This window comes from Buteo buteo, chromosome 2, assembly GCF_964188355.1.
Source record: "Buteo buteo chromosome 2, bButBut1.hap1.1, whole genome shotgun sequence".
NCBI lineage: Eukaryota > Metazoa > Chordata > Aves > Accipitriformes > Accipitridae > Buteo > Buteo buteo.
In genome coordinates, this window is record NC_134172.1 from 18,586,521 (window position 1) to 18,643,043 (window position 56,523).

Sequence of the window (56,523 nt, forward strand, 5' to 3'; positions counted from 1 at the left end):
GACTCTTGGCCACAGTATTGGAGTTGACACTACAAAAGTAGTTTAAGCTCTCTGATGACCACAAGTAGCAAGGGTCACAGTTTTATGTCTTATCTAAAATACAGTGACTGCCTTCCTCAGAACAGGGCTTCTCAGTATAGGCCGGGGATGCTCATTTAGTCTGCTCTGACGGTAGAGCCCAATCTATCAAATCACCTGTGCCATTTCCTAAGCTTGTTCTCTAGAGATTTTCCAGTTACATAGTAACTTGGATTTTTTCTGCCTATTGAAAGGGCTACTTAGAGACTGCATGTAAGGTCCCTTGGTTACAAAGGAAGTATATTCCCTTGCTGATATCAAACAATGTGCATGCAAAATGTATTACAGTGATCAACAAAAATGTTACGGCCATGTTTCACAAACATTAGTGTGTGCAAATGGAAGAACTGTTATAACCTTTGGTGTTCCTATGTTACACATATAAAATGTAAAACAGGTTAGCTTTTCTGACTGTATGATTCTGAGCATCCCTAATACATGAAAAAAAGAAGAGAAAAAGCAGACAAAACAGTGGATGTACTCAAATTGTACAGAATGAAGTCTTATTTCTATAATTATATACAAACATATTAGGAAAGCAGAGTCTGGAGTAGAAAATCCAACATTACACTTACAGATCCAGGAGAGCTTCCAATTGTTTTACCTGCCTGCTTCTACTTCAACATTCAATTTCTCTCTCTCTCTAATAAAACTAAGTCAAAACTTCGATTTAACAGACAAGTCCTAACTGTGAAAAACACTGAATTCAGCCAGAAGGAGTTGTCTTCTTGTTATTTCATTTCTCAGGTTAAAGAATGACAAGAGAATGATCCAGCAATTTCAAGGTTAGCATTACCAACTTTTCCTATATCACAGCTGCTCTCTGTTGTTTTCTGAACAGGGTATGACTGTGTGCTTGTTACCAGTGTATTTCGGTACAGATCTGTTGATTTAGTTTAACAGCACACTGGAAGAATAAGCAGGACATATGACAGTAGCTGAAGACTGCAAATCTACTAACACCATTGATAGAAAGGATGTTCACTTAGATGTTTTACCCTTAAGCCACTGCTGGACTCACTGGAATAGGTTTTCTTGTGAACACAGTGGGAAGAGATCAGCAAGTTGATGAATGCAGCAAATTTAAAGGACATAGGCTGTAAGCAGGTGAGAGACTGTTGAAAGCAAGGTAGGCATGCAGAGCCAGAAGAGTGGGGCAGTGAGGAGCAGAACAGCCCACAGTCTTTAGGGAATTGAAAGGCTGCTTGAGATCAGGATGGTAGGTACACATATATGTGATATAAAATTCTGCTACTTAAAATCCTTTTCTCTTAGGTGTTATTATGCTGCTATTGTTAATACAAAACAATGTTTCAATTAAAGAAAGCTGCCTGCTCCCTCTGTTCCTCACAGTTCCTGCACGACTGAGGGGAAGAAGAGGGCTGAAACCAAAAGCACTGCACCCTAAGCCAAGAGTGAGAGAAGAGCAGAAATCCCTCCAACAGGAGTGGAATCCCTTCCCCAGTATATGGTCATCTGAGCTCAAGCTGCCTGATGGTTCACACTGCATAGATGTTGGCAGGGTGGTCTGGAACAAACCAGGAGGTTCTCCAGGCAGGGAAAGGCAGGCACAGAGTAGGGTCTGCTTCATCTTTAACCTGATAGACTGAGTTCAAGTCTCCTGAACTCTGAAATCTTAAGCATACTTACCAAAGGATGGCTAAAGAGACTAAGAAGACAATGGAGTTTCTTCTGATCTTATACACATTGCATTTATTCCTCACAAAATATGGCATGTGCCCTACTAAATTCATGCTGTTCCTAGGTCAGCTGTCACAGACCTGCTATCTGTTGTAAAAGTAGATAAACTTACTCAGTCTCATTACTCTCAACTTCCCTGATGCAAGAGGATATTCAGTCCTCAGCAAGCCTTAGTGTGCTTGTAGTATTTTAACTGGACCAAATGGCACATGCAACATCTATCTCACAATCTATGTGTGTGGTTTTGTCAGCAGTTTGATCCAAAGGATAAGAAAATTAAAAAAAAAAAAAAACAAGCCTTCTTCAGAGCAGGCATGGAGCAGGCATGTCCTAGAGATTGGAACAAGTGTTCCTGGAGCCTGTGTTCTCAGAAGGATGGATAGTAAATCATTTAAGCCACCAAGGGAAGAGCTGAGCCAACTAAATCAGTCTGGATGGTAATACTCATATTAGCAAGCAGCCAAGAAACTATAGAAGATTGTGATTAAGTACTTGATGAGTAATTTTGCATCTTTTATTGTAAAAACAGACTTTTGAAATGGGGCTTTTCAAAACTTGGTTTTTTTCTGGTAAATTATTTTTAGACTGTACCCCCTAAATTTTCATACATTTTCAGGCTGTTCCTTCTCCATCAGTGGTGATGTCTCATCAGCACAACACACATTTTCTTAATTCTCAATATTAGAGCGTCCAAAAGATTTAGATTGCCAATATTAGCAGTTGATGTATTTTTTTCCTCTTATACATTTTCCACTAGTTTTCATAAGAGCAAGTTTGTATTCTTCTACTCAGATCTTTTTCTTCTGCTGAGAGGGCGAGATTTAAGATAAAAAGGCTTAGTGTATTTTCATTTTCTGCAAATCACTTCTTTAAAAAGACTTGACTTTGACACATGACTTTAAACTGCATGGAGGCATTCAAGTAATTTGTAGGAATTATAATCAGAGATATACATGAGCTTCAAGAAGAAAACGTGCATTATAAGTATGCAGTTTTGGTTCAATGGTGTTCTGAGCATCCAGAAATAGCAGAGAGAGCTTTGTACCCTGTGAGTTATGCAAACACCATGTACCTGCTCTGACCTCAGACAAAGCATACAATACCTTACTTAAAAAGCGACTAATATTATTTAAAATAATAATTTGAACAGTTTAAGAGTATTAATGCTATCTTTTTTTAACTAACTGGTTGCTTTGTTTGATTTTCCATTATTTTTACAGGCCTTCTGCCAATAGATCACTAGAAATATAAAAGAGGCACACTAGAAGCCATACTACTATGCATCTATTTTGCCACTGTGTAGCAAATAGGTATAATCCATCATCTCCAATACCCCTTTCAATAGTATCCTTCATATTTCAAATAATTTAATAGTCCAAGTGACAGTCTAATTCTTTCCTTTGATAGCCAAGATGTTTTCAAAGGTAAGTTTTTTCCCCCAGTAGCACTTTCTGGATTCTCTACTAAAATAGTCTTTACATGCAAAATGCCTTCTCTTTTTTGGCCAGCTTGAGGAATGTTGGAAAGATCTGGAAAATACATTTTCATTTTTCAGCTCTCTCCCCAAAATCCTCACAATCTTCCTGTCATTTCTATTCCTTTTCCAATCCATCTGATACTGGATCCTCATCAAATGCCTGCAAATATTTAGGTAAAATGTTTTGTCAGTGGCAACCTCAAGACAGTAGATTGTAGGCTGGTTCTTCTCTTCCCTACTGTCAGGATCCATTAATGAAAAAAGAATATTTTTACTTGCAATGGGCCATGTATGGCTTATTTGATGGAGCTGAGTGCTATCACCCTTAGTGGAAAGAGCATGGAATGATCTGAGCCTATGACTGCATGTTTGAATAGTGTCAGGACTTCTGTATTGCAAAGTCTTCCTGCTAGTTTGTAGAAATAACACAAACCCCACTGCTTAGTACTAGAAAAACAAACAGGGAAAAGGAAAAATAATTTAGCAATGGAGTATAATTTACTCACTCAACAACACCACTTCAGCTCTCTGCTAGATTATGCCCGTAAATTGACCTACTTGAAGCCTTCTGAACAGGTCTATGCCAAGGAGAAAAACTGACCCTGAATCTATTGTTTGTAACTTCTTTTCATAGTGTAGGATGGTTTAATCAAGTGCGTTTGTAATTGTGCTACCAGTACAATTGCTTTGAAATGTTATATGCAGCTAACATTCACAGTTCAACACTGATATCCAGGGGACATATAATGCTAAATACTTGTCATTCTCTAAAGGAAAAGCAGACAAATTCAGGACAGTATGTGCTTCCCATCTGTGCCTTGGAGTAAAGTTGCTTTTCTCTATCAGTCATCAGCTTTCCTATGCCTGATAATCTAATACATTTTGCTGTTCTTCACTTGGGCATGGTGATGATTGCAGCAAGCAAGAATTCAGTAAGAAAGTGAGAGATTCAGATTTGCTGCTGTGGCACTTTATGTAGCTTGCCTTTATCTTTGTAGTGCTGCTGCATAACGGGGATTTCACGTGGCAGCTCTTTCTAAATACTGACTGTACTGGAAAAATCCTACGTATCCTATTTGTCAAGACCGTTTCCTTTCTGCAGCTGTACAGCATTGGTGATCCAACTGCAGCAACTGATGTTGATATAGCAGCACAGTGTATTGTATTTATATAATATCTGTTCAGCCCAAGAATCCAGATGCTTCTCACAAAGAGGCAGCGAAAGGAAAGCACTGGGAAATGGTTTTGAAGTTACATAAGTGGTCTGACAAAAACTTCACTGAATAAATAGCCCCTTTCAAGAAGGATGAGCTTGCAGTGCTTCTTGTATCAGAAAGCAAAGCATTCAAGAGGGCAAGAAGTTCAGCAGCACCAGAAAGAAACATTTGAAAGGGAAAACAGGAACGGAAAATACTGCTGGTTGCCATGTGGAATAGTATTACTATGAAGACTGTTACTTTTTCACCTCTCCCTTGTAAGCTAGCAGCTTTAGATTTAATCTTAGATTTTCCATTTTGAATTCTGCACTTTCTGTAAAGAAAAAAGAAAAAAAGAAAAGAAAAAAATACCCTTTCCCTCAAAATAAAACGTTATGCTATAGGAACTCAGGGTCCTCATAATTTCTCCACAGCTATTATAATATTCTTGCAAATATTTGTATGCTATCATCCATCCACTCATGTCATCACTAACTGGGCTATTAGCTACTAAATTATAGCTTTAAAAAGTCACTATAAATATGTTTTACATTAACCAAACACTTTACACAGTGCCTGAGCAAGAGCTTCGAAGACAACAGGATCTGCCCAAGTGTTTTACACCACCCTTGGCAAGCAAAAAATCGCTGACTTTCTAACCAGTCATAGCAAGGAGTTCCCCAGGGTCCAGTCGTTTCCCAAAACCACCCTCAATATCGTAGGTGCCTGTGACGCAGCCCTTGAAACGGCCACTTCAGCTTTCAGTGCTGCAGGTCTCCTGAGAGGCAGAAAAATGTGTTCCCAACACCATCAGCACTGATTATTTTCCTCGGCTTCGTCTGCATTCAGCACAGTGAACATCCTCCTCTGTGCTCTCACTTCTCCCCTAGCACCTCGTGGCTAGCGGTATTTTGGAGGAATTGGAGGTATACATTCAGAGGAAGCCAATGAAATCTCCCCCCGAGCCAGGCTGAGCCTCCCGGGGTCACTGCTGGGAGGTTGGTGCCACCTCCTGTGCCTTTTTGATATTGCAGCTCTCCCGGGCAGACGCAGGTCTGCTGCAGAGGGCGCCTGCGGGAAAGAAGCGCTGTGATTTCTCTCGGCGGTCAAGCACGGTTTCAGGTGATTGTTCTTAGAAATAGCCTTCCATCTTTTCAATGAACAAATTTCACTGTTAAAGGACACTATATACCGAATGACACTGAAGCCACTCGCAGACTTTTTGGAATAGATGAGCTTTTGAAGGCCTGATTTGAAACCTGGTTTCCCATTTATTGTCTCAGCATCACCAGCAACAATATTAAAAATCGTTATTGAAATTTTCACTTTCTGACACTCATGTCTTTGTTTTGGCTTTTGAACTTTCAGTAATAAGCACTAGAAAATTGTTATATTATAAAAATTGAAATTCTCATGTATTCTTTACAATTCAAGAAACTCAGGCCCTTAAGGGGGGGGGGGGGGGGGGGAGGCTTGATATTTGTCATAAAAGCATGAAAAATGGCTACCTGAAGTTCAAAACTAATGGTCGTTATTACATGTGTCTCATAGATATTGAGGCACATAACTTGCAAGTTCAAAAATCAGTGTGAGATTTGGAAAGTTCAGACATAGCCTTAATGAGAACATATTTTAAGTGCTTTAAGAAAATACAAAGATTTAAAACAATATCGACCTCATGGTCTTTCCTTCCATGTCCTCCAACTGGCTTCCATTTTGAGAATTAAATATGAACAAATAATTAAATTTTCATTAAATATGAAACCTCCCATTTAAGGACACCTCCCTATTGCCACTCCTTCTTTTCCAGCACCAGAAACAGAGACAACAGGTCCCACTCCACCCTGTTCCACACCATTTCTACCATCTCCTCCCAAGTGATCCTGCTGCTAATGTCATTAATGGCCACTCAGAAAGCATGCAACAGCATTGCAGAGTTGACCAAACAGTTAAAGGGAGCAAGAGAAAGCGGCCATGGGGAGAGAAGGTAACAGTGTGCAGGAAGAGCATCTATGAGGACTCTTGAAAGGGAATGATTGTCCTCCACAGCAAGAAGGTAAAGGGAAGCCTTTCCCTTTCCCAGCTCCTTTTTGGTATGCATTTCAGGTCATGTTTTAGAATAAACTAATTCACAAAAGGCACCCCAAGGCTGTGATATCTCCAGTGCTGTAGCCTAGCAACCATTTAGAAAAACATCTGCAAAGGAGCAGTTCCTGCAAGCAATCAAACTGACTATACTGTCGGTGGCACTTCTATTTTTTTTCTCTATGGGCAGATGAAAATGGGGAGCAGAGCTTCCTCCTAAAATCTCAACCCAGGAAATGAAGTGAAATATAGTTGGACAAATCATTTTGCTTTCATGTATATTTCTTCTTTCTTCTCTCCCTCTCAGCTCTGCCTCCTGATTTTCAGCTCAAAAATGTGATAGTGGCGAGGTTTGAGGTGCCACTGTCAGTGGTCTGTGCAAGTGTGAGGTAATGGCACCTTTAATGGGTGAATTAGGAAGGCAGGGTGTTGGAGATGTCTGAAGCAGAGGGATGTTCCTGTATTCAGAATTTCAGACCTTTGGATGACACTGAGAATTCCTTTTTAGCTCCCTGAAAATTGCAAGATTACAACAAAAAAGCACCTTAGGCCTTCTAGCTTGTAAATTTGGTAACTAGTTTAATCCCAAGAGGTTACTATAAAATTTAGCTAACTGGAGGATGGTAGGGAAAGGTGAAAAAGAAAAATCCTTTTGAGTTTGAGAGAAGGCATGAATCATAAGGGAGAGCCAAGAAATTGTGAGAAGAGGAGTTGAGGAAGTTTGGTTATGACAGAAAAAGGGCATGCAGGTAACCTGAGAAGAAACTACCATCTAATGTCATCTTCCACAAAGACAGGTTTTAAAATGAAAAGAAATCCATGATTTTCAACTAGGACTTTTCTCTAAGTAAGTGCTGCCAAACAACAGACAACCAGTTTCTTCTGTAAGAGGACTGGAATAACTTTTCCTCAAACAGCTAAAAGGAAGCCAAGAAAATTTGCCATTGGTAATTTCTTAATGTTTAATCACTTTAAGATAGTCTGTAATAATTATATCAGAGGATACTTTATATGTGAGTTTTGTTGCAGCTTCTGTACAGGTATTTAGAGGCCAAGATTGGCATATTTTAATAATTTAAAAAATATATAAAAAATTAATGTCACCTAGTAACTGTTATGGACAGAGGGGGTAAATTTGTCTCATAGGGACTTGACAAATTGTTTCAGTCTTGTTGCAGAAGCTGTTGGTTGTTTCTGCAGTAAGTATTATAACTCTACAGTTGAAAACATCAGTCAAAGAAACCTCCATATTAATCATGACAATAAATTATTTATATTGTCATGGGGGTTAAAGTGAAGGGCCACCTTTCCATTTTCCGATCTTCCCTGTGCCTCCATTGTATTTTACTGCTAATTAGTCTTATCAGTACATAGACTTGAGAGTGATTCCCCTGTCAAAGATGAATATTCAGCTTATTTGCTTGCTTCTTTTCTACCAGATACCCGACTGAGCAGACATCTCAAAATGGCTTGCATTTCTGTGTGCACTCATAACGGCAATTTATAAGGGTCAAATTTGTAGGTACAATCACATATCTGTTCGCATGGTGTTCCAGGAGCAAATATCTGCTAGTGTAAATGTAGACATATGTGACAAGTATGATGATTTTTAAATTCTGGCCTGAGGAAGCTGGCCCCTCAGCCTTCTCTCTCTTTCCTTTGGAGACCAGCAGAGAAAAACTCCTGATTAGTAAATATCAGTTGCTGCATTTCTCCAGGGTTTTTGCTGTCTTTAGGGAGGCATATGTATGGGACACTATGCTTTTTGACTAAGAGTTGGATTGTCTTTTTTTCTGTGTAGAAGAATGAGCAGTCAATGGGCTGAGAAATGACAGCTCTCTGTGTACAGAAGTAGCTAGCAGAGAAAGCACAAAACCTTACTTGATGTGTCCTTACAGGCACTTTGTAAGCATCACCAACTTGACTTTTATAATTATTTTCTGATGAACTGTTATGGCAAGAAGCCAGGCATTGCCATGACCTCTGTTCAAACTGTGAAATCTCCCTGACCTCTGGAAGCACTTGTGGATTTGGGCCAAGTTCTGTGATGGGATTTGTGCCTGAAGTTAAATAAGCCATTTTCTATTTTAATCACAGGCCATGGCGAGCTGTTTATGGATTCTGTCGTCCAACCATGCTGCTGCGGCTTAGGCCTTGAAGTGCTTCATTGCGACTGCTGACAAGAAATATATTGCAAAATCCTCCCATGATCAGTTCACAGGAGCGTTTCCTCAGCACACATGCTGGAACTGAATTGACTACATCTGGTCTAATTCACGCTTCCAGCAATTCTGGTACAAAGCTACATGAGGACAAAATTAAGAGGTTTGACTTAATTTAAGGAGATTTTCTTTTTTTAAGTAACTAATTAAGTCAAGCTAGGAAATTCTTACTCCTAAGTGAGTGTTCACACATAAACTTACACTGAAGTATGTGCAGCTGTGAAGGAAAACAGATTCAGTTACTCTTAGAAAATAGCTCAAGACAGTGTCAGAAGCCCACTTCTTGCATCTTTGCTAGAAATCCCCATGCACCTCACTTTCCTAGTGGAGGAGTACATTGGAGAGACTTCAGGCACCATGGCATGGGCTGGGAGGAGACATTTGAAGACAGTGGAGCTGAGCCCTTTCCCTGGCTGCTGGAAGCATGGAGATGGGCTGGTCTCAGCATCCCCTGCCACCAGCTGAACCTCTCCGCATTGGCCCTGGGACTGCCACAAGCACTGGCCCTGTGGGGCCATCGACTCATGGTGCAGCAGCCACGGAACTGGTTTGACCTGGCTCAGCCGCTGCCCGGAGGTCCTGCAAGTTCCTGCACCAAATCAGCTGGGATGCCTTTGGGAAACATTTCCTGAGAGACACTGTCCTGCCAGTCGGCTGGATTATCTGAGAAATATCTTCTTAGATGGCAGGAAAGTGCATATATTTCATCAGCTTAGTGCGATCAGAATCTGTCAGCTTTGGGAGATTTGCTCTGTAAATAAATGACAGGCACCAGGAATTAAGAGGGGGAAAGCCAGAAGTCATTGTCCCAAAACATTTGCTCATCTCACTGTAAATCTCACAAAGAATTAAATGTTTCTGTGTGGGAGAGATGGATGTCTGTGTATTTCTAACATTACTCTTGCAGTTTGACTACCACCATTCATGCGAGGTAACTCAACAGCAGTAAAAGAAGGATGAACTGAAAGTTTTGCTCGGATGTCTCCTGTCTCTTGCCCTTTGGCATGTAGAAGTACAGACAGACACTGAGTGAGGCTGAATGAAGCAAGGCATAAATGCTTTTTGTCAGTACAAACATACATCTCTAAGCCAATTCTGGCTTAGGGGCCCAAGTCACTTCGGCATGACTGAAAACATTAAAGATTTACCACTGTGTTTGGAAAGCTGAGAGTTGTGAAGGTTTTGGGTGGTATTGACACAGTGCTTAACACAGCAGAACCCTTAGCGGTGATGCAGTCCTTTAACAATATGGCAGGATCAGTACTGACAATAAGAAGAAGCAGAAAGAATACATAGCCCAGAGGCTTATGTGCTGAAAATTTTAAGTAACAAGTGGTTACAAGCATTGCTTACAAAGTCATTGCAAAGCCTGGAGGATGAGACAAAATGGATGTTTCCTCCCTGTGCCTGACCTGCAAGCAGCAGCAGCCTGTAGGAGATAGTGGCATATACATTTTTTGTTTGAACTGATGTGGAAAGTTCTCTGATTTCTGTTTAAGTTGGCAGTGGTTTAGGTCCTTTCCTTTAAAGCAGATGCATCAAAGCCACTTACTGTACATCTAAGGTCATGATGCACTTCTCTTGCTATCTGAAACTAGGACTTCCATCCTCACCATAAGCAATTTCCAGGTATTTCCACATCAGTCAGAAAGTAGGATATTTAGAAGTTTTCCATGCATAACTTCTGTTTTGCTTTTGTGAGCTGACTGCAGGGAACAGAACCAGCATTCTCTTTTTTCTCATGTAATGCCAAAGGGAGTGTTGTTGCTCTGCTTTTTAGAAAAAAAAAATAAATTCTAAAAATTTCACTTTGCTGTTGGGGGAAAGAAGACATGTCCTCTCCCACCTCATACTTTTTTTGTGTATGTTGCTTTTGCTCATTGTGCAATAAGTGTATTTGCTACTTCTTTGAAACATCGGGATGAACATCTGGTTTTGGTACTCACCAGTCCGCCAAGTCGGGAAGCTTTGAATATTTTGCCAAACCATTTACCCAGCCCTGAATTTATAACTAATATCAGGAAAATCACTAGGGGAAAATGTAAGCAACTGCGGACTGTGTAACAGCCAAGGTCAATTCTTAAAGGATAATTTTTACCGTATTAATTTTATCAATGTGGTTCACAGGCAGCTGCCTCTAGTTCATGGCAGTATATTCATATCAATGAGCTGCTTTAAAAAATATGCAACCCAAATAGTTTCATAATGAATGTACATTAGTGAAATAATTTGGGGAAATAAAAACAGATTTTGGAACTGAGTCATCAGCAAGTGATAAATATGAAACAAAACAAGTTGTCTCAATGTTTTAAGAAACCAAACATAGAGCTTCAAAGCTTCAGAAGAGCCACATAAATAAAGAAAAAAACTATTCCATCAGAACAGACAGAATTACAGTGAAGAGGGAAGTATCAAGCAGCAGTGCAATGCATTAGGAAAAGCTTTACACCAAGTTTAATTAAGTGCCGAAGCAGGTTACTTAAGGGTGCTGTGGAATTGCCACTGCTGGAATCTTTCAAGGATCACACTAAACAAGGATCTGCCAAGAAAGGTTTCAGAAGAATATGTCCTGCTTTGGATCATCTCCTGGGATCTTTTCTTTGGTTTTCTTAAATATGGTAAACAGAAGAAAAAATCCTGGAACAAATCTCTCCTGCCTTCTCATGCACTGTCCAGAGCTAACAGCGCTTTTACTTCAGAGGTTCTGTAGTTGCTTCTCTTGTTAGCCCCAGTCAGCCTCCCATCTTCTTTTTGCTTCCCTGGTTTTGATGTTTCCAATTCTAGCCAGTGTTTTCAGTATTTACTTTTCATCTGGCTTGTCTGCTCATGACAGTTACCTCATGAGCCATCAGATAAAGTGCTGTCAAGGCTTCAGCGGCAAATAAACACATAGAAAACAGAAAATGAGCCTTACGGGGGGGGGGGGGTAGGGGGGAAGGAGAAGGAAACCAAGCAAGCTCCTGACAGCTAAAATGTTTTCAGGAAGGGTTTCCTGGAGCCAGCACCTCCTCATCCCTACGCCCAGCTGGTGGGCTCCCAGCCCGGTGCCCGCGTGAGGAAGAAGCGCAAACCACCCCGACGGCGGAGGAAGGCCAAGAGGGAAGAGGAGGCGGGAACGGCTTCCCCGCCCTTTCGCCTCAGCTCAGCGCAGGGCGGGGCCCCGCCCCCGGCCCCGCGTGCCGCCTGCGAGCGCCCGCCCTCTGCTGGCCGCGCCGTGGGACTGGGCAAACTGCCGCCCTGACCTGAGGGGGCAACGACGAGGAGGAGGAGGAGGAGGAGGAGGAGGAGGTAGGCAGTGAGCGGACAGGGCAAACTGCCGCCCTGACCTGAGGGGGCGAGGAGAAGGAGGAGGAGGAGGAGGAGGTGGAGGCGGTAGGCAGGCAGCGAGCTGTCCCTGGTGAAGCAATGGGGCTGAAGTATCCTCTCAGCACTTCCATCGCACTGAACGGGATGTCCCACCTGCAGCCAAAGCTCAGCCCTTGCAGTCTCACACCACCCTTCCCTAATTCCCAGGAGGATTAAAATCCTTTCCTTTCACAGCTTTTGACTGTTTCATCATAGATGGCAACGTTTTTGCCATTAACAAGTCAAAAGAAAGAGGGAAGGGAAGGGAAGGGAAGGGAAGGGAAGGGAAGGGAAGGGAAGGGAAGGGAAGGGAAGGGAAGGGGAAGGGAAACGGGAAGAGTCTTGGGGACAAAAAAAGAGTGAAAGATAACACTGAGAGCAGAAGGAAGACGATGACTCTGCCCATGGCAGGGGGGTTGGAACTAGATGATCTTTAAGGTCGCTTCCAACCCGAACCATTCTATGACTCCTGGCCATGCAGCTGAGACATCTACCCACAGATCTTTTAGGCAACTGGGCTGGAAGCTGGAGAGGACTTTGACTTTGTTTAACATGGCATGTGACACATACAAGCTGGTCTATTCCTCTGTCTCTCCCCCCTTTTCTCTCAAAGACCTACCTTTCTATTGCATTTTGAACATTTCATTCTGTGGGCTTTGTCCTTTTCAAAGGAAAGCTAGCCAAATACATTTTAGACAGATAACATATTAAGGCTTCAGATGCAAAGCAGGTTTTAAGAATTTGCCTTTCTTTGCAAGACAGTCGAGAACCATGCAGGAATTAAAACCTTCCAGTGCCACAGGGAGTATGTGAATTCCAGGGCTGCCAGAGTAATTTTCCTTGAGGTTTCTGGGCAGTTTTCCTGAGGACAGCTCAGCAGAAAGTAGCTCACCAGCTGGTGTCCAGGAGAACAACAGAAACCTATGGGATCTCCCAGAGGAATGAGGGAATCCTCACAGGTGGAAGGGAGGGTGTGCATGGTTGAGCACATCACATTATGCTCCTTTTATATTCAGTGGAGAGACACAAGACTTTTAGTTTCAAGCCTTCTTCCTATTTCTGTATGTGGACTTTATTTGTGATTAGTTGCCATAGAAGTTCCTATCTGTCTCTTGACATGAAGGGAATCTGGAAACTGGGTTCAGAGGCAGATACCTGTGTACTTAGTCAAATGAACCCATCAGGCCCAGGCAAAGTGTACCCATGGGTGACATCCAGATTCATGTCCACACAACAGGCCCGGGAAATTCCTGAATCACGTTGAAGATAACTTTTTTGATATAGATACTAAGGGAGCTGACTAGGAAAGGTGCTGTCCTAGATCTGTTGTTTCTAAATAGAGGTGGTCTCATGGTTGATGTGATGATTGGTGGCTGTTTTGGCCACAGTGATCATGAAATGGTTGAGTTTAAAATCTTTGGTTATATAAGAAAAACTGTCAGCAGTGCTACTACCCTGGATTTTGGAAGAACATAATTTAGTCTGCTTAAGGAACTAGTTAGCAATGTCCCCTGGGAATCTGCTTTCAAGGCTATTCAGGTCCATAAATGTTGGTTACTTTTTAATAGCCATCTTTTAAGAGTGCAGGAGCAGGTAATTCCAGAAGGCTGGTTGGCTGAACAGGGAGTTCCTTCTGGAACTTGGTGCGGAAAGAAAGTGTATGGCCTTTGGAAACAAGGTCAGGCTACGCAGGAGGAATACAGAGATGCTGTTCGCCACTGTAGGGAGAAAAGGAACATGTAAGGCCAGAAGCACAGGAAGAGCTGCTGGCTCTGGTCACGTCCATGGCTAGAGTAGCTCACCATGCATGAATGCCTTTCCCAGGCTGGCCTGTAGAAACCCTGAAAGCCTTGGACTTCTTAGAATCATAGAAGAATCATAGAATCATTTAGATTGGAAAAGACCTTTAAGATCATCAAATCCAACCGGGCAGTTGTTCCTGCAGGCAGCTTTCCAGCCACTCTTCCCCAAGTCTGTAGCATTGCATGGGGTTGTTGTGACCAAAGTGCAGGACCTGACACTTGGCCTTGTTGAATCTCATACAAGCGGCCTTGGCCCATCGATCCAGCCTGTGCAGATCCCTCTGTAAAGCCTTCCTACCCTCGAGCAGGTCAACACTCCTGCCCAACTTGGTGTCATCTGCAAACTTACTGAGGGTGCACTTGATCTCCTTGTCCAGATCATTGATAAAGATATTAAACAGAACTGGCCCCAATACGAAGCCCTGGGGAACACTACTTGTGGCCAGCCACCAAGTGGATTTAACTCCATTTTCCACAGCTCTTTGGGCCTGGCTGTCCAGCCATCTGGACAGCAACAGGCCAGTGAACAGTATACCCATCCAAGCCGTGAGCAGCCAGTTTCTTCAGGAGAATGCTGTGGGAAATGGTGTCAAAGGCTTTTTTAATTAGTTGTGACCAAGTACTAAGGTAAGAATGAATCTGCATGACTAAATACATTTTATCTGAGGAGTTTGTCTTTGCCTCCTGTAGCCCATTGCTCAGCTCCTGCCGAGGAGAGAGAGCACCTGAGGAGACTCAGGGGAGGGGGTGGGCTTGGGGGCACTCATGGGGCCAGGAATAAAAACTTTGAGGGTTGAAGGACTTTGAGAGAGCACACCACTGCAGTACTGCACGGACCTCATGCAGACAGCAGAAACAAGACACTGCGCCCAGCCCTGGAGATAGGGCAGGATGCGCAGAGGGCTTCCCACAGTGACCTGCCCTGCACAGCTGCATAGCAAGGGTTTATCAGCTTCGGGGGAGCGCTCACGTGCCAGAGGCACTGTTGCTGAGAAGTGGCTCTGGGACTGGGAGCTCCCCACTGAAAGGAATGGGGAAGCTTGATGCCCTTAAAGCAAAAGCAAAACCCACTTCCTTGTCCCACCCTTCCACAGAAATGCCTCAAATACCAACATAGATACACTCCACGCCTCATTGTACTGACTGGAAGAGAAGTGACACTTCCACTGCTTTCAGCTTTGCTCCTAAGCACAGACCTGTGACATGCCCAGCAGAGCTGTGTCCCTGGAGTGTCACAGTGCAGACCCTGGCATACCCACTTAAACCTTGGCCTAACACATCCTAGTTTGCTTCTTGTCAGCACTCATTCATATTGTCATGTCCATCAAGTCTAGTTGCACTATTTTGTAAACACTGCAAATATTGCAGGGGGAAATAAAATTTTCAGGAGACAGATGTAGGCAATGCTACAATTACTGGCAGCAGTCACTATTTTCAGATTTCTGCTCTGTTCCGTCCCTAACTGTTCAACAAATTTTATTTTAATGCTCAATGTCCCACACCTGTTCTTTCTCTTTATTTGACAAACATAATAATGGAATTTAAGTTGAGCAAAATGCCAGCTTTTCATTTAGCTTTTGTATTTTTGCCACTGCAGCCTCTGCCTTTGAAGTCCAGAACTAGCAATGAAAGAACCTTTGACAGTTCAAGAGTCAGTAGTTCCCAGCAGCAGAAATGTCCAGGCAGGCCACGAGTTTTTTGTGATCAAATGGGTACTGTGGAACAGCCACTGGGACACTCTCATAAATGATTCAAGTCAAGAGCAAATGATGCACAGATGGGCTGACAGTCAGGATTACATTCCAGGTCAAACAGACTTGTGATGCTCAGCGCACAAGGAGGAGTAATCCTCCTTTTCTGCCAAGTGTCTGTTACATATCACTTAACCTCACTTTGAGCACATGTTTCTACAAACTATCAGTTTTTCTCCTATTTGTGTGCTATTGCTTGCCTAAAAACTACACAACCTCAAGTTTTTGCTGCATTGCTCTGTGACCGCCTCTGCAGAAGCAGCCACCCTAGGCTGTGTTGAATCCACTTTTGCTGGTTTAAATTCAGTATTTTCTTTTCTGTGGTTTCTAGTACTGAATTCAAGCTGTGGAGCACAACTGGGAGATTTGAAAGATGAAGACAGACATTTCTTCTGCTGAGTGCTAAACCCTATTGTTTCTGAAAAGCACTTGGCATTTCTACAGGCAAGTAACTTGGCAAGTCCAGAGAGAGCAATTGATTTCTTGCATTCAGCTGCTCAGCTGTGTTTTCTATTGTCAATTTGAGGTGTTCATTTCAAGGTCAGAAAGGAGAAATAATTCCAGTGCTCTTCTACAGGAAGGAGCAGCCTATATTTGCCTAAGCCATTTGAAACCTTGTTTCTCGTAAACCTAGCCCGGCTCATCCCCATACTGTCCCAAACTCGCCAGCTGATTCTCATTTGCATAGAGATCCTAAAAATAGCTTTCACTTCTTCATAACTCTGCCACGCAGATATTTAAGGAGTGCAAATATTGAACAATCTCTTCACTGATGTGACGTACACACCCTTAGAAGCAAGTTTAATTAACCCCAGTTGATTTTTAATGAAGTCAGTCTTCAGAGTAAGCACTCATGAAGACTGCTCAACTGATGAATGGTTAACTTGATAAATAGAGCAGAAAGAGTTTTCTTCTTTGAAACTGAGCTGGGTTTGCAATCATAGTATGGACCATCTGTTCTGATTTACTACACTAGTATTTATAGCATTAATCTATAAAATACAGCCGTAATAGTAATTCAGAAATGTCAATGAAAATTATTGAAGCTGTTCCTACCACGGTGGCTTTAACTCTAGCGTTCAACAACTCTAGTGTTTCCATAGATTTTAATTACTTCTATGTATCTGAGGTGATACATGTCTCAAGTTGTAAAAAAACTCTGTTTCTCACCTTGAGACTATTGACTTTATGACCAAAAAAATATGGATCTGTATGTTCAGTCCCCATGTGACAAATTCCAAATGTCTTGCTGCTCATGTGTGAAAAATACATGACTTCTACAGTATCTTCTTCCCATCAGAGAGTGCCCTGGGAATTGCTGCATATTCATTTCTAGTCTAAACACCAGCTAATGAGGAGCTTGCCATTAAATCAGAAATCCCTTTCTGAAAAACATAACCTTGTGTTTGAAGACCTGGGCTATTTTATTCACTATTCTACTGCTGCAAAAAATACCTTGTTGCTAATCACAGGCCAGCTCTTGTGTTTTTTAAACCTTAGGAGCCCTTCCCATGAGTTTTTACTCACACTGTTAGCTGTGAGTACAAATCTATTAGCATTAGCAGGTCTACTCAGTTTAATAAGGGGCTTCTGACTGCTGTAATGCAGCTTCAAGCAGCAAACTAAACAGATTTTTCTCTACATAACATTTAAGGCAACTCAAGCCCTTGTTCACTGAAATTATTGGGAACAAGTTTTTTCAGCAGAAAAGATTTCAGATACATATGGTACATAGCCTAATATGTGCACATGTATAGGTCTGCACACAAACACCCACCTTTAATCTTTAAAGTACAATGTTACTTCATGGAGAACAGGATTAGAGTCTCCATGATAAAAGGTTTTAGATCACAGCAACAGACTTAGTTATCAGGAAGACAGCTCACATTATGCACAGTTTTTTCCCTGTGTGGTTATTACCTGGATCATAATATTTTGATATTAAATCCTTCAAATAGTATTTCTACCATTTGAATTTTGACTGCTTCCAGAAATTGTCAGTTCTACCATCTCTTGGCTTCATTACCTAAAAAGCAGAATAACCAGCTATTTTCTCCTTCAGTTCACATATGGAAGTAAAGGTACATTATGTCAATATGAAACATTGCATTCTTTGGTTTTCCTAATGGTTTGGCAATAAATTGCATCGATGACAAGAAATTACAGTTCTGCACAGGAGCCTCTTCTTCATGTTCTGAGTATTGAAAAGAAACCCACCACCTGGATGAAATTTTCCTTTACTTCTACATGAGAAACATAAGGGTATCTTTCTAAACCACCACCGTGGCTCAAGTGGTTTCATCAGTTGTCATCTGCATTGCAAGCATGGACAAGCTACTCTTCTGCTGAGGGCTGATACATGTAGACTTGACATGAGTAACACCGTAATGAATTTTGTCTGACATTTCCCGTACTCAGCCCCCTGTCCAGTTGCACAGACTTCTGCCAAATATAGGCCAGAAGGCTAAAGATTTTCCATCTATGCCTATGTAGGTTGAACTTCTGTGAATATTCAACAAAATCAGTTTGGCTGTCTCCACAAGAGCAGTATGTGCACTAACTGCCCTGGATTCCTCCTGTTGCCAGCAGGGAAAGCAGGTATTTTAGAGGGGGGAGTCATCAGGACTCATTCAAATTTATCTAACCTTTTTTCTTGGATAGGATTTCTTTTTTTGGGGGGGTGGGGGGGTGGGCAGGGGTCATGATTGACTTTGCATCAAGGATGTCACTCTCTGCTAAATCCATCCTTGAAAACGATACAAGAACAGGTCAGCTTCTTTCTTCCAGAATCACATGCTGTTGTCAAAATTGTCAAAACTAACATTGCAGCTGAAAAGAGCAGCCTGTCTGCTGTGTGAAGTGTGCCAGCTACTCTCATGTCTGTGAGGGATTTAATACAAAGTACTGTTCTCACCATAGACTAATCTAGAATGATTAGGTCTGAGCTGAAGAAACTAGCTGGAGAGGGTCTGTGTTTGAAGCAGTAGATAAGACTTGTCATCTCTTGATGAATTTCAGATGGTATATGAAGTTACAGGTAGTGACTGCACGTGTAGAAATTGTATTCTGTATTTGGCTGATGCATAGGATTTGCTTTTAAGTTTGAGATAGAAAATGCTTTCTTAGAAGTATGAAAATGATGTCTTATAGTCAGATTTGAAACTGAATACATTGCTCTGATTTTTAACCAAAATACTTTTTAAAGTATGTTGGAATTTCCAGAATTGGCTTACTGCTACATAAGTATCATTAAATTTGTCCCTCTGGGCACTTCTTTCAAAAGGGTGGGGTAGGTCTTCCCTTAGAGCATGAAGGGTTGTCAAAAGGGACGTAAGGGGGAAGAGGGAGATCAGTCACAGGCTTCTGAATTGATCACTGTTTTTTTACGAGGCTGTATTTAATGTGGTGGTGTCAAACATTCCCCAAGATTTGAACTGATGGAGATGATCAAATCCATCTGCCAATGGATTTCACAGAATCACAGAATCACAGCATGACTAAAGTTGGAAGGGACCTCCAGAGGTCATCTGGACCAACTCCCTACTCAAGCCAGGACACCTAGAACCTGTTGCCCAGGATCATGTCCAGATAGCTTTTGAATATCTCAAAGGATGGAGACTCCACAACCTCCCTGGTCAACCTGTGCCAGTGCTTGGTCACCCTCACAATAAAAAAGTGTTTACTGATGTTCAGAAGGAGCCTCCTGTGTTGCAGTCTGTGCCTGTTGCCTCTGGTCCTGTCACTGGGCACCACTGAAAAGAGCATGGCTCCATCCTCTTTGCACCCTCCCTTCAGGTATTTATATACATTTATAAGATCCCCTGCGAGCCTTCTCTTCTTCAGGCTGAACAGTCCGAGCTGCGTCAGCCTTTCCTCATATGTGAGGTGCTCCAGTCCCTCAATCATCCCAACAACCTCAGTTGTCTGAAGAACTTCGCTGTAGCTCTCCAAGGATCCTGCAAAATGTATGTCTTGTCTTGTTATTAATGCCACCATTTCTTATAACTGTCTCTGAGGTCACAGGTGCAAACACTAAGTAGCAGAGTCAGGACTACATTCCACCAGCATCATAGGAACAGCCTGTGGAGTAAGATGTGTCTTAATCTGTTGACTACATTAATTAAAACATTTACATAGATCCATTTAGGATACAGCATTTTTATTTTACGGTGATAATAATGTTTTGTGTAGTAACAAGGTATCACTGAGGGAAGTGATTATCAGCATTATCAGCAACATTGCCACTATCAACTGAATACCTACTTCTCTGGGGTGTTATCTAAGAAGAAAGTGCAGGTTGGGTTCACAAGATCCTGGGGTTTGGCTGCCTGGGCTCAGGGCCAAGGTAGCTCAGCTGGGACCATGGGGAGAGGCTCCCAGAGGCACTGCGAGGAGGCCATGGCCACAGCCAGCCCTGGTCCTGGGGAAATGCTTGTAAGCTGAGGCTCCATCGCCTGGCCCCTGCCAGAGCTACGGCCACCGCTGTGTCACGGTCCTGCCGCAGCCAGGCTGTGGCCCCTGATCCGGCTGCAGACCACACCTGCGGGCCGACATGCATGTTATCAGGCATTACGTGATCCAGGCGAAACAAGAAACAGACATTGGTTTACTTGCAGGAAAATGAAGTTGTTAGTTCAGCCTGCAAGCTCCTTTTACACAACAGGGGGATATTTTGATGACTTGCCTGGGGCAGAAAGCAAAAAGTGCATCCATGAGCACATTTTCCAAAGAAACATTAGGGCTCTTTGCCATTAATTCTGTATTTATGTCGCTGCTGTTTAGAACATATCTGACTAATTGCATTTACGGTTGTACTGAGAGAAGGAGAGACAGATGTTTTAGCAGTTTGGCTAAATATTATATCACTTCAGGCTCTGACTGGAAAAATTAATAGTTTTCCAAGTACTGTGCCAGAGTCATGATTGTCTTATTACTGAATATGCATCCTGCTAATGGGATCCTTCCTCTGATAACAGGATTGAGAGTTTGGAGACTGAGAGCACAGAATCTTTAAAAATACACCCCATGTAGTTAACGCTATCTGAGATTAATTGCAAAGACCAAACAACATTGTCACTAAAAGCCTTCTGTTAAACATAGATACAGATTTTTTTCATAAGTAATTTATCTAATTACAATTCAGATTTTAAGCAGAACATAATTTTTCAGGAAAAATGACAGCTACAGCTTTCTTCAAACAATCACATTTGACAGCAGTTGATAAAGAAAAGGAAAAAAACCTTTTAAACTAATTTAGAGGCATAAGCAAGAACTGCAAGTTCCTGTTTGTGTTCCAGTTACAATGTTTGGTAGTACAGAACAGCACTCAGGACTTTGTCACTGCTCCTACAGCACTGCAGGTTGCTTCTGTGGTTTTGCAGTCCATTCTGTTGCTGTGGGTAACTTTTCCTGCTCCTCCAGCTCATTGCTGCTTTCAGGACATCAGACACATCTCTGAGTTAATGTGTCATCTGTGTGGGTTTTCCAAGTTATTTTTCTGGTCATATGTCCTATGTATTTGTCTGACACAAATGAAAGAGTAGTCAGTGCTCTGCCATTACTGTCTTACCCTGCATTACAAACTGCTGCTGTCAGAATAGTCAATTGTATTTGTCCTGGCTGCAGCTGAAACTTGCTTTGCCAGAGCATTTTTCAAGATCAGGTTTCTCACTATACTTTTGGGGGCTGGCAATGGTCTTGTTTTTATTTAAATATTCTGGCCTCTGGGACATTTATGGCAGATCCACAGAAGCAGTCAAAACCAAAACACATAGAAGATGCGAGCTCCTTCAGCAATACCTCAGAATACAAGTGCCATCAGTAGATTACGAAAATCCAGCTTTCACAGTGCTAGTGGAACAGTGATTGTTTTGGCAAGAGAGAGCCAAAGAGCAGCACTGTCTGCAGCCAGCCAAAGTTGGTGCTTCAGTCTCACAGATCAGACCTGTCTTTATCATGACTAAAATCAATAGGTTCAGTTACAACTGCACAATGTGGAGATGTATGAAGGATTCTCATGTCTACTTAACAATGCAACTCAGCTGCCTAGATTTGTCAACAGATGTACCAGCCTCAGGAGTTAGGGATGCAAGCTCTGGAGTCATCCTGCTTTGTATCACCCTATTAAGCTCTGGCTCCCTTCCTTCTCTCTTCCCTGTTTCTCCTCTACTTTCACAAAATCATCTCCATTTCTGCTTCCATCAGCATAACGCAATAGTAGCTTACAAAACACAGGGTGAATGACTTTGGAGTGACAACAGATTGCTCTTTCAAATGTAGGGCATCATCAAACAACTTGTTCAACACCTTAAAGCAATAGTAAGATCATCTACATAAAAATTATATGAAAATTTTCAATGTGCTTCATGTAGTTATAGCTTAATTCTTAGATTATCAAAGAAAGTATCTGGACAGAGTAAAACAATCACAATACTAGAAGCTTACTGGGCAAATAAAAGCATATTTAGAGAAATAGACCTAGTGGCCTTCAAAAATAAAAACTTGCCTTTAAAAAAATCTAAACAAAATATTCAAAAGTCTAGAAGCTAACAATTAAGCTTGAATATATTTTTTTAAACTATGTAATAATGTGCCTCCTTAAATAGTGCAGTTGTCAGCCTTCAGCTGCTCTCTACACAAGAGGCATTTCTGTGTCCCAGCCAAAGCTCTGCTTTCCCAAAATCCAGCAGGGAAGAAAACCCATCTCCCACTGATCCTTTTCCAATGTCCCGTATCCGCCACTCATGGGTCCCTAAGCCCTACTGGGACTCCTCCCCACCGCCTGCCTACCCTGTGGACCTAACCATTGGTGGCTCCATTCACGCTGGGCCTCTTGCATGGATGTCTGTGTCTGCCACTGTGTTCTCCCTGAGACACCCCATCCTGCACCTATGAGGTGTCCCAAGGCCGGGCAGCAGCCCAGAGCTGCTACTGCTTCTCCCCTGCTGCCACATCAGCATTGAGTGGTCTGGCAAGCCCCAACCAGCTGCTGGGCAGATGCGGGTAAACCATCAGCAGACTGTTGGAATGGAAGGATACAGGCTCTTTAGAAAGGACAGGCAGGGGAGACAAGGAGGGGGTGTTGCCTTCTGTGTCAATGACCAGCTGGAGTGCATGGAGCTCCGCCTGGGGATGGATGAGGAACCGACCGAGAGCCTATGGATCAGGATTAAAGGGAGGGCAGGCTGTCCACCTGGCAGCTAGGATGAAAAGGACCAGGGGTTCCTGATGGGCAGTGGACTAAGCACAAGTTCACCGCACACACTGGCAGCAATGAAGGCTAACAGAAGACGGGGCTGTATTGACAGGAGTGCAGCCCGTAGATCAAGGGAAGTGATTCTTTACCTTTACTCATTACATCACACTGATGGTGTAGTGTACACCACCAGTACACCACACTTTACTCATCACATCACATCTGGAACCCTGGGTCAGCTCTGGGCCTGCCAGTATAAAAAAGATACAGATAAGCTTGATTAAGTTCAGCAGAAGGCCATCAGGATGCTTGGGGGCTGGAGCAGCAGAGCTTTGAGGAGAGGCTGAGGGAACTGGACTTGCTCAGCCTGGGGAAGAGGTGCTTTCAGGGGAACCTCATGCACTCAGTGCATTCTCCATGCACTGGAGAATACTACCAGAATGACAAAGGACATCTCGGGGTGAATGATAATTAAGTATAAAAGGGAGAAACAATAGAAGGATCCTATTCCCATATTAAGAGACTACAAACAAAGTTTCCTTCACTGTCTTTGGGGAAAAGTCTGCATTTTCTCACTGGAGTAAAATAAGGGCAGGTATTAGGATTTGGAAAAGTTAAACTAGGAGAGCAGATGAGGGACAAAAATTAAAATAAGACAAAGATACACTTCAGGTTTTGCTTTTTAAACTTTTTTACTATTCTTGTTTATTTGGGCTTTCATAAAAAATGGTTAATAAAGAAAAACAGTTGCTTTACTGTATGCTTTGCAACTGGTAAATTTTTAATACTTTGCAGTCATAAAGAAAAAAATTAAGTTTAATTTTTTTGAGAAGAAACCTTTGAAATTCACAATATCTGGCAGTCTTTCTAAAAGGTGCCCGTATTTATAAACATTTGATAATATGCAAAAAAAGAATAACACTTTAAGAATACAATAATGACAAAAATGGTGATAATTCTATGTCGCTTTACATGTACATTCATCATTTAGAGGTGCAAAATACTGTTTTCATCAAGACTTTAATACGGTTTAAAAAATGCAATGTGCATTGAACATACAAATTTACCAAATGAAAATGTGTATGTATTAACCTACCTATTTCCAGTTAAAAATATTGAAAAATAAAAGTAAAAAATATTGAAAGTAACAAGTCAAACAATAGACTGAAATTAATACAGCTAGTGCAATGGTAGAAGAACCTGGTGTGGGTTTTTCTGGGTCAATGAAGAAGAGTACATTCAGCATCACCAGATGTTCTACCCTGTCTGCAGTGACATATTCTGAGATACCACAAAGGGTTCAGGTATCTTCAAAGTTACACAATTCCGGAGTGAGAAGACTCCTATAGCCAGCTCCCATTTTCTCCACTTTCAACCGCAGCATTTTGTTTCTCAACTATTCCATTTGCATCGCTTGTTTCTTCTAAAAGTATTACTACACTTGACAGAGTTGTTTGAGGATCAAGCAGTTTCAGAAGAGGTATGTCCACCTTTCTCTCTTGAAAGACACGGTTCTGAATTGTCATAGCTAACATAGAGTCTATACCCAACGATGAAAGTGGTGTATTCATGGTTAGTTCATCTGGGTTCAATCCGGTGAGGTCGCTCACCAGTGAGGTGATATAGTCTTCAGATTTAATTAAGGCAGTATCCTGGACTTGAGTTTCCTCAGAGGTTTCAAGCTTGTTCCTGAATTCTTCTGACATAAGTGATACGAAGCGACTTTTGAGTGAAATAATCCGAGAAAAAACATGACGCAATAACGCTTCAAAGTTTAATTTGATGACAGCTTGCTGTGGGTTATTCATAAGTAAGCTCTTCCTGAGATACTCATTGATTTCATGCACTTGCAGAATGTCTATGCCCTTGGATCCCAGAATGTTCTGAATATGGTTTTGATTGAGCAGTACACCAAGGTTCAAAGCACCCCAGTTAATGGATTGGCCTGAAAGCCCACGGTTCCTCCGGTAGAGGCAGAAGACATCCAAGAAAGAATTTGCAGCTGCATAGTTTGCCTGGGTGGAATTTCCCAGAAAGGAAGTAACAGAGGAGTAGCACACAAAGTAGTCAAGCTCCTGGCGTCTCGTAGCCCAATGCAGATTGAGTGTCCCTGCTACTTTTGGGTTCAGCACCTTCTGAAAGTCAGCCAAGTTCAGAACTTCAAGATGGCCATCATGTAAAACAACAGCACTTTGAAATACACCTTTGATTGGACTCCCTGCAAAGATGTTCACAATGGACTGGAAAGCTTTCTCAACATCACTGGTCAAAGTAACATCACACTGCACAAACACTACTTTACTCCCTTTATACTGCTGCTGCAAAGCCTTCATCTCTTCTTGCTTCTCATTGCTTGGAATTTTCCTGGAGAGTATCGCAATATACCCTCCTCCATTCTCGGCTATGAATTTCACTGTTTCAAAGCCAAGACCAGTGAGCCCCCCGACTACTACATAAACAGCATTCTGCTTAAACAGCTGCTTGGGGGATTCATACAACGGTATATCTGAAAGCATGGTGATGTCCTTCTGCCTTCTCAGTACAGCAAGTGGGACAGATTTGCAGGTAAAATAGGACATCACAGAGTTTATCCTTTCAAAGTTCTCAGTCTGCTGAAAAACAGAACCTGATAGATGTCTAAACTGTTTCATATCCATGGAACTGATCCATGCATTCACAGTCTTTTGCAATTCCTTTAGAGGTGCTTTCTGAAAAATGCTGCTAAGTGTAAGGTAATGAAAGCTGATATTTTCATGATCAATTCCACTGACATCCTGCATACATTCAGACTGTCTATTGCCACACACTATCACCACGTCTCTAAGAAAGTACATGTGGGCCAGATCCTCCTGAGACAGGCTGTTTACTGGAGGAAGAACAATAAGGGCATTGCATAAGTTTATATACTGGAACTTATCAGGAGTGGGCCTCGCAAGTACTGTTTTCCAACCCATCTCTTCTGCTGCCGCAGAAAGAACATGGCACAAAACTGATGATGGCTCTGTAGAAATAATACCCAATGTTCTGCCATGTTTCCCCTTGGGTAATCTCTGATTGAAGATTTCCCATGCAATGATAAAGTATGACACACAAGGGACTTTCTGAAAGCATGGGAATTTCTTTACATTGAAACAAACTGTTCCTGGAATCTGAACTCGGGATGATGCAGCAGCTGGATAACATGAAACCACATGATCTCCCACTTTTACTTTCTTCACATCAATGCCTGTTGCTGTTACTATGCCACTGAAATCAAGAGCTAAAAGTCCGTGTTTGTCTACTGCTTGTGAATTCCAATACAGCATTTTACCAAAATTACTACTAGAAACACTAACGGGAAAATAATCTTCTGAGTGGAGACATATTTTATCCACTTGAATTTCAACACTCTGTTTGTCAAGCTGAGTTTCAGTGCTGGTGGATAATTCAGCAGACAAGTCTTTTGGTGCATACGGATCAGAAGTGTACAAAGTGTATGTTTCTGACTTCTGGAGAGATCTTGCGGGTTGGCTGTAATCTGCATCTACAAAAGGTGTGCGTCTGATTTCAGCCACATAAATTCTTCCTTGGCTGATGCAAACCTCTGGGTAATCCACACCTTTGTATTTGACAAGAACATCTGCTAGCACTGAGATGTCCAGGGAACTGGAAGAGCTGAGGTCAATCATCTGAAATGTGATTTCTGGAACTTCAATGACACAAGTTCTGGTCATGCCATACAATGCAAACCCACAGTTAACATGATCTACGTATCTTTCTGTTGTTCTGTAGGTGATCACTCTAAGAGAACAACGGGACATTTTCTCTCTTAATGCCACAATAACTTGGCGATAGACTTCACAACACTTTGCCAATTGGTCTACCACTTTGCTTGGGAAATCTTCATTTAACTTTTGAATTCCCCACAGGAACAGAATTTCATCATAATCCTCAACCTCTGCTCTCATTTTAGTCTGTGTTTGGCCTTCCAAGAGGGCTTCCCAGTCCTCATACATAACATATCTCGAACCAGGGTGCAAATATTTTTTGAGCTGCTCAGCTATCCCAAATTTGTCAGCAAACACTAGGACTCTGGGCATAGCCCCCAGATGTCCAATTGTCTGTGAAAGAGAGACTTCTTTCCACTTGTTTTCAAACATGAATTCATTGTCTCTGGAAGATGCTTGCTTCATGAAAGTGATGGCAACGCGCTTGAGTTCAGCCAAAACAGAGCCATGTTTGTCCATAAAGCATCCACAGACCTCTAGGCAGTTCCCAATGGATTTGCTTGTTCTCATATATATCATCATTTCTTCCTCCAGTGGTCGGAGCACCACCAGGCTGCCTATCCCTGAAGGAAAGCCTGCTCTGGACTGGAATGTCCTTGAGGTCAGGACAGCGGTCATCTGCAGAAAACAGTCGAGCAGCACTGGATGGATACAGTAGTTGTACATCTCACTGATGGTCTCCTTGTTCACCTTTATGCTTGTTATGGCTTCCTTTAGTTCCTGGCTGTAATGCACGTCACTGAGCTGCCTGAATATGGGGCCATACTGAAAGCCAATCCGAGACAGTGCTTCATAAACCTCCTCTCTGCTAACCACTGACCTGCATCTTCGATAGATGTCTTGGAAGGAGATGGTGCTTTCTTCCACCACAGCTTCAGACCCCTTTGTAACCTGGCCTGCAGCATAAACTGCATTGGAGGAAGAGAGTATCTCAAAGGCTGTCACTGCTTTTTGTGGACTCAGCTTGATACTCAAGACTTGGGAACTCTGTGTGAGAACACACGGTGCAGAAAAACTGATACTCATCTGGCAAGTACTCAGAGGCACTTTAGGTCTTGAGCTGCTCATCACAGAGGCCAGACCAAGCTCCGCATAAAAAGCACCAGGGACTAAAGCCACACCATTGTTCTTGTGCTCATATAAATATGATGTTGAGTCCTGAGAGAGCAGGCAGCCAAACTCCATGTTGTCACTGTTTATGCCATAAAGCAAAGGATGACTGGAGCTGACGCCTCTTCGGTTTGCTTGTTGATGGATATCTAGACAGGCCATGAGTTTTTTGCGATCAAACTGATATCGCGGAATGGCCACTGGAACACTTTGATACCCATTATAAAAGTGCTGCCAGTTGGGATTATATCCCAGTTCAAACAGATTTCCTACCAGGGTGAAGAGTGTCTGATACTCTGCATCAGTTTGCAAGGAAGAGAACACTTGTATGCCTTTTCCTAGAGTTTCCTTTATGCTTCGCTGCAATGCTCGGTGAGGACTTATTTCCACAAACACCACATTCTCCCTGTCCCTAACTGCAGTTTTGATGGCTTGAGTGAAAGCAACAGGCTCACGAGTATGCCGGGCCCAGAATTTGCTCTGAGCAAAGTCATTTTCAGTAGCAGCCATCCCAGTCAGTGTTGAAATCACTTCGATTTCCCCCTTCTCTTTTTCTAAAGGCTGTATGTTCTCTTCCAACTCCCCAAGTATCATATCCATGCTAGGACTGTGGTACGCAGCCGGGACACTTAAAACATGAAGAAAGATGTTTCTCTGGCTGAAAGCTTGAGCTAAATCTCTCTGGACAGCATCCACAGAGTCTGCATTCCCGGACAAGGTGCAGGAAACTGGGCTGTTGAAAGCTGCAATGCACACCTTTCCCGAGTAGGGATGCAGACGTTCAGCAATCTCTTGAACAGGGATGTTTCCAACCACCAACATTCTGCCCCTGGCAGTCTTTGCCTGTAGCCTGCTCCGGTGATAAATCACTTTGACTGCATCTGCCAGGGAAAGGTACCCAGCAAAATGCGCAGCAGCAACTTCCCCTACTGAGTGTCCAACAGCAGCGACTGGCTTAATACCCCAGTATTTCAGAAGAGAAGATAAGGCAACCTGCAGGGTAAAAAGCAAGGGCTGGGAAAGCTCTGGATTCAACAAATCCTTTGGGCTATGACGTCCTGCTGGCAGGAGGCTGATGGGAGCGTGTTTCTGAAAAAGCGCTTCTATTTCCTTACACTTGTCTCTGAACACTGGCTCTGAGCTCAGCAGTGCCTCACTGAACTCCTTCAGCATTACACCGTTGCCACAGAATACAAACACCAGCTGTGGTTCTGCCTTTGACATGGCAAGTTCAGTGCTCGCTGCTGACATAAGCTCTTGCTGCAAGTGTTGGAGAGAATTTGTGACAAATGCTTTTCGGTACCTGTAGTTGGCATGGCTTCTTCTACAGGCAGACGTATAGGCCAGGCTTGGGAGAGTTATAGAATTTCTTGTGCTCAGCTGGTCAGCTGTATCGCTCATCATCATCTGAAGGGATTTACTTGATGCTGCTGACAGCAGAACTAATTCAAGGGGCCTCTTAAAGGCAGGAAGAGGCTCTAGCTGCTTACCCTGCCTGACTACAACGTGAGCATTGGTTCCTCCAAATCCAAAGCAGTTGATGCCAGCTACTCTTCCATATTCACTGGATTCTTCCCAGGGCTCTACTGTTGTGGGAATTGCAAGGTTTAATTTATCTGTATCGATGCTGCTCATCTCCTTCGAGTAATGCAAGGATGGAACAATCTTTCCATGATGCATCATCAGAAGCACTTTGATTAACCCTGCTGCTCCAGCAGCTGATTCAGTGTGGCCAATATTTCCTTTCACTGAACCAATTTTCAGAATGGAAACTTGTGAAGACCTGTTTTTACAAATGACACTACCTAGGCTTTCAGCTTCAGTAGGATCTCCAGCGGCAGTTCCTGTACCATGTGCTTCAATGTACTGCACAACTGAGGGATCAACACGAGCTTCATAAATGCTGCGCAGTAACTTCTCTTGCTCTATTTGAGACGGTCTTGTGATTGGAGTCATGGACCTACCATTCTGATTTACTGCACTCATATTTATAACACCCCAGATTTTGCTGTAGTCTTCCTTTGCCTGTTTCATAAAAAGGTAAAATTATCTTTAATAATCTCATGCTTTCTCCGTATAGGAGAAAACAAAATAAAACAACAAAACCAAGAACAGACAAGAGTATGATACTACCTTCTAAATGCATGATCACTTTCCCGTGGTAGGGGAAGTGCATAAATGCTTAATGCTTAATAAATGCTTCATTACTCTTAGGCTTGAATTAGAAAATCTTTTCTGGAAAAGTAATCATTAGAGCTGAAGATACAAAATTCAGGTAAGCAACCAGTCTTATTTTAGGCTGCTTCACAAGCAATCTTACCTTTTTCAGTGGCTTGAGGAAAACAACACCACAGCCTTCTCCCCTTCCATAGCCGTCTGCCTTTTTGGAGAAGGGTTTGCTTATTCCCTCTGGAGAGATCATTTTTGCTTTACTGAGAGATACAAAGGTGCGGGGATCTATTATGCAGTTCACTCCACCACAGATTGCTGCCTCACAATCTCCTGAAGTAAAATAGAAACATACACATGTTGAGAGGTCCAGGATGAGAGACAGAAACAGTAGCAATCCTAATTTTGGTGTCCAGCATCTCTTCAGTCCATTACCTGATTTAATAGCTTGTGAGGCGTAGTGCAGAGCAAAAAGAAAAGACGAACATGCAGTATCAATAGTCAGTGATGGTCCAGTCAGGTTAAATGTGAATGAGACCCTGTTAGCAGCGATGCTCATTGCTGTTCCAGTACCATCATAATGATTTATTTCACTCACTGCTCTGCTTGTTATGATTTCATAGTCTCGATTCATAAGACCTGTAAAAATATCAAATACGTGTCACATTAACCCAAGCAAACAAAAGGGATGACAGCTCTAAACCTGACAGCATGATTTGGTTTTCTGTTTTAATAGTAAACTACATGGCATCAGTGCTCCTATGGTGAAGCTTTGCTTCAATGCAAGTCAAAGGCAAAACTCACAGCAATTTCCGTTGGACCCAACTTACACAAACATACCTAACACTTGAAATTTCTACCTGCACAGTAAATGACAGGCTTTTCCTGATGGCTTAGTTCATTCTATGATGCAGTTAAGCTCTGTGTAGCCTGCTTAGAGCCCTCTATCTTAGTTTGAGAGTGGGTTTTGGTTTAGCTATGGAATATATATTAAGAAGTTGCAATGACGATAGCTGGTATACAAACATACAAGACATTAGCTAAAGTTTCTCAGATGTACCAAATTAAAGGTCACAGCATAAGCTACATTCAATGCTTTTTATTTACCTTTAGTTTGCTCACTGTGATCCAGTAAGACAGACAGAAATAGAAAAGAAGAACAGGGCCTGTGAGAGGAGTTGTGTCCTCTTTCTGAGAACACATATGCTTGACAAACAGTGGATCCCCAAGTCCATGGGCATGTGTGGAAAATGCAGTACCTCTATTCAGAGAGCAAGGAATAGTCTCCTCTGTGAAAGAAGAGCATGTCTCAGACTAAAAGGTAATCTAAAGAGTTTGCCCCTATAGTTATATCAGCCCAACTATGCCAGAAAACTCCTCTGAAAAGAGACACAGATTACACCAGAAAAAATGTGCTGTTATTCTAGCTCCTTGATTGAATAGAATAGAATAGAATAGAATAGAATAGAATAGAATAGAATAGAATAGAATAGAACAGAATAGAATAATAGTTCAGTTGGAAGGGACCTACAACAATCATGACAACTACCTGACCAATTCAGGGCTCACCAAAAGTTAAAGCATGCTATTAAGGGCATTGTCCAAATGCCTCTTACACACTGACAGGCATGGGGCATCGACCTCCTCTCTAGGGAGCAAGTTCCAGCATTTGGCCACTCTCTCTGCAAATAAATGCCTCCTGATGTCAAGTCCAGACCTTCCCTGGTGCAGCTTTGAACCATTCCCATGCATCCTGTCACAGGATACCAGGGAGAAGAGATCGGCACCTCCTTCTCCACTTCCCCTCCTGAGGAAGCTGTAGAGAGCAGATTTTGCCCCTCAGACTCCTGTTCTCCAAACTAGACAGACCCAGAGTTCTTAGATGCTCCTCACAGGGCATGTCTTTCAGCCCTTTCACCAGCTTTGTTGCCCTTTTCTGGACACCTCCTTTTTAAACTGTGGGGCCCAGAACTGCACACAATACTCAAGGTGAGGCTGCACCAATGCTAAATACAGCGGGATAATCACCTCTTTTGACTGGCTGGTTATACTGTATTTAATGCACTAGATCTTTTTCCGCAGGGCTGCTCTCCAGCCACTCCTGTCTCAACTTATACTTGTGTCCAATGTTACTCCATCCCAGGTGCAGAATGCGGCATCTGCTCTTGTTAAATTTCATGCCATTGAGGACTGCACAATGCTCCAATCTATCTAGACCCCTCTGCAAGGCCTCTTGTCCCTTGAGACAGTCAACAGCACCTCCCAATTTAGTATCACCAGCAAACTTAATAATGGTGCATTCAACTCCGGCATCCAGATCATTGACAAAAATACTGAGCAGAACTGGCCCTAGAACTGAGCGCTGAGGAACACTGCTGGTGACTGGTTACCAGCCAGATGTAGCCCTGTTCACTACAACCCTTTGAGCCCTGCCATTCAGCCAGTTCTTCACCCAGCACACCGTGTACCTGGTCATCTCACAGTTGGACTTGTCCAGAAGCATGCTGTGAGGGACAGTATCAAAGCCTTACTGAAATCCAGAAAAACAACACCCAAAGCCTTCCCTTCATCCACTTGGCAGGTTACCTTATTGTAGAAGGATATCAGATTAAACAGAACTTTCCCATTGTGAACCCATGATGACTGTGCCTGATGATTGCATTGTCCTTTAAATGTCTTTCAACAGCACCCAGTATAATCTTCTCCATAATTTTTCCAGGTACTGACGTAAGCAGTTAGACAAGTACACCTTGGTAGCATACTAATATCTACATGAGGATTTCTGCTGGTTTAAAAGGATCTCAACCCCCACAGCACCTTAACCAATGTTATACCGGAAAAAAGCGTAGGCCTGGCTTGAGAGTATCATTCCTGGAAAGGGTTGTGTTGAGGAGGCAGTTTAACTGTTTCCTGCTTCAACTTCAGTGCCTGAAGACACTAAGCGAAGCACCTAAAATAGATACATGAATTATATAGGCATAGAATCACAGAATGGTTCGGGTTGGAAGGGACCTTGAAGATCATCTAGTTCCAACCCCCCTGCCATGGGCAGGGATACCTTCCATTAGACCAGGTTGCTCAAAGCCCCATCCAACCTGGCCTTGAACACTTCCAGGGATGGGGTATCCAAAACCTCTCTGGGCAACCTATTCCAGTGCCTCACCACTCTCATGGTGAAGAATTTCTTCCTTACATCTAATCTAAATCTACCCTCTTTCAGTTTAAAGCCATTTCCCCTTGTCCTATCACTACATGCCCTTGTAAAAAGTCCCTCTCCAGCTTTCTTGTAGTCCCCCTTTAGATATTGGAAGGCTGCTATAAGGTCTCCCTGGAGCCTTCTCTTCTCCAGGCTGAACAATTCCAGCTCTCTCAGCCTGTCTTCATAGGAGAGGTGCTTCAGCCCTCTGATCACCTTGGTGACCCTCCTCTGGACTTGCTCCAACAGGTCCATGTCTTTCTTATGTTGGAGGCCCAGAGCTGAATGCAGTACATGAGGTGGGGTCTCATGAGAGCAGAGCAGAGGGGAAGAATCACTTCTCTCAACCTGCTGGTCATGCTTCTTTTGATGCAGCCCAGGATACTGTCGGCTTTCTGGGCTGCAGACACACATGGCCAGGTCATGTTGAGCTTCTCATTAACCTACACCCCCAAGCCCTTCTTCTCAGGGCTGCTCTCAAACTATTCTCTGCCCAGCCTGTATTTGTTTGGGCTTGCCCCAACCCATGTGCAGGACCTTGCACTTGGCCTTGTTGAACTTCATGAGGTTCGCACAGGCCCACCTCTCAAGCCTGTCAAAGTCCCTCTGGATGGCATCCCTTCCCTCCAGAGTGCCAACTGCACCACACAGCTTGGTGTTGTTGGCAAACTTGCTGGGGGTACACTCAATCCCGCTGTCCATGTCGCTGACAAAGACATTAAACAGAGCCAGTCCCAACACCGAACCCTGAGGAATGCCACTCATCACTGGTCTCCACTCGGACATGGAGCTGTTGACCACAACTCTTTCAGTGCAACTATCCAGCCAATTCCTTATGCACTGAGTTGTCCATCTGTCAAATCCATGTCTCTACAATCTAGAGACAAAGACGTCGTGCAGGACAGTGTCAAATGCTTCGCACAAATCTAGTCCATAATGAACTTCTAGAGTAGCCTAGTAATTCTTACCAAAAATAACCAGTAGTGTCATAGCACAGTAGCCTTAGATCTCCAGTGCTAGATACATATGTAAAGTTTATGAAGGAGCGCTCTAATCTTTGTGAGGTTCAAATGTACTTTCTTCACCATAAAATTTTCATCTTACCAATAAAAACACCTGTTCTGGTGCCACTGACAGCTTCTACAGGGACTCCTGCATCCTCCAGGGCTTTGTATGTACATTCTATCAGTAACTTCTGTTGTGGATCCATGCGTTCAGCTTCCATATTATTAATCCCAAAAAGGTGGTTGTCAAATGAATTAAATCTAAAATACACAGACCAGAAAATGGTACAATATATATACAATATGCATTTACATCTAGACTCAAAGTACACATTTTTTGCAATTTCATGAAAAGCAAACCAGTAACCTGTGTTTAGGCCACAGTTCCCATTTATGAAAATCAGAAGAAAATGTTTACAGGCCAAGGATGTTTTATGTCCCACCACAAAATATGTATTTTTATCAATGATTCTGCATTTCAGAGTTATGAGCCCACTCCTAGAAATTTTTATTCAAATGGTTATTCCACTAGTACCAACAGGACTCAGATGATGAAAATTTGCAGAATGAGACTCCCTCTGCTGTAATGTGGTCTTAGCCAAAAAGTTTTAAACAAATATTGTCTTCTAAATTATTTTAAGGCAATATAGACCAATGCTTTACAATTTAAAACCAATAAGCAGAGGATCAGCTCAGATGCTTCCAAGAGATACTCGTACTTCTGTAATAATAAATTGAAAATATTTTATCGGTGTATGTGTGTATTTATCTTTAAAAAAATTCTTCAAAGTAGGCCCACACTTACAAAAGACCAAGCCCAGGCTTAATCTTGTATCCCAAGATCAGATTTGTATGGCCATCTATCATTTCTTGATTTCAGTGGAGAATTCAGTATCTAGCATGGGACTAATCACTGAAGTAATTCTGGGTCCTACAATTCAAACCTGCTAAGTATTGTTTTCAGGAGGCAGTAAGATTCCTTCTGTGCATGTGAACTTCTCGTTTGAATAAAGGTCTACAGCCTGAGGATTTAAGGCGAATGTGGATTTAAAATAAAAGACACTTATGTTGATCTTTGTCATGGTGTAACCCCAGCCAGCAACTAAGCACCATGCAGCTGCTCACTCTCTTCCCCCCCACACCCAGTGGGATGGGGGAGAGAATCAGGAAAAAGAAGTAAAACTCGTGGGTTGAGATAAGAACGGTTTAATAGAACAGAAAAGAAGAAACTAATAATGATAATGATAACAGTAATAAAATGACAATAGTAATAATAATAGGATTGAAATATACAAATTATGCACAATGCAATTGCTCACAACCCACTGATCGACGCACATTTAGTCCCCGAGCGGCGATCCCCCCCACCCCCACTCCCCCCAGTTTATATACTGGGCATGATGTCACATGGTATGGAATACCCCTTTGGCCAGTTTGGGTCAGCTGTCCTGGCTGTGTCCCCTCCCAACTTCTTGTGCCCCTCCAGCTTTCTTGTTGGCTGGGCATCAGAAGCTGAAAAATCCTTGACTTTAGACTAAATGTTACTTAGCAACAACTGAAAACATCAGTGTTATCAACATTCTTCTCATACCGAACTCAAAAACATAGCACTATACCAGCTAGTAGGAAGACAATTAACTCTATCCCAGCTGAAACCAGGACAATCTTACTGTAATTTGCTATTCTTCATTTGCTATTAGTCATAGCCCCCATGCAGCTGTACCCATATCTCTGGGATAATTTGACATGAGGACACAAGTGAAGGGACGCACACTGCAGTTTGCACTGCCAGACTTTCTCTTTACACTAGTATCTTTACCTGATATTTGTACATACATAATCCCTCAGTATTATGGAGGAATGGCTCAGAATAAAGAAAAAGGTTTTTTTAAGACATGACAGTATGAGCCTAGACAAAAGCAAGATTATTATGAAATTATTAATAGTTCAGGTTTACAAGCAAGCATAACACTCAAATTAAGCATAATTTTGCTTCTTGACTATCTATCAAAACCAGACTTCCTTAGTTTGTCTCTAAATTGTCACATCTGCACGTGAACTAGAGCTACTTGTCCCCACAAGCATGGGATTAGGTCCTGAGGTCCAGCAAAGCTGGCTAACCTTCAGGCTGAAACTGGAGGAGACTTACCAGGCAGTTTTTACAGCTCAGAGTCCATACTCCATGACCTTCCTCTGCAGTCCACAGTACTATAGACAGTACAAATTACGTGACAGGCTGGAGACCACCTCAGATTCAGTATATACCCCCTCATGCATAATGCATGTGTACTTCTGTATATCCAAAATGCAGACACCCCCGTCACATGACAGGTGACATCTCAAAGGTGACTATGGACATACATGTTGGATTATGTAATCAAAGGTCATATGTGTTCCCAGCCATGTACATATGTGCTTAACACAGCCTGCAACTAAATTCTTTCATCGATGTCACACACCAGGAATTCCTGCAGTTTCACAACTGCATGTTCATCATGTGAGATAAAAGAAAGCTAGTTCCTAGGTCCCATTTATAAGCTTTCCCTGTGCCTTGCACTCTCTGAAAGGCTGGACACGTTAGTCTAAGTACAAAAAAAAATTGGTGGCATAGCTGAGTAACAGACTTACTCATTCAGAAGAGCCGCTCGTGTTGTACATATTTTTCCTGGCTTGTTATCATCTGGATGATACCACTCTTTGGCATTAAATCTCTCGGGGGGGATTTCTACTGTGCAGTTTTTGCCTTCCTCCAGGACTTTCCAGAAATTGTCAATTCCATCACCTGTTGTACAAAGGTTTTAAAGTAGATTAATTTATGTGCTCCCCCTCCCCATGCAGACTCAGAAATGCACGCTCAGTTACAAGGAACTCCCATGTATAAATCTAGGTTGCTCAAGTAGAATCACCAGAGACAGAAATGATCATTCTTTGGTGAGTGGAAAATGGAAAGGTATGACTGATCCCTTCACTGCTTGCCTAAAAGCAAAGGAACCCCACAAAATCTTTAACCTTCTGCTGTGCCCTTTCCCCTACCACCTCACCTCATCTACTATATACATGCATCATGTCCTTAAGGACCACATGGGTAGGATGAAGTCCTTCTGTATCTGTACAGCACCACTCCTCAGGCAGCTCCACTGGCAGCAAAAGGTCATCTCTGGACATTAGCTCTTTGAAGACAGATTGAGCTTACAAACACCAGGAAAACGCCAGAGGCATTATCCTTTGTCCCTAACACTAGAAGGGCATCTAAATCAAACATAAAAGTATGCGTATACTCAACACTGACAGAGCTCATCAACACCTCACTACTGGATTGCAGGGGACCCTGTCCTTAGTGGTTGAGAACCAGAGCTCCAGCTCCAGGCTCTGAGGATATGGCTAGACCCTCTTCTTAGCCCTGAAACTAACTAACATGGCATCCACACAGTGGCCCACATTTCTCCTCCTCCCAGCTTCCACTTCCCCCAACATAGGTAGTGGCCTCATCCACACTCACTCTGGAAACATTCTCTTGCAGGTGCTAACCTGTGGCATGCCCAAGCACTGACCTGGAAAAGCTCTGAGTGACATGGGTCAGCGCTGGGCTGTGGACTGTGCCAGCAGTCAGTAACGGTGATTGCAGGACGCCCTTCCCACCCAAGCCCTCCCGTGGTTAGTCCATCATCATAGACACAGCCTCAGACACTAGCCAGACACGATGTACTTTAACGGCTCCCAGTGCTCAACAGTTCTTTTGAGGCAAGTTCAGAAACGCAGTCCTGAGCATGCACCGTGCAGATCAGGACATGTGTTCACTTACTGCATGGCGACATAATTAAGAACAACGTTTCTGAAGAGAGTCCCTTTACTGGCATGTCTGGACCAACAAATGGCTTGCACCAAATTAGTATTTAATGCTCAGGCAAGAGATTGCTGCTATATATTTACTAGCACTTTACTAGATTCAGAACCATTCATGTTTGCTCACAGTTACCTATGGGCCACATAGTTATCGCTCTAGCACATACACCTATTGAATCTTGGACAAAGGGAAGCCAGGAACTGAAATGTGGTGAGGGCAAGAAAGAAAACACGGAAAGGGAGAGACTAGCATGGTCACCTTTAGGGCTGAACACCACCTTGCAAGGATAGAACTGTATTCCACTCCCTGGATTATTTTTGGATTTTTAAAATCTGTGTCTATCTAATGTAAAGAGTTTTGACAGCAGCAGCCAGAACCTAGAAATCACTCACAACTCTCTAAATGTCTCCACCCATCTAATCTCAACCATCTAACCTCAGAATATAAAGTCAATTCTCACTTTCATAAGGCCTAATTATAACTAAGATTGTAAATATGAGACTATTGTAACAGAGGCTGCTGGCTTTTATTATGGTAGGCAATATAGGTTCTTTACTGAAGTCAGCTTCCCACCTTGTACAAGAGGCAGTATTTAGGTGTGTATTTGTAAGAGGCAGAATGTGACTAGAGACAGAGCTGTATTTATCTAGCCCTGCTCTCTTCTGGAACCTTTCAAAGTAAATCCTTGAAGTGTAGTAAAATCCATGAAGTGTAATAAAGGAGGAAGATTTCTTTTAGGAAAGGGTCTTTTAGGAAGACCCAACCTATTTATATTACAGGCAGAACTGGTGATACTGACAGGCCCTCGATCTGTCCTGTCCCTATAGATGCATAGTCCTACAACAATGCACAATCATCCGGCCAGTGCAGGTACATAAAGCTTAAATCATCCCAGACTCACCCAGTTCATTTGTACAAGTTTCATGTGTGCAGCTGAATGCCCTGCCCACAGCTAGCACTGCAGGTCTGTCTGTCAGTGGACAAATTTGAACCAATCCACTTCTACCACAGCGTGACCTTTTAAAAATATCCTACAAGTAGCAAAGCAATGAATTCTACAAAAGTAAGGGAGGAACGTGTTGTTTCCCTCCATCTCAACCATAACGAGTCACTGTGCTTTTCAATGTTCACTCAGCAGCCCGGTTTGCTTATACCCAAAACTTACCTCCGGGAAAGTTGCATCCTATTCCCACAATAGCAATTTCATCTCCAGTCTCCATCTCCTGGGCTGCGTAATACAGGCATATATGTCAGCCAGCTCAAACAATTATGTATGCATTTATCATTAAATAAATATTAGGTAAAAAGGCGAACCTCCCACAAACGCACATACTTGTTCAAAGTTTGATTATCTTGAATAACCTATTATTGGTTGTGATGAGAAATGACACTCCCTACAGGTGACCAGAGCTGTGCAGTATTTTTCTTGTTGTCTCTACTTTTAGAGGAAAATCCCTAATACACCAGACTTCCTCATTCACAGACACTTGCTTTTTACTGTTAACCTCTGCTATTCCTACCACCAGCTGATCTGCTCTTGAGCCTCTCCCCAGATCAGTCCTGTTTCACTTCTTGCATCCAGAAGTGAATTGTGCATTGACCAAGGCACACTTTCAGCTCTATCATCTCTATCCTATTCACAAAGCAGGTCTCCCAAACAGACTCTGCAAACTGCCAGTTAAAATCAGACCATGTAAACAGCCAACAGACAATCAAGTAGTTGAAGTAACAAAAGGTGCGTCATTCAGAGCTCTTCTTTGCTGGATCCCAAGGCTGCTTAGCTTTTGTGTAAATCAGCTTCCTCTGTAGTCAGAGGTTAACCCCCACAGACCATGCTCAAAGCCACCAACAGCTACAAGATCTCTCTCTTCCTGACCATGCCCAGTCTCCAGGTAGCCCCACTACAGCCACACGAAGAACTGGCCTTTCAGCTCATTTGCAGCTTCACAGGGAAAGCTTTTTGTTGAGAAGCAACTCAAAATAAAATGTGATTTTTTTCAGCAAATCAGATGGCAAAGAAAAAAATTGTTTGGGATCAAATTACATACCTCAGTATAGAATTTAAAGCTGATTTTTTTTTCCTTAATTCTGGGAAGGGAACTTGTGAGATAAACATCAGTTCGATTCAACTGATTTAGAACTCACTAGGATGCCCACCTCAGAACCCTTCAGTCCTCCTGGGCTTGCTTCAACCCACAAACAGAAGAAGATTCATGTTGAAGGGGATTTTGGGGGATTCTTGGCAGTGGTGATAGATTCTTATCTCAGTGATACTACAGTAGGTCCCAAAGAGTTCTTCTCAGTTATTGACTGACAGCAGTAAAGCAGAGGTGAGGCTGTTTTACAGCCCCACACATCATTCATAGTTACCATTCTTGGAGGTTTGCTTTGAAACATGAAATTAAAAACGACTGCTGAGATTCACACTTTCAAAAATTTACTTCTTGGTTCCATTAACTAAGACAGAGAAAGTTAAAAGGCCACCTAGCAAAAATAAGGAGACCAGAATCTGCCTTTCTAGCAGTAAATTCTATTTTAGCAACAATACAAATTCTAAAAAGCTATGAAAATTGTTTTCCTTTAGTTCTTTCAAAATTGTCTATAATTTCTGTTTTTTCTATTTCATATTTTAATTTCATTGCTAACCTAAAGCTGCAAAGCCCAACATATATACTTTTATCACAAAGGTACTTTTAAGCGTTGTTACTAAGTTAGCACTTAAATAGCATGTAATAGAAAAGTAAGGACCTTACTATTATAACATAAAATATGTCTTTGGCATCTATAGCGTTATCCAGTGAGCTATGTAACTCTTACCTTATATCATCCCAGTAGGGTGTACTAATAGGCTGAGTCTGTGGAAGTTGTTTATATAGGATTCTGTGAGGTTTCTTATTCAAATGCGCATGCTAAAATGCGGTGAAAATGTTAACGCCTTTCAAAGCAAAAAAAGCAAATGAGTCATCAGTGGCCGTGACTAAAGTTCAAAAGCACTTCCCTGAAGTAGTAAATTCTTGATGATACCAGCTTTTACACCAGGACAAGGGTAAAATCTCTGTCTTACCTAACTTCTTACAATTAGCAAAACAATAAATTGGAGATATCTTGCCATGAGATAGCCCATAAAAAATTTTGATCTTAAGAATATGATTTAGAAGACTCTGTCTTTAACATCACAACTCAATTTGGTTTGCTCTTAATATCAACAAATCTGAACTAGCATTTAAAGCCCCATCTATTTGCTGGAGGCCCCATTTGTGAAAACTAAGCATAAACTCTCTATAAACTTAAAACCTGAGTTTCATGTTTGTTTCCACAGCTGCATTCTTTTACTGAGCAGAAGCATTTAAATATGCAAGCACAAAAAGCCTTGTCAAAACACAAATAGTCTCAAAATATTTCTGAGTCCACCAGGACATTAAAAGCAATATTGAGCTTTCTTTCTAAAACTGCCATCTTCTTAAAAGCAAAACAAACAGTAGAATACCCAGAAGTAACCTCCAAAGGGATCAAGTCCACTAGTCTGTGCGAGATGCCTTTTTAACTCTCCCTCATCTGATTTCACCCCAACCACCCAAACTCATCTTTATCCTCTTCTGACTTGGTAATGGAAACACGGTGTTGGCTAAGCCAGGAGAGTTCATATATGGTTAATGTTTTCCTTGGTCGTGGGACCCAACTCTTTCCAAAAAGACATCAAAAATCCACTGTGCTGAGAAAAAACAGTTTATTCTGCCACTGAACAGCTTCATAACCTGCTCTGAAAAGCTCAGATTCTGCTCTCCATTTCATAGCTGTAAATCTGTGTCACTCAATTTTCTGAATTCTGAGGTTATTGGAGTTATTTAATGATTTCTTTAACTAAATTAGCCCACTTCCCTGATGAACAATACAAACATTAGTGCAGTACTAAGAAAGTGTTTTTAAGACTGGTTTACAGCTATCAGTGTGTTGCTGGGTGTTGATGACTTGCACTAGTCTCATCATAGCTGGAGTGTATTCATAAACGCAAAGTAAAGCAATGACTGCTCAACCCTTCTGAGTAATGCCAGTAGTAGAAATATGAAGTAAATATGGAAGCACATGTAGCAATAGAGGATGGAATCTACTATTATTGATGTGGGTGGCCTATTTATAACCGAATTATAACAAGTTGTTTTGTCATCAAGTTTATTACACATTTCATCTAAATTTAGAAGTTGAAAGTTCAAAATGGAAACAACAAAGACCTGTCATACGGCAGGCACATTTACTTTGTCTCCCACGTCATTACAGTGCCCACCTCTGAACCAAACCTTTGTTCTAATCAAATCTAGGTCTGATAATACCAAAATGACAAATAAAATATGTGTGTATTTCCCTAGGTTTTCAAACCAACAATTACATCCTGCCAAGACTCAGATATAGGAAAATAACTATTCATTTGACTAGTCTTCATTATTTCAATCAAGTTTTTCCTGTCTTCTGCTGGGAAAACATGCATGAGTGAATCTCCTGTGGGACTGGATTTATTTCAGAGACAACACAGAGAAAAAGCAAAAAAGAAAGTCTTTTGAAAGGTTTTTAGTTCCAAGTAGCTATTAGGACAAAAAATGCTTATGGGTTCCCTGCTTCCATTAGGACACAAGAAGGATTACTATGCAAATCACTGGAAGTTGTTTCTTCACTGAAGCAGTGCTCTGACCAGCTAGGAGGTGGCAACACAAATATCTCATTCTGCATTATCGTGAAAACCTAGTAAGAAAAGGCACTGGCTCTTGGGCAAAACATTTTTTAATAAGTCAAATCTCAAAAATTAGCTTCATACCTAATAATAATTAATGGATATTTGTGTGTCATTGAATGAGGGAGCAGTATTTACCTTTTTCATTCTACATCTATGAAGTTTTCCAGTACGTTATTATTATCACTGTTATTGTTATTGTTATAGTATTGATAATGACATCAAGCACAGCAGGGCTCTGCTATGCCAGGAGCTATACTAATTCATATGGAGAAAAAGGGCCTCACCACAAAGAGTAATGTGTGTGACAACCCCTAGTTCTTTTTATTAGTTTCTAGTGCTCTGCACTACGGACCTAGTCAGGAGGAATAGAAGGAAGAGGAAGAGCAGTTTCTGGCCTCTAAATTATTTGTCTTGGATTTTTTTTTCCCACTTTAACAGTGATCTCATCTATGATTGCAAAAACAAGCCTTCTGTGACAGTAAATGATGCAAAGCTGTCTGCATGAACTTGCTAAGAGCCTGAAACAGTGAAGTCTCCAGGCCCTGCCTGTTTCAGTCTAACTGTGGAGAGTCCAGTGCCATTGCTGATAGTTTGAACATGGACAAAAGCAACTATTTTCCTGATGATCGACAGGTAGAAGAGAAGACATGAGATCATAGTATGAAGATGTTTGCCTAATTTTCCTAAAATGTGGACAATAAGGAAACGAGAGAGCACAAGAAGATTCCTCTTCATTTCCTAGAGGTGGAATCTGGAAGCTGTATGCATTGCATAAACTCTGAACCTCTGAAGGTCACTGGGTTATATTAATAGAAATAGTCACACTAGAACAAAAATGGCCCTTAAATTACCACAGGGTTTGTGCATCTGTTGCTCCAGGTCACAGTAACAGTCCTATTATATATACTTTCCCCAACCATATGAAAATGATATTGCTATTAATAATGATAATCATAGGGAATGTGAATATGAAACACTAGAAACTGAGCAGGAAAAAGCTTGGGAAATATTTACCTTTTGCCTTATAGATCTGATGTTCCCCAAGTCTTGAAGGAGCAGTATCAGCATCTGCCCTGAACTAAGGATACTGAAAGTGAAGACATTATTCCAAGACTGTCAAAAGGAATCACAGAATGGTCGAGGTTGGAAAGGACCTCTGGAGATCCTCTGGTCCAAGCCCCTTGCTCAAGCAGGGACACCTAGAGCTCCTTTCCCAGGACCATGTCTAGATGGCTTTTTAATATCTCTGAGGAGGGAGACTTGACAACCTCCCTTCAGTAATTTGTATGCACTGATAAGATCCCCACTGAGCCTTCCCTTCTCCAGGCTGAACAGTCCCAGCTCTCTCAGCTTCCCCCTCTTCAAAAGATGCTCCAGTCCCTTAATCGTCTCCATGGCCCTTCACTGGAATCTCTCCAGTATGTCCATGTCTTTCTTGTACTGGGAAGCCCAGAACTGGACACAGCACTCCAGATGTGGCCTCACCAGTGCTGAGTAGAGGGGAAGGATCACCTCCCTCGACCTAGTAGTAGCACTTTGTTAAATGCAGCCCAGGACACCATTGGCCGCCTTTGCTGTTAAGGGCACATTGCTGGTTCATGAATAGGGTTTCTCTCATGTAACCTGAGCTACCTAAATGTTAGGCATGTAGTCTATGCTAGTGTCGTGGTTTAACCCCAGCCAGCAACTAGGAAGGATTGGAATGTATTGGGTTTGCGTGGCAAGGTTTTGGTAGCTGGAGTGGCTATAGGGGTGGCTTCTCTGAGTACCTGCTAGAAGCTTCTCCCATGTCCAACAGAGCCAATGCCAGCCGGCTCCAAGATGGACCCACTGCTGGCCAAGGCTGAGCCCATCAGCGACAGTGGTAGCATCTCTGGAATAACAGATTTAAGACGGGAAAAAAAAAGTTGTGGCAAGCACAGAAACTGCAGCTGGAGAGAGGAGTGAAAACGTGTAAGTGAAACAACCCTGCAGACCCCAAGGTCAGTGAAGAAGGAGGGGGAGGAGGTGCTCCAGGTGCCGGGGCAGATTCCCTAGAAGACCATGGTGAGGCAGGCTGTCCCCCTGCAGCCCATGGAGATCCACGGTGGAGCAGCTATCCACCTGCAGCCTGGGGAGGACCCCACGCTGGAGCAGGTGGATGCCCAAAGGAGGCTGTGACCCCGTGGGAAGCTCACACTGGAGCAGGCTCCTGGCAGGACCTGTGGCCCCGTGGAGAAAGGAGTCCACGCTGGAGCAGGTTTTCTGGCAGGACTTGTGACCCCACGGGGGACCCACGCTGGAGCAGTCTGTGCCTGAAGGACTGCACCCCGTGGAAGGGACCCACGCTGGAGCAGTTCATGAAGAACTGCAGCCTGTGGGAAGGACCCACGTTGGAGAAGTCCATGGAGGACTGTCTCCTGTGTGAGGGACCCCACACTGGAGCAGGGGAAGAGTGTGAGGAGTCCTGTCCCTGACGAGGAAGGAGCAGCAGAGACAACGTGTGATGAACTGACCGTAACCCCCATTCCCCATCCCCCTGCGCCACTGGGTGGGGGTAGGTAGAGAATTCGGGAGTGAAGCTGTGCCCAGGAAGAAGGGAGAGGTGGGGGGAAGGTGTTTTAAGATTTGGTTTTATTTCTCATTACCCTACTCTGGTTTGATTGGCAATAAATTCAGTTAATTTTCCCAAGTCAAGTCTGTTTTGCCCGTGATGGTAATTGGTGAATGATCTCTCCCTGTCCTTATCTCGACCCATGAGCCCTTTGTTATACTTTCTCTCCCCTGTCCAGCTGAGGAGGGGGAGTGATAGAGAAGCTGCGTGGTGCTTAGTTGCTGGCTGGGATTAAACCACGACAGCTAGCCATCTAGCTTTCTTCTTCAAAGATAATAGACAAAAATCCTGCAGTGGAAAAATCAGATCAATTTAGATGGTTACAGTTAGATAAAACCATTTTCACTGATGAATGCAGTAGAAGAATAATTTCCCTATACCTACTCAATATTGGTTTTTATATATGCAGGGATGCCATTAATTCTTTTTACCATACACTTAATCTGAGATCTGAAATAAGCTGGTTATCTAACAAGACTACCAGTTTCCTCTTCAGAATCACAGCTTCTCGGAAAGAAATACCACATCCTGTCAAAATCACCAACTTTATTCCTGGTGTCATCCTGACGATGTTGCATTTAGCTATTTCAAAACATTTCCCTGACAATTCTACTATTGAGTAATAGCATCTGGTATCAAGGCTTAAAATGAGGTGTTTAAACTGTTATTTAAAAAAAAAAAAAACCCAGAACATAACTGTGTGTAAATAGCTATACTTAAGAAAAAAAAAAAGTAAAACTAGCCTTGAACCATTAGGAAAAGCCATGTATAGCATTTACAGTAAATACAAACAAGCATTTTCTTAGAATCGTAGAATACCAGGTTGGAAGGGACCTCAAGGATCATCTGGTCCAACCTTTCTTAGCAAAAGCACGGTCTAGACAAGATGGTCCAGCACCCTGTCCAGCTGAATCTTAAAAGTTTCCAGTGTTGGGGAATCCACTACTTCCCTGGGGACATTATTCCAATGGCTGATTGTTCTCATTGTGAAAATTTCTTCTCTTGTGTCCAGTCAGAATCTCCCCAGGATTAACTTGTACCCATCGGCCCTTGTCTTTTCCATGTGACTCCTTGTAAAAAGGGAGTCTCCATCTTCTTTGTAGCCAGCCTTTAAATACTGGAACATGGTGATAAGGTCTCCCCTAAGCCTTCTTTTCTCAAGGCTGAACAAACCTGGTTCTCTCAGCCTTTCCTCATGCGGCAGGCTTCCCAGTCCTTTGATCATCTTTGTGGCCCTTCTCTGGACCCTCTCCAGCCTGTCCACCTCTTTTTTGCATAGCAGCGTCCAAAACTGAACACAGTATTTCAAGTGGGGCCTGACAAGTGCTAAGTAGAGTGGGATAATGATTTCTTTATCTCTGCTGGTGATGCCCTTGTTGATGCAACGCAGCATCCTGTTGGCTTTCTTTGCCGTAGCAGCACACTGTTCACTCATGTTGAGCTTGCTGTCCACCAGGAACCCCAGGTCCCTTTCCACAGAGCTGCTCCCCAGCCAGGTAGATCCCAGCCTGTGCTGCACTCCTGGATTATGTTTTCCCAGGTGCAAGACCTTACACTTCTCCTTGTTGAAATTCATAAGGTTCTTGTTAGCCCACTCTTCCAGCCTATCCAGATCTTTGTAGTCTTCCTTTATTCTGCCCAGGTTCTGGCTTGCAGTGTCACTTGTGCCCACCTGAAAGAGCAGCAACGGATAGTAGTCTCTGCTCTTGACAAACTGTGGCACCCTTTCAGCAAGATCTCGGACCTTAGCTCCCGGGAGGCAGCATACCTCTTATGACTCCCTGTCAGGCCGGCAGATGGGCACCTTAGTGCCCCTTAACAGAGAGTCACCCACTACAAGCACTTGTCGTTTCTTTTTGCGGTATCCACTGTGTGCTGCTGGTACAGTTTCTCCTCGCAGACCTTGCTCGTGGGTGTCTACAGCTGTTAAAGCTTCATACCCGTTTTTGGCGGTAATGCTGGAAGGTGGGGATGGAAGCAGAGTCCTGCTTTTGTGGGTCACCAGGGTCCAAGGTGCCGCATCCTCTGTGGTGTCCACCACAGGAGCACGGTTCTGAAACCACCTGTCTATCTCCATCTCGGCCCCTCTAACACTGTGCAGCCTTTCAACTGTTTCCTGCCGCTCCGCCGCCTGACACAACGGATCATCAACCCGTGCGCATCTTTTGCGGGTACTTTCTTTTTCTCCAGGAGAAGGGTCTGGGCGCTCGTCGCAACCTACCCTCTGTACCGAAGTCTCCTTCCTGACCAGCTCCGTCTGGGTGGACGCCTCAGGCACCTCAGGGGCCTCCCCTGCAGAAACGCTGGCCTTCGCTCCGCGGCCGGCGCCCACCGCTCTGGCAGAGCCCCAGAGCCCTTCCCCGGGCTGCGGGCCCACACGCAGGCTGCGCCGCCCGCTCCGGCGCCCTGCCTGCCGCCCCAACCGCCGCGCCCCCGAGCCCCCTCAGCCGGCCCGGCCGGCAGGGCCCGCCGAGCCCCCCTCCGGCGGGAGCTGCCGGCCGCCGGCGGGGCTCCCCGCCCGGCCTGGGCTTTCCCGGGCGCCGGGAGCCCGCCCCCGTACGCTTCCCTCCGGCCTCAGCCGCAGGGCTGGCCCGCCGCCGCAGCTGCGTGCCTCGCCGGCTTTCCTTAATAGTCGAGAGCAGGGCATTTATGCTTTTCCCCAGCATTAGATTATCGAACAATTAAGATTTTTAATGCAACAACAAATTGTGTAAGTTTAAACCTAGCCTGTAACCGCAGCAGTAATCACGTAAGTACAACAGAAGCTCTCTATTTGACAGTTAACAAATCGCCGCCTGAGGCCTCAACTAGCAGCAGCTCAATCAACTCAAAACCGTTTCTTTAAGAAAAGCTGTCTTTCTTCCAGGTTCCTATAGACCTGTTAACAGCCCTCAGCTCAAGAGTGAGGGGCTATCAGCCGTTGCAGATTGGTGGGCTGTTACAGGATTACAGACGGCAAACAAGCTTTCACAGAAATTGCATCTTCTGGCAATTTATAAGGGTCTTACGCAAGCCGTGAGACAACCATATAACTGTTTAGATATACACACGCATTACAGAAGGGAGTTTCTAACTGGCCAGATGTACAGGTTGCTTTGCCAGTCTTGTAGGCAGCAATATCATATTTCACTATTTTAAGAAAATTCACATACATTCACACACAAGACATGCACACACCCCCCAAACATACACCAGCTCATGAAGCGCAAATGGCTAATGTTAGCCAACAGAGAGAGAACCTGTTTCTATAATCCTGTAATCTTAAAATGAGCCAGAAGAATCTGGACAGCCTACTTTTGCTTTACTCTCAGAACAGTCCTTTATAAGACATTATTTTTCTAAACAGACTTTATAGAAATGGCAGACAGGCATGTGAACTGTGAGGGGGGAGTCTGCTGCAGATTTAAATACTAAATGTACCACACATAAACTGAAGCATCTTTACCTAGAATTTCCCACCCGCTCTAGATGGTGACAGTATAAGCATCTACTTACACTGAAGATGAGCATCTAAAGGGCCTTTTACAGTTTATGGAGGTCTGGTCAATAAAGGCAGTGGAGCGTTGCAGAGAGTTGGCTGTTTGACCAATGCAGGTGGTCACTGTACTCCCACTCCAAGTGGAAGCAATGAACATTTGAGGGATGGCCTGGGAAAGGAAGGAAAAGGACTCTTTCAGCTAGAGGATAATTCCTATCCAGGAAAGGAAAATGGAAAGGAAGAAGGCCAGGATTACAACTAGTAATCTGAGAGGATTGCTAACAGAACAGGAGTGATTTCCCTTAAAAGTATTCCAGTAGGTGACCAGTGAAGAAAAAGAAAAGGGTAAAGAAAGATGAAGGTAGCAGGGTGGCCCATGGCAAGACAGGTGTCATCAGATCCCCATGGATGTGGTCAACAAAATAGCACCTGTGTCTCCACCGACTAATAAAAGGAAACAGGCTTTCTTAGGTGTTGTGGGTTTTTGGAGAATGCATATTCCAAATTACAGTCTAATTGTAAGCCCTCTTTATCAAGTGACCCAGAAGAAGAACAATTTTAAATGGGGCCCTGAACAACGACAAGCCTTTGAACAAATTAAACGGGAGATTGTCCATGCAGTAGCCCTTGGGCCAGTTCGGGCAGGCCAAGATGTTAAAAATGTGCTCTATACTGCAGCCAGGGAGAATGGCCCTACCTGGAGTCTGGCAGAAAGTACCTGGGGAGACCCGAGGCCGACCCCTGGGGTTTTGGAGTCGAGGATACTGAGGATCCAAGGCTCGCTATACTCCAACTGAAAAAGAGATATTGGCAGCATATGAAGGAGTTCGAGCTGCCTCAGAAGTGGTTGGTACTGAAACACAGCTCCACATAGCACCCCAACTGCCAGTGCTGGACTGGATGTTCAAAGGGAAAGTCTCCTCTACACATCATGCGACTGATGCCACGTGGAGTAAGTGGGTCACACTGATTACACAACGGGCTCACATAGGAAACCCCAGTCGCCCAGGAATTTTGGAAGTGATCACGGACTGGCCAGAAGGCGAAGATTTCGAAATATCACCAGAGGAGGAGGTGACGCATGCTGAAAAGGCCCCACTGTATAATAAACTGTCAGAGAATGAGAGGCAATATGCCCTGTTCGCTGACGGGTCCTGTCACGTTGTGGGAAAATATCAGAGGTGGAAGGCTGCTGCAAGGAGTCCTATACAACAAGTCGCAGAAACTGCTGAAGGATAAGGTGAATCGAGTCAATTTGCAGAAGTGAAAGCCATCCAGCTAGCTTTAGACATTGCTGAAAGAGAGAAGTGGCCAGTGCTCTATCTCTGTACTGACTCATGGATGGTGGCAAATGCCCTGCGGGGGTGGTTACAGCAGTGGAAAAAGAGCAACTGGCAGCGCAGAGGTAAACCCATCTGGGCTGACACACCGTGGCAAGATACTGCTGTTCAGCTAGGGAAGCTAGTGGTCAAAGTACGTCACATAGATGCTCACATACCCTAAAGTTGGGCCACTGAAGAACATCAAAATGACCTGTAGATGGATCAGGCTGCTAAGATTGAAGTGGCTCAGGTGGACCTGGACTGGCAACGTAAGGGTGAGTTATTTATAGCTCGGTGGGCCCGTGATCCTCAGGTCATCAGGGAAGAGATGCAACATACAGATGGGCTCATGAATGAGGGGTGGACTTGACCATGAACACTACCACACAGGTTATCTATGAATGTGAAACATGTGCTGCAATTAAGCAAGCCAAGTGGTTAAAGCCCCTGTGGTATGGAGGGTGATGGCTGAAATATAAATATGGGGAGGCCTGGCAGATTGACTATATCACACTCCCACAAACTCGCCAAGGCAAGTGCCATGTGCTTACACTGGTGGAAACAACCACCAGATGGCTGGAAACATATCCTGTGCCCCATGCAACTGCCCGGAACACTATCCTAGGCCTTGAAGAACAAGTTTTATGGCGACACAGCACCCCAGAAAGAATTGAGTCAGACAACAGGACTCACTTCTGAAACAACCTCATAGACACCTGGGCCAAAGAGCATGGCATTGAGTGGGTATATTGCATCCCCTATCATGCACCAGCCTCTGAAAATCAAACAATACAATGGACCACTAAAAACTACACTGAGAGCAATGGGGGGTGGGACTTTCAAACATTGGGATACACATTGAGCAAAAGCCACCTGGTTAGTTAATATTAGAGGATCTGCCAATCAGACTGACCAGACCCAGCCAAGACTTCCACATACTGTAGAAGGAGATAAAGTCCCTGTAGTGCATATGAAGAGTATGTTAGGGAAGACAGTCTGGGTTAGTCCTGCCTTGGGCAGAGACAAACCCATCTGCAGGACTGCTTTCACTCAAGGACCTGGGTGCACTTGGTGGGTGGTGCAGAAGGACAGGGAAGTTTGATGTGTACCTCAAGGAGATTTGATTATGGGAGAGAATAGCCAGTGAATTAGACTGTATGACGTTAATTGCTAAATAACTTGCCATTGTATGTCATTACATCTATAGTGGCTATATGCCATATCAAGGGTATTACAGTAAGAATTACCCAAATGACTGACGGATGGTCTTTGAAACCAAGTGAAGTGCAGCAGTGATGGAACTTGAACTGCCGCCCAGCAATTTCCTCAAGATCAACATCTTCAATCCACAGACCAGGGGTATGGGTTGTACCAAATACACCAGCTGCAAGCTCCAGAGACAGCATGCAACAATCCAACACCACACACCATCTGTCCTACCCTGAAGGACTGTTATGACAGATGGAGCCCCAAAGTCATGGGTTAAATAAAATCGATGGACACGTTAGAGGAATGGCCCATAGACTAAGGGAATGCTATTCGGGGCAGGGCAGGGGAGAGGTATATATATATATCTCAAAGACAGGGAAAGTGGTGGTGATTAATTGGAAAGTGTAGGATCTGGGCATGATGTAGATGGTATAGAATAAGGGGTGGATAATGTCCTGGGTTCGGTCGGGATAGAGTTAATTTTCACAGGAAGCTGGGAGGGGACACAGCCAGGATAGCTGACCTGAACTAGCCAAGGGGCTATTCCATGCCATGTGACATCATGTTCAGTATATAACTGGGGACTGGGCTGGGGGGTAGACTCTCTGCATGGGAAGTGGCGGAGCGTCAGGTTCTGGGTGGTGAGCAGTTGCACTGTGCATCACTTGGTTTTGTATTCTTTTATCAGTATTATTTTTGTTGTTGTAACTTATCTCCTTGTGTTGTCACAATAAACTGTCCTTATCTCAACCCACGAGTTTCTATTTATTTTTTTCCTGTCTCCTTCCTGATTCTCGTCCCCATCCCACAGGACGGGGCAGGGAGGAGTGAGCAAGCAGCCTCGTGGTGTTTTGTTACCAGCTGGGCTTAAACCACAACACGGGGGAAGGCAAAGGTGGTATCAGGATGCCCTCCGGTTCATTTATGAAAGTAATATCTAAGATGGCTGTCACTACTCAGGGACCAAAGAGGTCTTTTCCCCAAGGACATGCAGACTCTGTGTACATGTCAGCATTCTAGGGAATGCACTCACAAGCAGACAGGAATTCAAGAAGCTGAAATTCTCTGCAAGTTTCTGCTATATTGTATGTAAAACAGGTTACCCGGTTACTAACATTTCTGCAAATACTCTGACTCCCCCAAAAAAGTTTAAAACCACATGTCAATAAAAATATATAGACACAGATAGATCCACACAAGCAGACTTCATACAACTCAATGTTTCCACAGCAACGGAAGAAGGTATTACTCTGATATGCACACCCATCATCAATAAACAGCAGGAAAGCCTGGATTGACCTGAAAAGGAGATAACTTGTCTCATGTCCTCTTGGCACAAAAACACTGGCGCAGAAGGGCAATGATTACATTGGTTGTGTGATTGACAGTAACCTTCTATCTCGAGGAAGTATAAAATCACCTTCCTATGAAATTGGGAGAGTTATCAAATGTCATGGCTTACGCAGATAACAGAATAAATACTCATGTTAATCTCTTTTATAACTTTGTTGTAGATCCGAGCTCTACTGAATCAAAATTTAATTTGTGCTCAGATCGGTATTCCCTGATACATAAGTATTCAAAATAATAAGTTAGTGTTTCAAAAAACTAAAAAAGATATGAACACAGCCCAAACGGACATTGGCTGATCAAAGCAAGAGTTAAGAGAGAGCCACTGTAGTTTCACTCTGCAGTTTTTCTCCATAAATAACATGCACTTACAGTTCCTGAAGATCTTCAAGACCTGTCTGACCATTTTACAAGGAAGCTTATAAACATGTAATAAAAAAGCATCCTACAATGATAACATACTCCTTATCAATAAGACACTGATTAAAGAGGCAAACTTTGTACAGTTCTCATGGAAGTAAGTTGTGAAATCATTTATGTGCATTAAGGAAAGTAAAATTTTATGGACCTTTAGGTTCTTTAGTAGCCTAATGTTACATCGTACTCATAGCACTCCAGGGTTTTAAAAGTATAATTTAGAGCAGTCCTCATGGAAAACCTCATGATTCTGAAATCACAGCGGAGGTAGGAATTTTTCTTTATGTCAGCTTGAAAAGAAATACACCTGGAGCTAAAGTAATAAAATCTGGCAGCCCACCTTACCTTTCCTGATAAGCTGAAGTTCTAACCATCACTATAATGTACAATAGAAACAGCCTATCACCCAGACAGTTAAAATACTTATGTAACTTCATTTTTCCTAAAAATAAAAAAGAAAACTCAAATGAACATAGAAATTCCTGAAGAGCCTCACACTGAGATGGCCTCAGAAAATGCCTAACACATATTGACAGCTTGGAGACATCACATAAGGCAGTTACAGCTTTTTGCACAACATGGCTGCCTTTGTGTTGACGTTGTCCCCTTCTACATAATGCCTAAGGTTACCATATTCACAGCAAATACGTCTCATCATCAAGCAGAGGAGCAGCAGCCACTCCTCCTGCCAGCACTCAGCACATGGCAATTTCACAGTCACTGTGCGCTCCCAAAGCAAGGAAGAACAGACCTTCAACTCAAATAAAATAAACATCTGTTAGTTCCGTGTCCTGGTGCCAGAATAATTGCTGGGTTTTCTTCGGAAGCATAAACAGATAAGCAACCAGGAATTCACCTCCTGTCTGGCTGTAGTCATCACCAGGCCTCCCCTACTGTTCCTTTGTGGGCATTTTTCTGAAATGTGATTCTTTGTTGCACGCTGGCTAGTGAGGGCACAAAGAGCACCTATCTCCCAGCTGATAGCCCACAGCTTGGCAGTTAGACTGCTCGCTTTGGATACAGGGGTTTGAAGCGCTGCATTTCCCACGTCATCTGCAGTCATGTAACCTCAGGGCCACAGAGTCTCATTGCCTAGCACAGGTAGCAAAGTCCTCGAAGTCCTACTGTTTCACCCAGGCCTGCATGCAAACAGAGGCAGTAGCTAGGCAGCCCACAGAGAACTCCTGCCTCATCCAGATGGAGGGAAACAACACGATAGGATAGGATAGGATAGGATAGGATAGGATAGGATAGGATAGGATAGGATAGGATAGGAGACAACTTCCTTGTCATTGTCGGGTACTATGGTGGGCACTGTAAAGAACGGGTTGGTCAAATTTCCTTCAGAAACAGCACAGGCATACCTGATGCTGTATTATGGTGGAAGGAATGGCATAAAAAACTTCTTCATGTCACTTATTTTATCCCAGGGTCCAGTGCATCTCACACAATTGGCACAGCACTTTCCATGGGCAGCCTGGATACAGAAATGCCCCTCTGTCCTGGTGCTCCAAAGAGAGGCGCAGAAATAAGCCATCTCAGTTCTGACTGAGAACTTGAATGTGCAAATATCCTTGTCCTGGGAAAGGACAAGGACCAACAGTCACAAGTTGCATCAAGAGAAATTCCAGTGAGATAATGTCACAGGCAAAAACTATTTACTCATTCAGGAAATTTCCATGAATGTAATTTCTTTGCCAGTTAACAATCTATTAATTGCAGATTCTGGTACCAAAGAAGACCAAAACCAACCAACCAACCAACCAACCAACCCTTAGGAAAAGCACCTCTGCTTCCCTTCAGACACTCTTCCCCCTGCCACCACCACTCCCCCCCCCGCACGTTTTCCTCCTCAGTCCCCTCACCACACGCTATGCTCAGCCCCTTTGGTGAGGCAGCGGGCGGCGCAGGAGACTGGGCCCAGCACGTGCATGCTGGTTCCTTCACCGGCAGCAGCCCCTTCCCGCTTGCACCTCTCAGCTCCTGCTCAAGCAGCCCCTTGGCTCCAGCCCCGGGCCAGGCATGGTCTTCTTTCTTTCCTCCTTCCTGGTCCAGTGGGGTCTTTTTTCCTCCTTCTCCTCCTGCTCTGGCCTTGTTTCTCCTTTCGCTTGGTGCTTACCACCCTTACTTTAAGATGTTTTCACAGAGGTGTGACAGACTCCCCCGAGGATGGGCTCAGCTGTGCCCTGCGGTGGGTTTGCCGGAGCCGGCTGGAACCGACTGTGACTGACTCAGGGCAGGCCAGAGGCAGCCTCTCCTCACAGAGGCTACCCCTGCAGCCCCGCTACCAAATCCTTGACATATATGAGGGAGAAAAAAATCACAATGGAGGTAGTCAAACACTGGAACAGGTTGCCCTGAGGCTCTGGAGTCCCCATCCTTGGAGGTACTCCAAACTCAGCTGGACAAAGCCCTGAGCAACCTGATCTAACACCCACGCCAGCACTGCTCTGAGCAGGGCGTGGATAAGTGCCAGAAGGCCTTTCCAACCCAAATTATTCTGTGATTCTACAAAACTGTTTGAATCACTTCCACTCTCAGTAAACATTTGGAAAACAGAGGAATACAGAGACAGAGCAGAATATGTTTGTCTTGGCATTACTGAGGACAGCCTACCCTTCAAAATAAGTAATTATTCTACATTGAGTTTGCGAGGAAAAAGACAGGCAAGCACAACTGGAGCAGGAGATGGATCCTGTTCTAAGCAGAGGGAAACGGAGGCTGAGGAGGCAAACTAAAAAAGAGCTTTCAAAAAAAAAAAACAGACAGGGAGTCTCACCAGCCAGGCATACACTGTTTCTTAATTTCAAAGCACTGTGCAGAAAGCCCCACATGCTAGAAATTGCATTTGCTCTCCCTACCCTGCTGTCTCTTCAGCTAGGAGCCGGTTCAGCCCTGGAGCCATTGTGACGTTTAAGCCATGACCAAAGCCTTGCGCGCGTCTGCCAGCCTTCCTGGGCTGTGCCTGAGGGAGATCTGGGCCGAATTCTCCTTTCTCCTTGCTTCTTGCAGGGTACAAATGCCCCACTGCTGGTTGGTGGGCCCTGCTGTGGAAGAGACACCTCGGTTTGAGGGTGGGGTTGAACCCAGGTCTCCTGCCCTCCTGGGAAATGGTCTGACCGTGGGTGCTCTGCAACAGGGAGGCCACTCAGCCACCTCAACGGGCCCTGCTTGTCCATTGGTTTGTCAGTTCGTTTCTTACAGCTGCTCTTGGCTGGTTTCTGTGGGCCTGAAGTGGGTGATATACCCGTGTTAGGCACATTCTGACACCACCTAGAGATGAGGCCATTGGGGATATTAGAAATGAATCGATTGTATTTCTGGGTCACCACAGATCTTGTCGAGAGGCAGGAAGAGCACCAGCTATCCCTCTCAGCTCTCTTCTTGGCATGTCAGGTATATGTCTGCTTTGCTTGCCACCATTCTGTTAGCACTGGGAAACACAAAGAAATGTGGCATTGTGAATATTTATGTATATGGCAATAT

At 43.4% G+C, this 56,523-nt stretch overlaps 1 protein-coding gene across 1 annotated transcript; it reads right to left on the bottom strand.

Annotated features, from left to right (window-relative positions):
• Positions 1 to 23,533: 23,533 nt before the first annotated feature.
• On the bottom strand, positions 23,534 to 39,177 carry LOC142028614 (uncharacterized). The gene is made up of 6 exons (XM_075022454.1): positions 39,108 to 39,177; positions 36,727 to 36,880; positions 34,199 to 34,359; positions 30,334 to 30,537; positions 30,050 to 30,231; positions 23,534 to 29,754 (listed from the first exon to the last, which is right to left on the bottom strand). The coding sequence occupies exons 1-6, from the start codon at positions 39,160 to 39,162 to the stop codon at positions 24,196 to 24,198; spliced, it is 6,315 nt and encodes a 2,104-aa protein (XP_074878555.1). The 5' UTR covers positions 39,163 to 39,177; the 3' UTR covers positions 23,534 to 24,195.
• Between the last annotated feature and the right edge of the window lie 17,346 nt (positions 39,178 to 56,523).

Coding starts and splice junctions, on each gene's coding strand:
- LOC142028614 (XM_075022454.1), bottom strand. CDS start 39,162: ATGGAGACTGGAGATGAAATTGCTATTGTGGGAATAGGATGCAACTTT. Junction 30,538..34,198: donor CAGAACAGGTGTTTTTATTG/GTAAGATGAAAA, acceptor ATATTTTTACAG/GTCTTATGAATCGAGACTAT. Junction 29,755..30,049: donor TCCTCAAGCCACTGAAAAAG/GTAAGATTGCTT, acceptor TTTATGAAACAG/GCAAAGGAAGACTACAGCAA.